Source organism: Sipha flava, unplaced genomic scaffold (assembly GCF_003268045.1).
Source record: "Sipha flava isolate LNK unplaced genomic scaffold, YSA_version1 50_pilon_pilon, whole genome shotgun sequence".
Classification (NCBI taxonomy): domain Eukaryota; kingdom Metazoa; phylum Arthropoda; class Insecta; order Hemiptera; family Aphididae; genus Sipha; species Sipha flava.
The window spans coordinates 802,798-855,394 of NW_020273428.1; the positions used below are offsets into that span (position 1 = coordinate 802,798).

The window sequence follows — 52,597 nt, forward strand, 5'->3', positions numbered from 1 at the left end:
TTGTTTTTTTATAATTTCCTTACATTAAGAATACTATTTTATAAAATTTTTAAAAGACCTTTGGAGGGGATCTAACTCCCAAATCCCCCATTGTATACACCCTTGCAATAGTAGTATAATTACGAACCAGATGATCACCAATCAATGGTACGGCAAAAGGTTAGTAATAGTGTTAAACGTAAGGTAGTGGAACAGTTGAGCGAGCGTCCCTCCAACATTATTTATTCTGAGATGTCAAGTACAGTACTCAATGTACTGGGGTCAAATAGCGTTACATTGATCAGAAAAAATATACACACTGCAAGAATGAATGTTCATCTGAAGTTACCGCGTGACTTTTTATAATTACATTTGACGCTTTTTAACGTAATTAATAAAATGCGAACCAAAAATAATGGAAATTGAATTTTTTTTAAACGATGTTCAGAATAATATAATATGTTTTCGAATCAGATAAACCTTAATTTTTTAAAATTATGTGATTCAATTTTTATGGACGGTACTTTTTCAAGTTACCATTTTTCTTTTAAACAATTTTTTATGATACGAGTACATGGATATAAAAGCAAAAGTAGCTCATACGTACCTTTGTTTTTTCGTTATTGCCTAGTAAATTGCCTTGTAATGCGTCAAGACTATGCGTCTTAGACCACCTCAAAGGTTGTTTGTCTGACTATATTCCAAATAGAGTCTTCAGTGATTTCAAATATACACAATAAAAATAGTGTAGACAGTCCTAAGTCTGTTTATAAAATGGAAAGGAAAATTTTTTTTAAATAAAATAGCATGGTATATACCATATATCCTAGATATATATTTTGAGTGACCGCAACTAGTATACACCGTTTTAAAATGTGTTACTGCCGAAAAATGTTATTGATTCATAGGAGAAGAGATTTTCGCGCTCACACTGATTTACTTCTACATGTATCATATGCGTATCACGAAAATGAACTTTATAACGGATGGACTAGCAGACCGTTTTGCTCTAATGTTTTATCATCACCGTTGATTGTCGTTGGCACATATGTCCCAGCGTATACTTTATTACTTTATTATGTGACCTGTCGTGTTCGTCCGCCATGTGCACATCACATTTTTCTAAACAATAATATTATCGACGACTAAACTGTCGACGAAAGTAGATGTTATCTACTTTCGTTGACATTTTAGATTAACGACATTGCGTTGGTAAAATTTGATACCCGTTGGTGCGCAAATGGTATATGCATATGGTAAGTGCAGACATCGGTTCTTAAACCCAAGAACTGGAAGGCATTAAAAATAATATTTGATTTTTATTCTGAAGTAATTCAACTGCAGAAATTATATAGTAATACGAATTAGAATATGGAAAATTAAATCTCTAATGTGTAATTGACAGTATAAATTGCTATTTATTGAAAAGTACTTATCGGTGAAAATGATATACTATATGAGTATATAGCTGCATACAAACTGAATCCCAATATAACTTTTCATGACGAAACGAGTTCCGGTTTGTGTTTTTATGGCACATGCCAATTGAGTTCATGTTTTAATACTAATTGGGTCTAGCCAAATTTAAAAAAAACCATTTTCCTTCCCATTTTTCAGACTTAGAATTGTCTGTAACAAAAACTCTACATGCATGGTTAAAATGTTTTTTATTTTTTTTTTTTTTAATATTTTATCATTTTATAATGTAATATGATATGAATAATTTGTGTACAATTAAATAAATATAGGTAATGAAAAAATAACATTTTTTATATTGGTAAAAATGTATGGGATAAGTATTGTACATATTACAATCTAGTTATTTTGTTATGAACAATATAACGTCTCCATACCTAAACGTATATTATAGGGCATCTAGACCGAGCGGCATAAGTGTGACAATAACATATATTTTAATGCCACGTGGCATATTCTCCGCTGTGTCTGAACTCTGGACGGTTGATTTTAGATTTTACTCAAAATAATCCTCGGACTCGATTCATATACTATTAGTTTTCTAACCTCGGACTCAATTAATATATGTTTCGTTTGTATCTGGGCCTCAATTATTAGATTATTTTTTTCTCGTTTAGGTATAAGGACTCAATTAACATACAACGCTACATATTTACTGGTAAAAATAATGGAATTATCTTTTTTTTTCAAAAATATCGATAAAATAATTTTCGTTTAACAAAAAGTGCAAAATACAATAAATAAGTTCTTCATTTATATATCTATTATTGAATAATGAAAATATATGAAAAAATAAATATTATAGTCATGTTATTATGAAATTTGTTGATTTGTATTATGTATTTTTAAATTTAAAATATTTTATACATAGAAATGCGAGTAAAAATCAAAGTACAAACAATTTAAAATTAAATATATACAAGATGGCTTTAATTGCAATGAAAAAGTTAATTTTTCTAATTAATATCACAATTTTAAAAAGAAATTGTTTTAATTCTACTATTAATATTCGTAATGTGTATTTGCTATTGTTATTGAGAACATACGTATTTTTATTACGTGTAATTCGCTAATTACATTTACATATGTAGGTATAAATTTGAATATTGTGAAAAATATAATTATTATGCTCATTTTATTCCGCAGAATCTCTGGTAATCGATTTAAAACTTACGTCATTGGTAAATCGTGTTTAGGAAGAAAATAATACATTTTTTTAATCCTAGTTCTAGTCACATTATTCAACGATGCTATTGTGTATACATAGTATATAAGATAATGTTAGTGTATTTGTATATATATTTTTTTTTGTTTTCGAGACATCAAACGAGTCCATTACGCGATTAACTCGTTAACCGAAAAGGCAAAATATAATTTACAAAGGATTTTTGATTGATGAACTGTAGTTTCGGTGCGAGGCATAGAAATTATTAATAGTATTCCAACACTAAAACCGTATCTCATCCTGCGCTTCGTGCGTCATAATTATCGTAAATTGTATATTAAATGCATGTCGTATTCACTCACTTATTCTTACCCGACGCATTGATTTTGAGTTAATATAATATTGTATATGATCGTCCGTCCGATCGTTAATCACCGTAAAATCATGATTATTATTACAATATGTATGTTAAGTTTCCGAACAAATGTTTCATACAGATCAAATACTCGTCATCTACTGACAAACCACACGCATCAGTTTACAAAATAGGCTAATACGAAATTATTGGTTGTTATCTAGTTTAAACGTTTTATGACGGTATTATACGACAATACATCGTATATATTATAATATAATAGTGCACGTGCGTTGTTCGATTTATAATAGTCTCCGAAACGATTTTAGATTTATTCAAGATTTGCATAGTTGTGTAACAATAAACAATTTCGCAGAGCCTTAGAGGTGCAGATCAGCATTAACTAGTAGTTTAAAAACTCAAGCCTAATTGAAAAGCTGATTAGTTTTGAACTGTTTAACTTAATTGCTGTAGGTTGGTTTTTTTTCGAATGAACTTGTAAAAATCGAAGTAGTTTAAACAACAAAATGTAATAAATTCGTTTTTGCAGTTAAGGTAAAATTAAGCATGCACTTGATGTCGTTATTTTTAAGTTTGAGTAACAAAAATTTATAGGTATAAAAGCATACATTTTCACTAAAGCGTGCATTTTGTTTAAAAAAATTGCTATTATTTTCATTCTCTTTCCGTTCAACTTTGAAGTCTACAAAGCAGAAATAAAGTTTTGATTTCACGAAAAACAAAGTGATAAAAATCTTTATGGGATAATTATGCGTTCTAATAGCAGTGACTAGGATTCGATTTATAGTTCGTTAATTTAGGGACGCATGCGACTAAAACGATTCTGCAATATTTTAAACACAAACACGATTAAATGTAAATATTGAAATGTTGACGATTATTCTTGCACACGTTTTTTTTATTACTAAGTAACTAATTATTAATCAGTAATTACCGTTTATCGACTAGAACGTTCCAACAATATGTATTGCATTTATGTAATGTCGAATGCACTATGACTTGTTCGTTCCCATCGCGCACGAGAAACATAAATATCCATGTACGTACAATACTAAGTGTTGTACGATTTATATAAATACATGTATAATATTTGTATACATCAGTGATGACCAACCTTTTTTATCAATAGTCAATAGACAAAAAAATTCTAGGTGGACCAAGAACTTAAACTTTTTCTTTTCAGTACTTTTGAGTAATATAATATATTTTATTATACGAGTAGGTACAATTGTATATAGGTACAGTAATATATTTAATTATTTATTATATATTGACTGTAATAAACGTAAAAAAAAATTAAAATATAAATAGGTATATATTTCTTTATAATGTGAGTATAGTTTTTCCACAGAGAACATCAATATTAAGTTCTAATTTGATATAGTTCACACCGAATAACGGCATAGAGATGTTTATTTATTATGTGAACCCAATTTTTGCCTTTATTGATTTTCATAGTTTAAAATACTTGCTTACAAAGTTGAATCGAATATTGACTTTGGAAAACCTCTTAAGATAAGGTTTTAATAGAACTCAACAAGATTTTTAGAATTTTAATAATGTTGAAATTATATTTTTATATAATTATTAGATTGATGTGCAATGATTTATATTTTTAAAGAAGTTTCAATATTTTCCGAATCCATGTTAAAAGAATTTTTAAATAAATTATTAATCTATCAATTTACTCGAATGTCTTTAAAACTATATTAACCTTCTGGTGTAAGTTTGTTGATAATGTTGATGTATCACTGTTTTGGAAGTACTTCACAGTTTAATTTTTCTAAAGTATCACAACATTCAAAATGGCAAAAATCAAATTTTTCGATTCGATTTGATACTTTAACGGGTCGGATAATAAATTATCATGAGTCATAGTTGGTCACCTGGTATACACTATGGACGATGAAATAAGATTGTTTTTAAATGTGCACCACGGTTACCGCAGAAATGATATCGCATAGAATCCGTGCAAAGGTATGCCAAAGGTTCTGATCCAAAACAAATGTGGACTGTGGTCCAAATATAATAATAATAATAATAATAATAATATATATTTAAAAAAAAAATCCAATAAAATATAACAACAGAGCCATTGACGTAAAATGTCCGATGAACCGATGAGGTGATATTTTACTGTGTGTGTTATATACATGATAATAAAAATAACAAAAACAACATGTGCCAACCGAAAACCAAATCTAATAATAACAAGAATAATAAAAATAAAATGGGATTAAAGTCTGATTCGATATTTTTGTCCGAAACCCATGAATGACTTTACTTACGCACGCTCGAAACGGTTCGAGTAAAGTACTTCCGGGCATAATAGCGGATGCAGAGCGATTACGAATAACGCCTAATATTTTAAAACAGTATAACAACTTTTTTTCAACATTATTCTTGCTACATGGGTGCGTCATCGCGAGAGGGGATACTCGAAACTCCACCCGCTCGAGGTGAACATATTATACCCGAGATGAATAATTTAGGCGAAACGAATTCTGCAAAAACCGTTTTAGCGACCGTGAATATTTTTATTTTTCTCCGAAATAAGTAAAAGCTTAATTTTAAAATTTTTGTTTAGTGTCTGCATTATATATATATATATATATATAATATTTTAGGTATACAGCATAATGTACACTTAAAAAATATAAATCAGGTTTTAACGATAAACGGTTTTTTTTTTAAAGAGTTTTTAAGCTTGACAAGGTAATTAAAAAACGTATTATTATTTCAAAAGATGGTCCCTAGTCGTTATTTAATGTTAAAAAAATGCAAAATGGTGTTTGGGGTATGATGGGAGGTGGAACCTCCCTCGAGCTTCTTCATGCGGTACTTAAATGTATAAAACTTTTTTTTTGTATATGATTATACAGATTGATACGGATAGGAACGTTGGCCATTATATATGAAGAAAAAACTTAAGTGGCCAACAGTTATACAAATATGTATATCAATACTATGGTAATTTAGGATAAGATAATACATTTAAAAAATACAATTTCATTATACCTAGTATACTGGGTTGGTCAAATTTTGTATCGATCGCGTTTTTAAAGAAAAAAAAACACTAAACGTTTGTTTGCTTAAAAGGATATTTGAATAGCTGCAGCTAATTCGCGTCTACTCGTATGTATAAATATAAAAAAATGTAAATTAAATGTTAGGTATAAAATATCGAGAAAGCAATTCAAAGCGGTTCATAATAACAATTTTCTTTTGTACAATTAAAAATATGTAATTTTTCACAAAAGAGAAGTTAAAAATATAAATGAAGTAGCCTACGCGAAGACAGCCTAACGCGAAATTTCACGATTTCCCCTAAATGCCAACCAACCCTGAGTATAATAGGTTCGTTTCGAATTTTTCTCAAGCACTCGTTGATTTCACGGTCCACGTGATGTTTTCCAGACTCGTGTTTTTTCTCACGAGTTGTTTATGTCGAACAATAAATACATGCACGAATATATAATATTTAATGTATCGCGTTTTCTCTGTCAAATACGACGTTGCTCAGACGAGGAGAGAAATTTACGGCGGGAAAACGTATTACGTATATCGTCCTGTGTACGGATACACTTAACGCGCGCATATATTTAAATATATGTATAATGTACGCACCGTTCGCGAACGTTGGCGAATTAATCATCGGCAAACGCAAATGATTTATGCACGCGTAGGAAAACGGAAATCTTTTTTTTATGCAATAATGTTGACACGGAACCGAATGGCAGAATTATTCAAACGACAGCCCTCTGGGTAAATACCAAAACGATAATATTCGACCGGCTTTGCGTACGTGTGATCCTCGGGTTTCGAGTAACTTATACTAATGATACTGTTATAATTAATATACTACTGGTGTTGCTTGTTTAGCTTATACTACGAAGAATTTATCGTTACAACTTCTTCATCACTACAACACAATAATTACGCTGTAACACTGGGACTAGCGGAATACAGACCTATTGCTAAGAGTAACAGATTTATGGAAGTAGTTTATATGCTTCTGAACTTCTGTGGGCAGGAAAATTGTAACTTCCATGATGCAATGAAATCAAGAAAAATTAGAAGCTAAGTAAAAAAAAAAATCATTTCAAACCGAAAAAAAAGCAAAGATTGATTACTTAAAATGTTGAGGCCTGATAATCTGAAAATATGGCAATATATTTATATATCATAGGTTAAATAAAATTTAATAATAAATTGATTAAAATTCGTTAAAGAAAAAATGTTGATTAATTTATAGTACTATCGAATAATAAAACAAAAAACAAAAACTTTATGTATTGTGTTATTTGAGGAGGAGGGGGTATAATATCTTGCTATACGTATACTTGAAAAATAAGTTTGGAACGCCACTGACTGGGCCACGCTGCAAGCGCAATCACAGATGGAATTAAACTATGTGTCAAAATTGTTACGAAGAGATCGTAATAATTATATTCGAAATTGAGCAGATTTTTTAAACAAAAAGTTTACTGATTCATCTTTTAGACTTTTATTCTGATGATGAACATCGTGAGGAATTTTTTAAGATTTTTTCGAGTAGAAGTATCATAGTCCCAGTGAATTATTTCTAAGCATGCATTGTATATGCTTGAGACGAAATGTATGTTCGTAGATATACTATAGAAATCGATAGGAGAACGTTCAAATGGTCTATCTTTATATTTTCGTCTTGAAAACATTTGGGTTTTATGGTTCGTTACAATAGCAACGCGTCGAGTATTATAAAATAATATCCATTTGCATAATATCAAAGGAACTTTATCGCAGTGATTATTCGCAAAGAATGGTCCCGTCACGGTATCGACCGCTACTGGTCCGGCACAAAACATCGAACTCTACGCTAGTCCTAATTCTAACATTAGATCCATGCATGCGTTTCGTTTTTAAAGTAACTAAATGGGTTTTTCTTACGGTCCAGACTTATTTGCCGAATTAAATTTCCTGATCTCTGGTCTTAAGCCCATGCAATTAAATAATTTTTGTGCGCAATATTCTTACGTTCGAATTAATGACCAAATTATCTTACAAACAACAGTCTAAAAATAATAATAACAATAAAATAAAATAATAATAATAAAATAATAATATAATAAAAATATAACAACAGTCTGAGCAATTAGTGGAAGCAACTTCAACGTTGAGTCGTTTTATAACTTTCTAGCCAATTTGCTTAATGAATATCTAACCGACCTAGTGCACTGACAAATTTTTATTCAAGTATTTGAATTGTTTACGTAAAATTACCGACTGCACGTTGTATATAATTGTTATTAAGCGCTTTACCACGAGAAATGTTTTATAAAATTCGAAATTTTCAATTTCAAGAAAAACTTATTCGTACACAATTCCGGCTAAAGTACTCTGATTATAATTAAATATAGTTCACTGTGACTTTTTGTGTATACGCGTTTAAACTTTAAATTACGATTAATTTGATTGTTTTGATTGTTTTTTTTTCTCATCGTGTAATTTATAATTTTCATTCCGAACAGTTAAACATTTACTAAATAGAGATAATAATTACATTACATTCCTGTATATATTATTATTAAAAAATGGAGTGTGACCATTTTTTTATTTATACTTTATGACAGTGTAATTTATGAAGTTCTTTTTTAATTTATATAAACTTGCTGGTAACTAAAATTTTGAATTTTAATTACGACAGACATTGGTAACGATCGTGACAAATTAAGTATATATGGTATTCAAAAATAGCGTGAAAGTTTTGGTAATGGAACTTACAATGTAAGCAAATTTTCACTTGGAAATGTTATTTGAACAACGATTATTCATAATGAATTCTAAGATTCTATAGGTTTGATGGCTTCAGTAACTCTTCGAACTTGGTGAGGTGGTTAAAGCACAAATAGTTATCGATGCTCCACACCACCTGTAATGTGATGCTATATTGTTATATTATTGATCGAATTAAGTTTTCGCTTTTTTTTTTTCTTTATCGTAGGAAGACAAGACGGTGAATGTTTTATATGATATTATTTGAACCACACATTGAGTGTAAAACGTCTAAAACGTTTTAGCTGTAAAAGATCACATTTCCCGTAGCAACTCGCCGCGTTCAAATGTATTGCTCGATCCTACTTTAAATTCTATTATACCCAGTATAAATGTAAATATAATGTACATCCGAGTCCGTCGGATTACGAAAAGTATACGATACAATATTTGTATGTATACAATACTATCTCATAGTCATCTTCACGGTCGTTTTATATAGTTGCAGCAGGTTAGGTTAATAGTATACTTCACCTTTAATACTTCAAAACGTTATATAAATCTTATAATATTGTTAATTTATAATTACTCAGATAATTGTTCCTGACCTTCTACAAGTTTTACATAGTTCGGTAGGTTTTTGGTACTCGTAGACGACTATCTCAATTGCACTTACACAATAATTATTACAATCGAACCGAGATAGGTTTCAAGACCATACGCATGCAGTCGTATGCGCGTCGATTAGCTGACTACATACGATCTCGACTACCGCAATATTCTCGTCGTTTTACGTGGTATAGTAAATTAATGTTGTATTATTCGTGTTATATTTCCATATATGTGTATGGTATCGATAAATAATAAGTTACGTCGAGGCATTGATTTGTCGACATTAAATTATTAAAACTGGATGTTTGACTTGAATGTCAAATCGTGAGCAGATGTGGATGAAAAAAAAAAAAAAATAAAGGAAAAAACGGCACTTTATAACGTTTTCAGTACAAGGATATTGCAATTGCAAAGAATTTGTTTCATTAATAATTTAATCGAACGTCACTGCAGATGTCGAATAAAATGAAATATAATCAGCTGGCACGTGTGGCAGCCGTAGTTTATGTATTGTATTTGAAAAATCAAAAAGTCTCTAACTGCGCAATAGATTTTATTCAAGCACGTGCGCACGTGGGTGTGTGGGAACAAAGCTGCTAAAAGACAAAAGTAAGCGATCCGGATATACGAACAGCTACGTTGAAGTAAACGATAGCTAAATAACAAATAAAAACACTTGGGACGAGAACTTTCCATTCTAGCAGTGGGTTTTGGCGGTTTATTATGTATTCATAATGCCAAAGGGATATTTTTAAAGGAAATTCCATATCAATCGGATAACCTACCGCTACACATATACGAACTTTGTAAAGCGAATAACGGATATGATACGACGAAGGGATCGATAGCTTTTTCCAAGAATCCCTGCTACCTGCGCACAATGCGAACAGATCAACAAAAGTTGCTGGATAGACATCGCAAGGGCCACGCACATGGGTGGGATGAGTAGAGAGGACCGCCTATAATGTAATATATAAAGTGTTGTCCCGTTTCCCGATCAGTTTAGAAACTTCACCAATCACTATAGAACTAACAGTAGATCATCCATGTACTTGTATAATAGCATCATCTTTGGGTATAATATGTCGTTTGTAAGTGATTTAAATAAAAACTCCGCAACAAAAAATATGTTGGTGCTTTTTTTTTTTATGGAGTATTTTTTAGACCGGAAGAATTCTACTGCTTGAGAAATGTTAGACGGGGAAAATGTAAACCACAACTGTAGAACATAAGCAAAGCGAATTAGCGAATCGTTCAATCGATCAATTCAATCAATCTATAAAATGAAAAAAATAATCGTCTCTCAATGTTATATACATTTCATTGTACTTAAATATTACAATTTATACTTCAGTATAGGAGTATAGACTATAGGAGTACTTTTAATATTTCCAAAACTCGAACCCCGATAAGTCGAAAACCGACAACTCGCGAAATATGTATATTTAGCGAACACAAATTCTGTTTTATTACTTTCAGGACTTGAGTCGTAAGACTTTTGCGATATCGTAGTTAGAATTCTATCTGAACTAGTACACTTATACGAAAAAAAATTTAGAATTAAACTTTTCCCAACTGAACCGGAGATTGACTGCCGATCGAAACATCATTTACTTATCCAATTATAGGCTCATTAAACGTTAATTGTCGTCATCACTTAGCAACAAATCCAGACAAAAAAAATGATAACTGTTAGATGTCATATTTATGACATGTATATTGAATTTAAATCCTCAATGATCAAAAAAATAAATAAATAAATAAATAAATAAATAAATAGTTAATCCGTTCTTAACTTAATGCTAGACATGATTATTTTAAGCAGTCAGTGTGTACGGATGATTTGTGACACAATGGCACGATGCATATCATATACGTTTACAAGGCTTATTGAAAGTCTTGTTAAAAATATTATAAATTGTAATTTATTCGTTTCAATCAGTTTTCAGACGATAAATATATTATGAACACATCATCATAATTCAGGGTCAAGATAATTCGTAAGTATCTTTTATAAATTTTATGATTTAGTCGTATACTCGTATTTTATACAAGTGGACGCACACACATGCGTGATAATAAATCATTTAAAAATATTTAATTGTTTATGACGTTTCCCAGTTATAGTGTGGAAAAAAGTGTACAGTACACGTACGTCGGACGGGAATAGATAAAAATAACACATTTGTTAATATATTTTCGCCACTCGTTTTGTATTATTGTTATATTCTTTCGATGAATAATTCGAAAAAAAACATACACCGTCGTAATGAACGTAGTACGAAAATAGGTCTGCATATGTTGTTGTTTTTGCCATTATGGCCATTACTTGACACGCGTAATAATATTGGTAAATAGTGACACGTAATCGTATCGCGTTGTTAACGAGTTACTACCATAGTAACTTGTTATAAAAATACCGCGTGCGTGTGTGGTTAATTGTGTATATAGTTTACGCGAGTCCCGTTTAATAACATCGAATAATAATTTGGGTTAATCGCAAAGCGTAAAACAATCCGTCTAGTACAGTGGCAGCGAGAAGGGGTTGTATTTGAACCACGTGATTCATAAAATGATTAAGGTTAGCGGTCTTTGTTCGAATAAAACGAAGAAAATAATTATTTTGGTAAAATACCCGTACTCCGAACACGTTATAATAATTATATGGAATTTGAAACACTGAAATAGGTATAATTTATGATTTATAAACATTGTTACTTCGTTCAATCTACAAGTATTAATAATTTTGGTGGGTAGCTGGGTAAGTGATCCTATGCAATTGGTGGTACGAATAAAAGACTTCCCGCCACCATTGATTCGGTATACACAAATATCCTACATGTATATAATATTCACCGAGTACACTACTGCTCACTGCCGTAAACTGATCGAAGCACAAGATTATTGTAGAGGCGCCAGGTGATATAGGGGATGAAGTACACATATTATTCTCATACGCAGCCTCTTAATAGATTAATTATATTCTATTTAAACCGACGGTGTGTTGTGAGACCAGTGACGGGTTAACGCCATCAATATATTTGGTGTTTTGGCGACTTGGCCGATGAAATAGTAATAAAACCGATCATTAGGTACACGCCCGATGAAATATTTGCAATGCATTGTGATACAACTATAATCTTTGAGTTTGATAAATGAAATATACATTTTCTATTAATAATAATATATACTGCATACTATTACGGTAAATAACACGATCAAGTACAATGTGTTGAAAGGGTCCAGAGTTTTGACATTCGTGGTCCGTCCAGGGCCGATCAGAGGGGTGGGGACAACGGGATTATTATACCCCAGGCCCCATTGTTGGAATTTTTTTTTGAGGGGGCCCCATAACGTCTTGATATATAATAATTAGTTAAAAAGTCTCGATTACACCGAGCAATTTTACACGCTGCGTGTCGAAGATTTAAGTCGCGCGCGTGTGAGCGTGTAGCGACTTGTCCTATTATATTTAGCGATTAAACTATAAATAATATGAATAATATTAAATTCTGTTAAGTAAGTATGCAATGCAGTACATGGATTTAAATGAGCTTGATTTGTTAAGGTTTGGAAAAAATACGTTTGCAAGAATTCTGTTATTCTCAGTGAGTATTTTGTTTATCACATCTTATTACGGTGGAAGGGTCCTCAAACTAATCCGCCCCTGGCCCCGAAAAACCTTGCCAGTTGCCGATCCCTGGTATAGATCGTCCGCGATGACCATATGAAGCAAACCACCAGTGAACTTTTATCTTGGCAACCACTCGTTCGGTCAATCTCCGGTTACGGGCACGTTGTCCGAAAGCGTCAGCTGCCGAAAACCCGGTCGGTCACCGGGCGACGTTTTCGGCCGTCAACCGGCGTTCACGGGGCGCTGCTGGGGTTGCGGCCGGGGGTGGGTGAAGAATTGAACCGGCGTTATCGGCACGTGCAACGCGCCGCAACCGTACAGGAATAATGTCCCTCCTCTCACCCGTATCGCGGCTTTCGAATCGAACCACAACAATGCGCACACGCACAATGTATATTGTTATCGCGCAATATAATAATAATAATAATAATAATAATATAACCGCTGATTATCGCACTTGTGCAGGTACGGGGCAGGGTAGGGCGGCGAACGCGAGCCGTCGGTCGGTTTTTATCGCAGCAGCCGCCGCCGACGGTTGTACGCGCGCGTTCCGGATGGACGCGGTTTAGTATATCATCGCGTGGTTTGTCGTGCGCATCGACACTTGCCCGCACATCGATCGCCGAACGGCCGCGCGTGCAACCGTCAGTGTGTGCGTGTGTGTGTGCGTGCGCGCGCGGACCCGTGGTCAGAGGTTTTTGAAAACGGTATCGCGAACAAAAAAAAAGAAAAAGACAAATCTGTCGGTTTCGACTGTTCGTTTGGATTTTCTACTGTTTTTTCATTTTTATTCTCGTTGTTTTTTCTTCGTCCGCAGTCGCGTCGACGTGTGTCGGCCAAACGTCGTCTCGTGCTACGTCACCACTACTACCGTCTCGTCCGTTGTCCGCCGCAGAAACTTCAACGTCTTCCGCGCGGACGAAGGTGCGCCCGCCGCAGCCGCCGCCGTCGTCGGTGCACACCGCACCACCTAACCGGTCGACGTTACCCCGCCAACGCCGTCGCATCCGACAGCCCCGCGACCAGCGACCGGCAGCCGCTCGACCATGAAGTTTACGCCCTCCGAATGGATAATACTCGCCGTGGTCGGCTCCGTGCACTTTTGCTGCGCCATCTGCATATCCCTGCAGGCGCCTTTTTACCCGGAAGAAGTGAGTACAACGCGACCGCGTTTGCGCGTTACACGGCCCGAGCGCCCTTCGACGTCCTTTCCGTACGCGTACGGATCAGATCTCCGAGCGACTGCGATGGAACGCTGAAAACGAACGCTGTTGTAATCGCGGTCTCGAAGTGGTCATGTATCCGGAATCCAAATCGACTCTTGCCATCCCGGCCCGCCCGAATCAGGCGTTCCCACACTCCGTAACACGTAGGGATCGGTGCCGCTGATGGTCGACGCGGTTCGCGTACGTTCGGCTGCCGGCCACTCACGTTATCGTCCCTGGCAAGTGCGCGGTCCCAACTTTTCGGCAACGACTTACCCGTCGACGGGTACACGTAGTCTCTCGGACACTCCAACCGTCAACCGTTCACGTGCGCCGCCGCGGGAGAGCCAAATGATTTGAACGGTCCACGCGTATTGTGGTAAACAATCGTTTCGTACGGGCCTCGAGAAATACGTTTCATTTCATTCAAGTTATTGGTAATCATTATTGTTGTAATTGGTATGATTTAAATAAAATAAAAAATTTAACAATATGATCTACAACGATGGTCGAGCATCATAGCGCATTTTCTCATACGACTTGTACGATTATAATCATATACTCAAACCGTCGGTAGATAAGGACCGTGTCGAAAAAAATAATTAATTATTTACTTGTGTTAGCGCAAGTTGATTATGAGAAAGAATATGGACCTAACATTGTGTTTCTCGTGACGTCACGATGTTACAGTACTGCCGAGTAAATAGTAATAATAGGTGTGTTGCGTGAAACGCGTACACAGATCGAATTCGTAATTAAATTATTTTTCGAGATAAATACTATCGTCGAAACGCAATGAGATTGAACAGTTTACAATAAGTTTCGACGTTAATTTTCAATGACGGCCCGTAGAACATTTAACGAGCGAGTTTCGCGTGTTATTTTCATATTTGTGCGATATAACGATTGCGCGTGGCAAATCTATGCGCCGTGCACGAGGTGTTTATGAAAAAATTGCCGGCATCCGCACGTGTTCGGTGTAGTATGGTGTATACGCGTAATATTCCGTTGTCGATTAAATATTTCCTCGTCAAAAAAATAAGACCAGAACGCTTACATGCGAGTTTCGCACGACGTTTGAATGCTTGAGATATACTCGTGTTATGTAAATTCGATTTCGATTAAAAAATCGAAAAACACGCACGCGTCACAATAGATAACAATTATAATACGACGTTTTTCATTCGGTGGTATGCACAAGCGAGGTATTGCGTTTGCATTGCGATCGGAAAACGCGATTTAATACACCGTTTCGGGAAATAATAAAAATTTGACAACAAACGTACGAGGATGCCGTGTCTGACCATTGACCTATAAGTGTATTTTATAAATCCTAACGTAATTTTTATCGTTATAAAATTGAGTTCTCAAATGTTCTATTTTCCTCGCGACCATAAATATGTATATATATATATATATATATATATATAAACTATAACGTATCGCATTATTAAGTCAATATATATTAAGTTTACAGTATTAGTTATAATATAATATTAATATATGTTAAATATATTATAAATATATTAAGTTTTATCGAATTTCAGTACGTTCGTGAACCATATGCACAACATAATTATTAATTGATGGTGTTCGAAGTTCAACAAATGTTTCGGTTGCCGATAATTAACATTTATTGATCAATTCGAATTGAAATATGACACATTCAGTCGCTAATTGTATTTTCACAAACACCAAACACGACCCTTTTACGATTCTTATTCCTTGGAATCGTTATAGTATAGAAGACCCCGAGGAGTTGCTCATCAAACTTGTTCGACTTAACACTTTTTATAGCTTAGAGCTTACGGCTATAAGGGACGAGTAAAAATCAGTACATTTAATTGAAATTTTCGTGCGTCGAATTTAAATAAAAACTTTGTACGATTAGTGCAGCAGACTCGATGTAATCGTTTTTGTACAACGCTAAAGTTTTTGTTGTGTCTTGAAAACAAATTCGAGCGTCTTGAAAAAAAAAAAAAATAAATGAAAAAAATGTTCGGTTTGAAATCGTGAAAACGAAATGACATGTTAGAAAAAGTATGTTGGTCTACGGAGTATGCCTAATGAATTATGTAGCGCTGTTAAAATAATGAAAAAATAAAAAATTGGTTCAATGTTTTTCCCCACCGACATTTAATAAATCATAATAAATTTACAACATACATTGCGGCGTACACATAATGCAAAATATAACACGTTTACATTCCATCCTTGTGAATTCTCAATGTAATATTGTATTAACTGTATCTATTTTTACTCTATCTACGCGTAATTTCAAGTAATAATGTATATAATAATCGTTGGACACGGTGTGAAAACTTTAATCTCGAGTTTATCTAATCGGGTTCGTATTTTTGTCCAACACGAGTTGATAATGTGTTACTTTTTGTCAGTCCGCATAACTTGCACGTTATAATAACGATATTACCATCGCAACTCGTGTATTCCCGAGGAACGTACGTAAAACATATTATATTCTTATGTTCATTATGTCGAGTCGAGCTTGGATCGCGTCGACTTGAACGGATTTTTCGACATAGTATAGTTTCGAATTTTTCCCCGCGTTCGTCCAACTATTTTGTCCATCATTATATATTGGGCAAAACAGCAAAAGGCGACAATCATAATTTTATCATTAATTTTATCATTAATTTTATTATGATTGTCACCTACTACTCTCAATAGTTTCCAACGAGTAAAATGATTAGTTTCTTTCGCGTTTCGAGCTTATTCACACGTACCCGTAAGCCCACATGTATGACCAAGATGCGAGTTTCGTCCCAAAAAATATTTTTACAAGCGATCGTGTTATCACTCGGTCATTATATATGGGATAGCCAGATTTTCTGCAGAGTGGGGTGGAGGCTCTGATTGGAAATGTTTCCCTTTTCCGCCGAAATGTCCACAAAGTGCATTAGTAGTTGTAGACATTGATTTTACAGTTAGACATGTACAGTTACGCGCTATCCTATTGTTAAAATAATGGCAGAGGCTATATGCGGACGCAGTCACTAAAGGTCGCTGTAACCGTCTGCATTCAACTTGATAAAAACTGATTTCAAAAGGAATCCATAGATAGTTATTAAATAATTGTAAATTGTTCGGGTAAATAACTATAGTTTGTACTCTGATAACTTCCATATATTTTCTATCAGCGTATAATTGGACGACTGATAAAGGATCTGTCGAAATCGAGATTTAAAAGCTCTAGCAATCGTTGCGTAGCTTTCTCGGATAAAAACTTGCACTTTTATTGTAAAATAATAATTTCGATTTTTATATATTTTTCACACGAATTTTCCCTCACTGCATGTAATTAATATTTTATCGTGACACCACCGGTTGTTTTCCGAACGATTACAATGTCGTCGAACACACGTTTTCTTTTTTCTCGTGTTTTTCGGAATTAAATAACATTTACTCTTTGTGCGTTATTAAAATCTTGAGTATTGACGAAGGTCGGCGTACCTTATTTGTTATCGACGACTAGGTTGTTGTACAAATCACATTAAGTTACATCATTAATAATATGGAGAAACAAAGACGCGCGCTATAGACACACGTATACGTACAGGTTTTCGCCGAGTCCGAAGAGGAAACTATATTGTGTGTTTTTTTAAACACGAGCAATTCAACGTTTTATCTCGTTATTTATTGTCTTTTGTGTTTACAGGCAGAGAAAAAAAACTGCACGGCTACGGAGTATGGTTTCGTCTTTGGCAGTTTCGAGCTGGTGGCGTTCGTCACGTCGCCCGTTTTCGGGAGCTTGGTAAGTAAATGGAAAAAAATAAAAATAACAAAATACGACTGTAGTAAACTTTTGTACACATATCGTTTACACGACCGTTTAGCGGCTAAACCAGAAAGCTTGAGAGGCTTAACCATGCTGAATACATTATTTCTGTCCTGTGCAGCATCGAACATCCAAAGAATCCGAGAATTCCAAACGTACTTGTTTGAAATGAAAAGAAAAGTTTAAATTTACATCGGAAGTACATGGTGATTAATTTTAAGCTCCGAGTGAATCGAATGATAAAATTAAGTCACCGTTTATTCTATTAGTTTCATAACTATGTTTTTCTCAATTTTTTTTTTTCATCTTATCAGATTTAATAATTAAATACACCAAAGTCTCATACGACTTTTGGTGCGGACTCGTTACTTAAGTTGATCAGTAAAATAAACATTATTGTAAAACTAATTCATTTTTATTCGCTTCTCTCGATTTCTAAAATTAATAAGTGTTCAGTGAAGCTACGGTGTGAGATGATGAAGAGTTTATTCGAATTATTGTCACATGGGTAATGTCAAGAAAGAAAAATATGGTTTTTTATATCAAGTAAAAAAACTGAAAATTTACCTCCACTAATTGAATCCTTTTTATTGCATTCAATATACTTGTGTACACTTCGTATTATACTGCGATGATTTTCGTCATCAAAATAAATTTTCATCACGATCATTCGTTATGCATTACTAACCTGCAATACGTGCATAACCCGCGCCTTGATGCAGCATACACGAAATATATTCAGCACAAATACATGGCATATATATTTTTTTCTAACAAAAACAATAATATTAAGATTAAACAATCGTTGCAGTCGAATGCAAGATTTTTATCCAAATTTTGTTGAATCATCGTGGTTTGTTTTCACCACACGCACACCCGGGCTAAGTATTTATACCCAGTTTATAAATATCCCCACGCCGTGCTTTACATTCATGCAGATAATCGTGATTGTTAAAATATTACTTCCACGCACACGCGTGTGCAGTTTACTCCGAATTTCCGTCTATTTAATGACTTATCCGTATTATTTAATGTTCCATTATTATGCCTTGTTGCGCTTAATTGTTAGTATTAATACCATATTGTTATGTATACACATTGATAAACGTGCCATAAACGCGACGTTGTTCGATATAGGTATTTCTTCTCTAATCGTATTGATTTTGCATTAATTACGAATGAAAATCGGATTTTACCTAGAGATTAAAATTACTGTAAAACAATCTAGTCAATAATAATGTACTCGTATATACAAATGGAGTGGTCACGTTGACTGTGCAGTCGGGCGGCACTGGTCTCGTGTGTGTTTATGTTACACTGGAATCGATACGCAAATGTTTTATTTTCTATCATCGAATCAAACTGTTAGCGAACAATTTAAATATCTTACTAATACCAGCAGAAAAGATAAAACTGTGTATTTCAATTTATGCGTTTTTGTATATAATAAAAATAAAGTGTAATCTTTTCATGAGCTTATTGTTTTTACGGATAAGGTTTTCGTTTTTTTTTTTTTGTTTTTTACCCAACATAATATAACAATCCGTTAGCAACTGTTACGTACAAATATGAAAAATAATTTTCGCGTATAATCTTGGATTGCGGTATTTGTAGTTGAATGTAAAGTTCGTCATTGATAAATAAGTAACATTCGTTCAAAAATAATTATTTTATCAAATAAGACGGTAAATATGATTTAGATATTAATACATCGAATTACGGACACCTACAAGTTGTAGGCTACAACTGCATGGACCGTATAATGTTTCTTTCTGATACTAAATTATTTCTAAATTAACAAATGCATTAGAGCGTGTATGAAAAAATAAAAAAAGTTATAAAAAATAGATAAGAGCTTCGTCCCCCATGCACATTTTCTTAACCGTCCAATTAATTTACAAATTTAATTGAGAAATATGTGTGCAAGGTGAGAGATTGTTACGCTGCACCGTTTAAATTTTATACCGTATAGAACGTGTTATAAACTTTGGAAATCGTTTCATTCCAAAAGTTCTTATACATTATAATGTATTCGGTCAAGAAGTATTTGTGAATAGTTCACGTTTATTTACAAATATATTGTACACTAGGCCTTCAGAAAGTTTGTTATTGATTGTTTTTTTGTCAGCTTATGCGATTTTAAAAATTGATTTATTATTTCATCTAAAACCATTTCTTGTTACATCCTTTTTTTAATGTTATCATTTTCTATACTTTTGATTTTGTTAAATAATAACATAGACCAGACTACCATCTGATTCATTATTAATACTATCTCACTTATTCGTTCCTTATTCTATTATTTCTTGTCACTCTATTCATCTATCTAAGCATTCTCATTTCCACAACACTCGTACTCTATTCTGTCTTCCTTTCAGCCGCCCAACACTCCAAACCATATAGTATGGTTGGTCTCACTATATTCCTGTAAAATTTACCTTTCAGCCTCATTGGAATTTTCTTAGCGTATAAAATGTCCAACGCTTCTCCCTATTTCATTTAACCTCACTTAACTCTATGTTTTACATTCAATCCAAAGCCCTTGTCCTTTTATACAAACGATCCTAAATATTTAAATTTCTCAACTTCACCCATCCAGGGGTGGATACAGAGGCCTTAAACGGGGGGGAGGGGCAATTTATTAGTTATAGGCTAAAAAAATATCATCTATTTAAAAAAAAAGGTGTTTATTTTTTAGATAATGAAAAACTTTATGTATTTATTTAAAAAAAACTTATTAATCTTTATAAATTACTGCTCATTATTATTTATGATAATTATTATATATAAATTAATTTATAAAATATTTTAAATTATAAAATCTTTTTTTCTATTATTTTTTGAAAATATATCTCGCCAATCCAGAAAGTCTTTCTTGTAACATGTTGCACCGCAGTCAAGTTTTTATTCTCTTAATTGCAGAAAAACAAATATGCGATTACTTAATTTATTCGATAAAATATCAATGTTATATTATATTTTTAACACAATATTATCAAAACAAGATGATTTTAATTTGAACGATACGACAGCGACAATCAAATGCAAGCTGCAAGTAGCGGTAAAACCATGATTGTATAAGGCATGCATAGTTAATTTAAAAATAGATTTATTGATTACTGTTATCGTAAAAACTACAGTAGTAAATAGTAATAGTGAAAGGGGATTAGAATGATAGGTATACCTATTTTGATGGCCCAAATTCTAAAAATGAAATATTCATTACAAAATCAAATTTGATACTTTTTTTGTTAAACGAAGGGAGGCGATTACCCCCATTGTCCCCCCCCCTTGTATCCGCCCCTGCACCTATCACATCACCGCTCATTATCGTTGACCTTCTCATCCTCTCAACTTCTTGGTATCTACCTCCAGTGCCATACTCTATGTACTCTATTTTATTTTACTAGTAATTCTCCAATCCCTTTCCTTCAAAGATTGACTTCCTCTCATTCGACCTATTATTAACTTCTTCCAGATTTTCTCCTGCCAGAACTATATAATCAGGAAACATACACCATGGTATCTCGCGCCTATATAAATTTTAAATAGTTATCGATGATAAACTATCGTATTGTATCATACATCATCAGTGGTGTATTGGTAAATATATTTATGGGTATACGCACGAATATAATATGTATATTAATACTAAAAAAATGTTCTCAATTCACTCGATATTTTTTTTTCTTGTTAAACTCGAATAAATTAGATTAACCCCTTATATATTATAACTTCTGATAAGACTATAAAATATAATATCACAAAATAAACATTTGCTGCGCGTTATAAATTGCTTGATGCAGATTTATGAAGCATAAGCTGAAAGTCCATACTCTATATTATATTTAATACCATTTATTTTTCAAAATATTATTTACTAAATTGAACTTAAAATACATTAAACTGTAAAATGTACACTGTAATCTTCAACGTATAAATAATTCATTCAAACTTCATGGTTCATAACAATTTTTTCCAATGAACAGTTAAATAAGTTTTATTTGGTTTACGAGTTATTTTAAGAGCCGTAAAATAAAAATATTTTACATTAGGTATACGCCAAAAATCGAAAATCCGCAGACGGGTATACTGCGTATATCCGCGTACACCCCTGTCCATCGTAGCGTCGAAACTTAAAAATGTTTTCTCGAAAACGATTACAACAATGGAACATATGTGCACTTCGACAGCTGCATTAAAACCAATGTGTTTCAAAAACCTCATTTCCCTAGAAAATTAGTTTTCACACATAAACAGTATTTTCACCGTTCACGTGTACTAGACGTATACTTGCCCACTTTATTCGCCATGTCGGTTTGTTAATATATGTTTATATTGTAAATATTTACGTTGTGTTTCAGATTCAAAAAGTCGGTTTAAAATACATGTTGGTGATCGGCATTGTATTGAACGCTCTGTCGACCATAGCTTTCGGGTAATGTTAAATAACCGAACGAGAAAACATATCGATTAGCATTGACGGCCGAATGCGCGTAATAATATTTTGTTTTGACTTACCCGTCGCAGATTTTTGACGTACGTCGATGGAAGGTACACGTTCCTACTGCTGTCGCTGCTTCTGCGGACACTGGAATCGCTTGGCGCCACGGGTGCAATGGTAGCCGCGTTTTCGTTAACAGCCGTCTCGTTTCCCGAATCGGTAGCCAGCACTTTCGTAAGTATTAATCATCATTTTCCAACAAGACGTTTTATAACCATTTAAAGTAAGAAAGAAAAAGACGATCTAACTTTATCGGTCGCACTGAAAGTAATTCATAACGTAATGTGATTAACATTATAAAATTCATTTAAAACCGAGGCTTGAAACCGATTACAGGGTTTTACTAAAAACCCGTGATTTCTCGAAATTTTAGAAACCTGAAATCGATTACCGTTTTCTTAATCCCATTTTTATTCTCGATTATCGGTTACCGGTTACCGTGACGATATTCCAGCTATAATAAAAAACGTTAATAACATAATATGTTTTCATATTACCCGTTATTCATAATTAGACCTAAACTTTAGAAACTTTCACTAGTTGTAAAGGCTGTGTACCATGCGCTCAGGTAAATATAAAATATAAATTATAAACATATCTCCTATAACGATGGAAACATAATTTTTTTTGATAATTAAAATCAGTTTTGTAAATTAATTTTAATTAATTTAATTTTTAAAAAAGTCTCAGTGGAAAGGAGTTTCTTAGGACCCAAATTTATTTTGAGTGATTTGCAATCTTTATTATCATCTATTGGAAAGTATAATGATTATAAAAGGAAATATCTTGTTTAACAAATAAAGAAAATAATAATTAATAACTAATTTATTTTTATTTATTGTTTTATAAAATTTTAAACTAAACTAGTGTGTTTTTCAGTATTTAGTAGGTTAGGTTTATAACTGTATTAATAAAAAATAAAAATAAACAACAACCAATCAGAATAATATAAAGGGAGGACCACGTTTAATCTTTTTTCTATGATCACGTCTTAACGACACGATATGGTGATTTGAGTTGTGAACACTCCTTAAAAAGTTGTCTGTTTCTGATATGGTAATCAATCAGTTACCAATAACTAAAAAAAATTCGAAGTGGTTATCGCTTAATCGGTAACCTGTAATCTTCAATGTAGTACCGAAAATTGGTTACCGCTAACGACACGATCGGTTTAAAATCGGTAACCAGTAACACAAAAAAAAATTTTTACTGCTTTTTTTTTTATCTTTTTTCATTTATTTTGTCTACGTACATTAATCACGACGAAAAATATGGATTATAAAATAGTTTTTTAATCCGCTACTAGTATCACTGACCACACGGATTACATATGTGTTGATTAGAATTAGTGATTGTCGTTTTAAACTTAAATCAATCAAAACCGTTTTATTATTTTCATATAGTCCGCTCTTGAGGTATGCTACGGTATGGGATACATTGTCGGACCGACTCTTGGCGCTTTGTTATTCGAGGTAAGTCCGAGCACACGTATTCGATTTTGATATTAAATCATAATGTGTATATTTACACAACACTAAATCACCATGTTTGCAGGTCGGTGACTTTCCGCTGCCGTTCATCGTCATGGGCCTCATCACGCTGGGAACTTCGGTTTTGGTGTGTATTCTAATGAAACAGGACGTGCCCAGCCCAAACAAAGCCAAAAGTAAGCGCGAAATACCCGATTTGTCCGTTGAGACCGGCTTAAAAATTGATAATATTCGTATAATGATAACTTCGTCCGTTTCGCAGCCAAGGTAATGCACCTCATGAGCGTCCCGACCGTGCTCATAAACTCCATCGCAACAGTGATCACCGCCACGGCTATGGGATACTATTCGGCGACGTTGGAGCCACACATCCGAGGGGTGAGTTCATCTAAGTCTGTTATTCGTATAAAGTATTTAAAACGTTTAAATTGTATAAGATTATTTTATATTAATTTCCGAAACGTGAATGCGTATCTATACATTTTCTAATGTATTGATACTATAATAAAAGGCTTGCCATTTAAGCATGAGTTTTTATCTGTTATCTACTCTTCAAAGTTGTTCTTATAAAAAATAAACGTTTATTGCGAAAAGTTGAAAGGTTCAATATTTTCAGTGAGGGTGGGACATTTGTCATAGGGAAGCGAAAAATTTACTTCTTTTTTCGTGCAGTCATCCGTGTATAATTATTATCCATAACTAATATGGATATGTAATTATTTTAAAATTTAAATTATTATAAAGTCATTAAAAGTATTTTATTCGTTAGCACAGACATTTATCATACATACTGAGTATACTCTTAAAGTATTACATTTTAATATTTAGTCAGATTTCAACTGTTTTTCGAAAGTATTTAAGATTTTGTGGGAATTAATAGTTTTAGTAGATCTATGCCCAAGTTTTCGACTCATGTTTGCATGTATGGTAAATGCGTAGACAGAACAGATAATAAATGATCAGTATAACGTTTATTTCCATGTGTTTCATGTAAAATATCAACGAGTTAACCTCTTCGATGACATTTGAAATGGAATCCGTTTTTTTTCTCATACAATTTTTATATTAATTGTACATAGAAATAATCAATTATATAATAATGTAAAACTGTACGGTATTATCATATAATGTCTGACGCAATATATTGTACATTGACATTTCGACGTACCTACTGGTTATATTGAGTACATTTTCAAAATAGTATTTGAAGTGTACGCATGTTTTTTGTGAACAGTAAAACTATTTTTAGTTAATAATAACACTCATTATTATATCATATTTACTACTCGCAGTCACGTTCCTTGAATAACATAAGTACCGTCTAAACCTGAAAATACTTGTGCGCAGCTGATAATGACACAAAACGAACTGCAGACAATCTGGTCAAAATAAATCCAAATCAAGTATCTACTTATGGATATTCAACGGTCAGCATTTTGTGTACGATTTGAATGAAATCACAAGGTCCTCGGTTTGGATTGCAGTCGATTCGCAACTTCGTTTTGAAACGCGTGCACAAACTCGCTCGTTCGGACTAAAAAAATATTCAGGGGTGGCATTTTTCGATCGCGCTGTTCACTTAGGTACGCAATGTTTCTGTTATGTTCCGAGTCTATTTACTATAATTATTAACTGGCACGTGTTAATGAGACTTTTGACATTTTTGTCCACCCCGCAAAATCCTATTAGTTTGTGAACATAAACCGTCTTCGTTCTGTTTCGCATATATGCGTAGTGCAACACGGGGACTCGGACATGTATACGTGCATTTCGACATGAACCTTGAGATAAAGTTCGATCAAAGTTGTACTGAAAAATAAAAACAAAAAATTATAAAAATATACATAAGAAATTAGTAGTTCGCGATGTGTAAATATTCCCTAATTAAAATTTTTATCAAGTGCACCAGTACGCGTCGTTTATGGTTACATGTACATATACCTGTACATACAAAACGTAGTCATAACATTATTGTTTATTATTATCATTTATTAATTTGCTTTAATTAATTGATGATTCTATCAATTTTTGTTCGTTTACTTTTACTTAGATTATTGTATTTTTTTTAAAATATTTTTTTTCATAATGTTTTGTATATTGCATTTTGGCCTAAATTTGTATACTATAATTAGTGTAAGATATTCTAGGACTCCAAATGAGTTCTCTCGATGGTGACCAGTATTCAATGTCTACAATTTAAAATAAATAAATAATTAGTATTATTTTATTATTATTATTATTATAATTATTATTATTATTATTATAACTGTTACTGTATCACGTTGGTATCTGTCTCATAGTTTGGACTTTCGTCTGTGGACGTCGGGTTCGTGTTTATCATCAGCGGTGGAACGTACGCTCTGATAGCTCCTGTCGTCGGATACATTTGCGATACCGGACTGAATCCGAAAAAAGTAATGATCATGGGATCCATCTTGACCATCATCAGTTATTCCATCGTTGGACCAGCTCCTTTTATGCCGCTCGAAAAGTACGGTCGAACATATGTTTTTATTTTAACTACCCTAATACCCCACCTCCACCCCATATACTTCGCAGCCCCTTATAAAATTCTCGTCGCTAATCCTATTGATTTCGGTCACTCTGAATCACTGTTACACGAAAACTTTGATTTATAGAAAAATAGTTTTTATATCCTTTTCATTCTACTAAAATATATATGTTTTTCGTTTACCAAGTACATTGACGTCGTGTCTTGCATGTTGTACTTCTCGCGTTACCGTGGCGTTGTAAATACGGGTTATGTAAATTATTATTTCAATAATAATATTCCAAATATGAATTTAACGAACGATTAATAAACTATGTAAAGGAACTCGTTGTACATAAAACGTTGCAGTATAGCATTTTTGTACCAATAGTGCATGTTACAGTACCATTGTGTACGATGTACACTCTTTATACTGTTTACGAAAAATTATACTTTAAATGAAAATTGAAAAAAAAAACTTAATATGTACTATATCTTGTGCACAGTGGCGTAGATACAATTTTTTTCTGGACGGGAGGGTGTTTAAGAGTAAGTTTATAAGTGTTCTTAGTATATCTTAAAACGAGGTCATATGTAATAATATTACATTTAAAATGGTATTATTATTATGTCTCGTATTTAATGAAAATTATTTTGTTACTCAATTTTTAATATATAGCTTATCATAGTAAAATCAAAATATTTTACTGTAATATGTAAATATTAATAAATAATAATCAAATATCATTAAAAAAAAATCTTGGGGAGGGGGGTGGAAACCCCTGGAAACGCCATTGCTTGTGCATATATTTTTCGATTATAATATCGACATTTTATGATGTGATAATACAGAAGTACTTAATTTAAGTGTTTATACATATAAATAATTATACATTTTTAGATTTTGAGTGAAATGAGGAATGTATAATTCTTTTTTGAGAAACTGTATGTACGATTTCTTCTAGAAGGATTGTTCCGTCAATCAAAATCACAAGAGATTTCTAAAAGAAAATATTGTTGAATTGGAACTTTGAAGAGGGTCATCTAATGAATTTTCCGACATTTTTTTTAATAATTGCGAAAACCTGACGAAAAGTTTTAAAAAAAGAGACAACATTTACAACATATCGGTTTTTAACAAAAATATTTATTTTTTTTTCATTTTAATTCAAAAAATAATAATCGTAGAGACTTGAAATTTTCTCCGACAACTTTAATCACCATTAGCTATAGATAGTATATGTTTTAAAAGACTTTTGATAAAATAAAACTATTTATGAAAAAGAAATGTTCGAGTTTTCTTAACTTCAAAAATTTCAATAAAATAATTTTGGTTTGACAAAAAGTCCTGAATATAATTACAAAGTTCCTCATAAATATTATGATAATAATAAAAATTGAGCTTAATTTAAAAATTTATTTTTACGAGCGTTTTACATTTATTTTAACGTAACATTTGCAATGTTGTACTTGAAAATTGGAAACTAGATATTTTATTGAACTCAAAAAAAAAAAAAAGTTCTGGAAAGTCACAAAAATTTATTATTAACGTAGAAAATAAAATGTTGACAGAATCGTGAACCGAAGGGTTATGAGATGGAATTCAAAATTTACCGAGACAGATTTCATAAGACTTAGAATATAACTGTCCTTATTTATGAAATTTGACATTATTTTTTGCAACCACACGTTGCATTAACGCTTATTATTTTGTACATTTGATCCCTTTGTACAAAGTAAATCCTTATTATATATTATTATATTATAAATTTATTATTCATTCGATACGTTTACTACAGGATTTAATTTTAAAACATCTGTGTTGTGCATGTACAACGCACAAAACTCCACTTATCGTATTCTATAGACTATGCGACAAATTCTGCATTCACCGACGATTCCAAGTACTATGGTTTACTCCGTTTTAACCCTCCGTTGCTCTGAACACGACTTGAATTTCGTGCAATTCCCTAGCTGCTGCGTTCCGGCTATTAACTAATACCATAGTTCAATCCCAGCGTTCACTTTTTATTCTTCTACATGAATTTTCTATGTTCACGGAGATGTGTGACTAGTGGCACGCCTAATTTAAATGTTAATCATTCGATACTTTTGTACACGTTTCGCCCAATGGATGTATTCTATAACTCATTGACATTTACAATACGTATATTGCCATTATAATTGAGCATCAATTTATTCGAATTTGTAATGAAAATATTTTGTTGCCGATGAGAGAAAAATCGAAATTGTTTCGTTAAAAGTAAATAAACATATTATCATAGGTATTATCATATGTATTATAGAATTTAGGTTATTCGAAAATTATATTATATCGATTATCACTAACAACATTTAATCTGATAATGAAGTGTAATCGAAATTTATTTTGAGATACTGTGTTTTTCACATGCTAATTACACATATGCTAATTACACAACAGATTTAAAAAAAATCTGAGGAATAGTCTGAATTTTTTTTTCTGTTAATAATTTTTGTACTCTTAGGTGCTAAAGTGAAGTGATTGTGGTTTATCGATTAAGCATTGATATTGAGCGCTATAGACGAAATAATTAGAATTAAAAACAAACGTTAATTAGAAATGAATTAAGTTTAGATTATAGAATCGGTAAAGGTCAGTATATATAACACGAAGTAATCACGTGAGAAAATAGTGAACTTTACTTAATTTGATTTTGAAAATAAATAAGTACAATAAGGACACATTTTGTTTGACTATCTGACGTCAATACGATTTTCGTAATACGGTATGCGGTAAATTTTAAAATTGTTATCATTGATGGTTACATTAGAAAAATGATAATGAAGTTAACTTGATGTGATAGAGATCACGTCTTAGTCACGTACGACCTTTATAAGACTCCCGAAAAAGTAATTTTTCAACCTTCATTTTTAAGAAATATTAGAATAGTATTAGAACTTATTAAAATCTTTAGAAAAATGTGTGTAATGTTTCTTAAACATAATGTATAATTTTTTATAATGAAATTGTGTAACTTTTTAGTGTCCCTCGTAAAATAAATATTTTCTCAATCGAAATCGGCCAATTTTAGAAACCAAGTAATTTTCGTAACTTATATACGTTAAAATTCATTATAAGACATAAACTCTAAAATCAAGTTACTTTAAAATTCAGGTTATCATTGAATTTGTATAAAAAGCACAGGTAAATACTTAAAAAATATTTTTTTAAATATTAACCGATTCTGTTATTCTCTAAACTTTAGATTAGATTATATTATTCTAATATGAACTAAGCTATTTATTTTTTGTTCAGCTCCGTTTAAAATGCATTGTAATGTATTTATATTGCACTACTACTCAGTAACCTACTATCGGAGTTAGCAACGGGCTCGTGAATGTTCACTTTTCGGCTGCTCAATAATTTATGGTTTAATTGATTGGTTTCGGGCATCTTAAATCGTACTTAGAAAACAAAAAGGTTAAGCGGAATAAAATATGTATTTGATGCCACCAGCCTCAAATACTGGGAACGAATTATTTTTAAATATTTTATAAGTATCGGTCACAATTCTTCCAAGAACACATCAATTATTGCTCAATAATACCAAAGCGCATTCGAAACAATAATGAAAAAAAAGAAAGGGATCCGTAAATATAAATGTGTGTAATCTATAACTATTTGTCAGTTACTTTCCGTCAAATATTTTTTTCAGTCTTCCATTTCTTTTTTAAATAAGAATAAACTTCTTTATTTCGTTCAGTTTTTTTTTTTTTTTTTTTGTACCGTCAATACTAAACCATTTTTCCCCGCACATATGTTCATACACAGACACACACACACAGTCAGTACGAATAATTCAATTTTCTACGCATTTGTGTACCCATAAAATACTGCAGTTTATAACTCGTATCACGTTTTTATTTATTTATTTTGAGAAACATTGTTTTTATTCGTTTCCAGGTCCATGGTGTTGGTCATTATCGGATTGGTCATTCAAGGGATCGCTTTGGGTATGATTTGTGTGCCGACATTTGTGGATTCGATGAGAGCTGCGTTGTAAGTGCATCGCCATACGAAACGCAATGTTCCGAAATTCATATGTTTGTTTTCATTTTCCGTTTCCAGTGACAGCGGTTTTCCAAACGACATACACACCTTTGGTCTGCTGTCGGGCATTTGGTCATCGTCGTTCGCGCTGGGCGCGTTTCTGGGCCCTTCAATAGCCGGTTTTCTGTACGATCTTGTCGGATTCGAGAAGGGCACGTACTTCGAAATTTCTATACATTTCATGTTGGTAAGTGAACGAACACTAATTTCTAGAATTAAGATAATTCGTCAAACGAAATTTATACACAAATTCCTTCTATTTAAACAATTTTTGTTCAAAAATCTGTACCAGTTTGTTAAAACTTATAACGTTCCCATGTGGTAATTTCATTATACGTTCAGTCTTGTTAAATTTAACTAAAGTCATAATTGCATCTTAGCTTAAACTCGGAAAACCATCATATCTTCTTAATTTGACGTATCTTTTATATATAAATAATTTAACAAATAGTTTATATAAAGAAACAAAAATAAATAAAAGCTTAGCCTGGGGAGTATTATTATATTTGTGAATTATGATCGATTTCGAATTAAAAATTCATCATCAGGTATATACAAAGTCAATAAAACCGCGACTAATATATTTTATGATTTATACGTTTCAAAAAATATAATACCCTGAATTATGTTAAACAGTTTGATTTACAATATTTGAAAAAGCGTCACGTAAGGTTTAATTTTCAAAAAAAATCGGAAAAGACCTATTTACATTAATTTACATACAGTCGTGGTATATTTAGTTTGCGATTGCAATTACAAATAAATATTATGTTATAGTAAAATTCCGGCGTGCAATTCATAAACTATTTCAATATAAAGAATGTAAAAAAAAAATAAATGCTCCGTTAGATTATTTTAACTATCATTTTTTCGACCTTTCATACTCGTTTCGGTTAACGCTGCTACTGTGTGGTAGAGGTGTGATTTATTGTTTTTACGTTATTCGAGATAATGAATGCTTATTATTAAATTCATAGCTACTACTAAACCATATGATGTAATTGCTAATTAGGAATTACTATTAATATCATCATGTTGAAAAATTAAAAAAAAATAAAAAATAAAAATTAAAAAGGCTACAAGAGATAGAGAAAATAAGTTTCGCGCTACGCGTGTGTTTCAACACGTTTTATGGACCCAGTTAGATTAAAGTTTAGACAGAGTTGTTAAATCCATCAACATTTCGCGTGTGTTTTTCAACTAACCTGGGCCGTGTAAAAAAATGTAATTAAATCATTTAAATGTATATATTATTTTGGGTGTGTGTGTGTATACACTCTAAGCTTACCATACGTACTTGATTTGTAATAGCAATTTAAAAATAAACTCGAGTGTTATAGATTTATATTGCGGCGATAGTAAAATTATCTCTTGATTAAAATGTAACTTTAAAAAATAATACAATATGTAATAAATATAAACATGGATGTTGTACGGTCGCGCACTAGTACCATCATAATACACAGATACTACGTATTCAAACGAAACATTTTTTTTTTGCCATGTATTTTTGTTGTCTACATACGCGCGATACCTACCTATTTAAAATATATGAAAATTGATTTTTGCGGAATTTATTATAATTTATTATTATGTTTGCGTGCGCGTACTAAACGCCTGATTAAGACGTTCATCCCGTTTAACACGTCTACTTGCCGTAGAAACAGTACTTTGTAAGACGTTTGTGTTACTTAAAATATACTGTTATAAATTACCGTGTCGTTGGTGGCATGTGCAGTTTACCTGCGGCTATATTTTTGCCCAGCAAAACCATTTACTTTTCTTTCATAAAAAATTATTAAAATTAGACGGAAAGTATTCGGAACATTGGTGCAAGGTTAATCGGTTAATTGTATTAATTTTAACATCGAATACTATTCTTACGATAAAACCATACGTATAACATATTTTCAACGCGATTACATATTTAATTTGAATTCACCAACAGCAGAATCATTTTGATTTTTAATTTTTTAACGAAAGGTAGCTAGTAATGATTTACGTCCAATAGCAAAGATTTCTGCTTTTAATTTTATTGAGTCTTGCATTTGCTTAACATTATAATCTAATGGTTATTTAATTTATAATTTTAATAACTAACCACGAAAGGGTATTGGTTTTATTTTGTTTCGTGTACTTGGGACATATAAATACATATATCACATAATATATGTTTTTAATTCAGTTTTACTATTTCAAATTAGTGAATAAATATATTTTATTTTATTATCCATGAACCCATTGAGTATGATTGCTACGTCTACGGGTATACAGATTTTCAAACATTTTTTTTTCTCTTTCAATCAAAATTTTATACTCCCATTTCGACATCGGATGACGATACCGCGGTTTTAACAACCACGATAAAAAGTGTCGTATAATACGAAGTGAATCGTAAAAATAGTGTTTCATGAAAAGTTTCTGCTGAAAAGAAAAACCATTCGGTGCTGATTTATTATTTTCTACGGTTACATTTTTATCGCTCCTGCGACAATTGTTGTTGATCGGCGTGTCGTGTCGAAATAAGGTGGTTTAGAAAAACCGAAGACTGCAGTGGTGCTGCGACGTGAAATTCTTCTAAAATATAATAAAAATAAATAAATCACTCGATGCTACGTCGTAGATAATAACAGCTAGTCCTTAAGGTACCCGTCGAAAAGGGTTATGTGTTGTAACGGAATAATAAAACGTGTTGAGCACAGTTATCCATAGCTATGACCAACCGCCGCCGATATCTGCTGTAATGAAATCTGATGGCAGATTTTTTTGAGCGGCGGCGACGGCCGTTTTTCTAGAGGTTCATATTTTACATGTTAACCATTTTGAGTAAATTAGTTTTAATTACATAATTTAACTACATTTCAATGAAAAACATAATATTAGTCAAATAAACAATAATTATTATTGTCACATGTTAACGTGTAAGCCATGTCAAGTATATCCTTTAACTCGTTTCTCATAACTAGTTTATGTATTTTTGAGATATTCCATGGGAAGCATTGATTTATTTTCCAAACGAAGTGAAAAAAAAGATTATAAATAATTGAATTTTAAGATAATTATGGAATAAACACGAGTGTTTAATGTGTAAAAGATTTAAAACAATTTTTGTCTTCAGTTTTTGTTTTTGGTTCTTGACAACTATATAGATTTTTTTTTTCAAATACATTATTGCAATGCAATTACAAATGTATTATGAGAAAAAATATTATATTATTAACAGTGGAATGGATTAGGAAGTCAACATAATTTATAAAACTAATGATGGAACAAATAATAATAGTGGTTCATGAGTTAAGAAGAAAATTTGAATCGCAAATGAAATATATTAGAGAAGATAGAAAGAGAAGCAAAAGGAAATTGAAAATGTAATGATGGAAATCGCAAAATGATTCCTCTTGGGGTCCTCGAGTACATAGTAGGGAAAAATAGAAAACTGAATAGAAAATTTAGTTGAAAATGTCTATCGGTTCACTCATTTCCTGCGAAACTGACGTGACTGGGAAATCCATAAGAATTAAACTATCTTATTATTCAGGCTAAAACGGAAAATTAAGGATTTGACGATGAGAACAAGAGAAAATATGAAAGAATTGAATAAAGAGTATATTTGAAATATAAACAACACTACAAACATGTAAAAGCAATTATATTTCTCTGTTGCTGGTTACGTTATTAATAAGTTACCTATTTGATAGAGATTAAAAAACTTAATAATAAGATATAAACAATTTTAAACATTTCAACGTTTTCTACTAAACACGAATTTTTCAAAACCTACCTATGAAATACGTTTTAATTATGTACAGATACACAACAATAGTGCAATCATACGAATGTAATTCAATATTTTAATGAAAAAAAGCGAAACGTTTGAGAGGGGAAAAATGAAAATATTTACGAAAAATAATTATAAAAATTTATAAATTTTTTTAATAAATTAAAAATATTTAATTTATATTTTCGTATTTAAAAGATAACACCAGATTCAAATATACCGTTATGACCTTTTCAATGAAACTGGTAACCGAACCACGAACACGGTTTTGGTCTCAGGTTATTTTATAGCTCGAAATGGTCGGGGTAATACGATTCCACCTAGCCAACATGAAATGAACCAGGTATACTTGGCATGTAAAAAAGATATTATCGTTAAAAAAAAAAACATAACACAACGGATTATAGGAAGATGATGAAATGGGAAGAAGGAAATAATAATAATAGTGTTATTTCCTGGTGGTTAAAATGAGGGGCAACTTGAAAATGTTTGTGGCTATTTACGAATCGCGTTCATGGAAGCAAAAAAAATACGTCGTAACAACCAAATGTCTTGCACATTAATTATTGTTGTTCTATCTAAATTCGTTTGTCGATATAATAAACAAGGTATAATCGCAAGAATAAAGTTTAATGGTAGTAGGATTGGGTCTTATCGCTTATCGGTACTTAATCTGTAAGTACAGCGCATGTTAACATCAGTTACATCGATCTTATATAATTAATCGCTTAATAATGGAAAATTGTCTAATAAATGGTTAATAATAATTCACGTATATTTAATCATGCCTTATTTTAAGTAAATTATTTGTGCCGGGGACGCAAATTGGGCGTGTCGCGAAAAAACAGTGCACACGACTAGGATAAAATTTAATTTTTTGAACTTTATTGGAATGTGCCGATTTCGTTCTGGGTAATATGAAGGGGATTGGCGACGTATACTGTACACTGTGTTGACTTTTGAAAGCGACTAGTGAACGTGCTATATAATACGTGGGCTTTGATCGCTTAACTTTTACCATCTTGAAACAATTTTTTTCTAGCGTTTAATACTACTTTAATTTGTTATCATTACTTTAAATATTGCGAGCATCATCTTAAAGTCTATTGCCTTTGTTTCCAGGTCGGTGTAACAGGAAAATCATACCCCCAGAAAATATTACCGGAGGGGGGTAAGATTTTCCTAGGCGTATTTTACCCCTGGTTTTATCCTAGGTTATCGTTACTAGAATTATTATCATTATTATTTATTCCTAGATTATCCTAGGAAAGTTGTATCCTCCGGTAAGAATACTCTAGGATAATTTCACCTCCCAGTAAGAATTTACTAGGAATATTGTACCTCGAAGGGGGTATGATTTTCCTAGGATATTTTTACCCCTCCGGTACAATATTCCTAGAACTTAACTACGTTCTAAAAAAAACACTGCACCGATAAAATTATTTTTTCAAGCTATCTGTTTTTTAATGCCAAGACAATGGTGTAGGTATAAACGTTGTTTTATTAATAAAATTTGTTTTTTAAGGGTGGAAACCCCTTACCCTACCCCCTCGTAACTACGCCACTGAGTTCGATGGGTCGTCAAGCGCAACTGAACGTAAATGTTTATTATTTACGATTAAAAAAATTACAACGTTGTTGTTCGCAGGGTCTGGCGCTGGCCGTGTTCGTGTGCATGGAACGGCGGCCGTCGGCCAAGTTCGTGGTGAACGGCATGAACGATTCAACGGTGGGATTCGCGTTCCGCGCGGACGGCACGGATCCGACCAACGCGGCGCCGGTACCGGGTGCCAAGTCTCCCGTGTACACCATCAACGGTCACCACCAGTCGTTCCGGTCCAACAGCGGTTACCGGTTCGGCTCGACGTACGGCAGCTTCAGCAACTCGTGTCTGGGCACGTCCCTGTCGTCGGTGCGCATCAACAGCGAGGCGTGCAACCGGTCGGCCGAGGCCCGGGGCAGTCCGCTTGCGCTCGAACGCCGGGTGTAGTGGAACGTAAACGTGATGAGGCGAGAAAAACGAAAAATACGAAAAAATTTAAATTAAAAACAATCGATAAAATTAAACGAAAAAAAAAAAAAAAAAATCAAATCGTGCGCGTTCCCGAAGGTCCGTTCGCGGCTCCGAGAACTCGTTCGTTGTTTCACATCGCTCGGGTATCGATCGTTCTTTTTTTCTGTATCTGAATTCGTCCGCTCTTTCCGTCGCCAGAAAAACCCTCTATCTCTCTCTCTCTCGCATTCGTCCACCTCTACTTTTCATCGCACTCCCCCTCCTCCGAAACCCTTTTCTTCCGGCACCCCGTAAGGTGCATATTATTGTAGCGCGACGACCCCGACTGAGAAATTACACGTCCGACGACGAGTAAACGTTTAAGTTATTGTTAGTATACAGACGTATGTGTGTATGTTTTTTTAAGTTTATATAAATATTTACTAGTGTGTGCCCCCGTGCGCGTATATGTGTGTATGACTGCGCGAGCGTAAATATATATTTTATCGATTTTTTACTCGGCCAATTTCTTATGCTAAAACACGTGCGTGGTTGTGTTTAATTTTTTGTTTTTTCGTTTGCCCAAAGACGTCTCGTTGTAACGCGCAATCGTCGCACACACCGCGTACGTTAAAACGGTTTTGCAACTAATTGTTTTATTGCTCATAAACAGTAACCGTAACCATCGGAGTACTAAGGTACGCGCGCCTTGTTATTGTAACTATTATATATTTATATACGTAGCAATAGGCTTACACAGTTATATATTATATGTTATACAGACGTAACAATATATGTTTTATTTAGCAAAGATATAATTTTCCTTCGAGTATTGATAACGTGTTCTGTTTAATTATTAATTTTGTTTTTATGTTCCGTTGTTGTTTTAATCACGAGGATGGATAGAGTCCACGTCGTCGTGGGCGCACGACTCGTCTTGTTCGTACCGCGCCAGCACGTGCGATCATCAATAGTAGTATATATTAAAACACCGTAATCGATGTGGGAGTATTATGTTACCGAGTGCGGTTCACTAAACGAATTTTCTTCGCGGTAGAAAATAACACGTAAACACCCGTAGGGATTTGATTCATGGTGAAAAATTCGCGTTTGACCGACTGTGAACGCGCGCGCGTCCACGGACGACGAAAAAATATGTATTAGGTATAATCGGGATAAGAATATAAGAACAATTGTTCTACTCAACACCGGGGTAACATTATAGTGATTTGTATAGACACGTGTTACGTACTACCGCTACTACTACTACTACTACTACTAATACCACCATTTAATATGGTTAATCTATAATAATATGGTTCACACGTATAGGATGAAATATCTGTATGTAAATGCGACATTATAATATTATTTTATAACGCGCTTTTTAGGATTTTTTTTTTTTTCATGTTAACTATATACCGCAGTATACACGCGCACTGGTATTATTATACTCGTAACGAGCTTTCGCTGTACATGTAAATACATAAATATATATAAAATATATATATTTTATATTATACATATATATAAAGATGTTATGTGAAATAGATTTTTTTTCTTTTTTTTTTACTATGTTAAACATTCTAATTACGTATGCATTATATACTTACTGCTTGAATTATAATGTAGATTCTAGATTTAATATATGTTGTTATTAAGAAAATTATAATTACGTTGTACAAAATGAAAATTACGTTTTGCTCAATCTACCTGTGTTTCTGTACGATACATTTATTGTTGTTATTTAAAATTATGTACCACGCGAGTGCATATTTTGTACTAGCGCCGCGGCGACGACTACATGAACTCATATTCACATCTCCGTTAAATATCATCAGGGCCGGATCTAGGGGGGAATTCGGGGATTTATCCCCGGGCGTAACATTTTAGAGGGTGTAATTTTCGTAATTATTAACAACTAATTTGATATTTTTAACTTCGTTAAATACTGATATTAGGTTAAAACTCAGTAAGTACGATTGTATATTGATTATAAGAACACAATTTATTTGAGTATTTGTTTATTAGTCTATGGATAGGGCGTAATTTTAACATTTTACCCGGGCGTAAAAATTCCTAGTTCCATCTCTGAATATCATCATCCGAGCTTAAAACTCGTGTGTTTTAACATTTTGCAGAAAGCTGTGAATGTCAGATTTATGATGGATGTTCAACATCTAATTCCAGATATTAATTAATTTTATGTTACATACAATCGAAATAAAAATGTTTATGTCACCCAATTTTATTAAATTTATATCATTTTAACAACATTTTATATTAAAAACATATTAATGCATATTATATTTATAAATGATACTATAATACCAAGGCTGGCAAATTTGTTGTGATCAGCCTAGATCACTAGCCCAGTGTTATTGAACAATTATACAATAGTAAAATATCTATTTTCCCAAGTGTTTATGACTGTTTCCTTAAAAAATATAAAAAAAATTATTATTAATTTACTAACAATTATTTTTATTTTTTAATCATAATATTAGCATCTATATTCTTAAAGATAATTTTTATAAATTATCTATTATCTAAATTCTTATAGAATACAAAATTTTGTGACCATCTATGTACTTTTGAAGTTTATGAAGTGTATTCCTCACGTAAGTACATAACATTAAATATATTATTTATTTATTTTATTATAGAAAAATAATATAATATAATATTTTTTTTTTAGTGCACTTGTTTACATATACTTCATTATTATTTTAGTGAATAAGGCTCCTAGCCCTGATTATCATTAACACGTCCGGCGTGTATAACTCGTTATCTCGGCGATGCCAATAAATTTCGTGATAGAATGTTTTGAGAACTTGCATCGCACAATCATCGATCCGTAGCGCTGGTCGGTGCATTTTAGTAAAACGATTGAAAATTAAAATCGTTGTAGCTTTATACGTATTTGTTGGTTTTTATACCATATATATGTTCACTCGGGAACTCAAGTCGCGAATTATGTGATAAAATAATTTCCGACGGGTATACTGCATGATCATATACATAGACGTGCGCACAGGGGTGGCCGGGTGGGCCGCGGCCCCCCCTGCGGACTCTGGCTTTTCCTTTAATAAATGTATATCTATACTATACAAGATAGCGAACATTTTTACATTTTACATGAATAAAGTAAAGCCAGTTTTAATCTTATAGTAAAGAATTGATATCTGAGAATAAATGTAATAAAGTTATTAGTTATTAATCAGACTAATCAAAACTTGCATAAAATATAAAAATTGAAGATGTAATTGACACATTCAAAAACCTTACTCCCGTGGACAGCAGGATGGAATTGTAAATAGTATAATAATGTGTAAATAAGGATTTCTTAGATATAAATTGTGTACGTTTAAATAGTATTTATTTTTATATTTGCACATTGAATTAAATAAATAATTTATAGAATTTAAAATATTTAATTATACTAGTAGTCTTTAGTACAAGAATCTTTGGCTCATTTTTTTAAAGGGCCCGTACGTCAGCGTACGCCTATGAATATATATGTTCTATAGTACATAATATTCGCACCGGAAACGAGTCGTGCGAGTACAATATGAAAACTCAATTATTGCCCGTCACTCTTCATCAACAACTGATATAGTATATGTCATGGTATTTTTACGGGACACTTGAAATGCATTTCTTCAATCATTGAACAGTGATATAGCGTGTTTTATTTTTCACTATCGTCGGGTAAACGAATATGATTTTATAAATTATGACCTGGGGCTTCAGATATTGGAAGCCCGTTGTTCTTTAAGGTTATGCGACTAGCAAGTCAATGATGCTATATTGATATATTTCAAAAATTATTATCAGTATGTTAAAATGTATGATAACAATATGGATGTTACGCTTACAAAATGGCCAATGCGTTTATCGGTTTCACATGAATACACGGGTAATATAGACATTTGCCAGTTTAGTTACTGGTTTACATCTGTGTGTTAAACTCATGCTAATTCTGTGGCCTTATTAAATAAAGCAAATGAAGATGAAAGCACTTATCCAAAACACATATTGTTTTTTATGAATTTTAATTTTTTTTTTTCTATTGTATTGAATTCTGTGTGTTGAATGTATGACGTATTACGTTTTGCCACAACTTAAAAAGTATTATACGTCCAATTATTATAATATATAGTTCGAAATGAATGAAAAACATCCAGATACATTAGAATAATTGATATACGTGTTTGCGACAACATGAATTTCGTAATTTTTAACAGATCAGTAATGATTCGTTGTCGCTGCGGAAACCGTTTTATAGTCAGTTAGAGAACGAAGAGAATAATAATAATCAACGATAACTACGAGAAAAAAATATCTAAACATAAAAATTTTATTTATGTCAGTGAGTGCAAAAACAAACTTTCCGCTGTTCCATGTCATTTAATCATTTTAGTATTTTTGTACTTGTATCTCTGCAGAGACACTTAATTTTTCGGGGAGAACACGGGGAACTCTGGAGTCTTACGAATTTTACTGCGGCAAGGTTTACCCACGTAATATTTTTGCAATGTCAATGATGCAGTCGAGATTTCTGTTCCGAATGAGCATGAGTAGTAGGTGATTGTATTATCACGCCGTCACGATAAGTACGTAGACTTACCGGTTTCCGAATCGACATACGTGAATGGATTCTAGAACTGTTGTGGTGTTCCCCTGCACGTACTCATCATATCGTGGTTAATAACGATCAGTGCGCAGAACATATCGTTATTATTTTCCTTCTCCCTGGAACCACGTTGATAATTCAAAACTCGTTCTTGTCGCATTCACGTGACCTATAGGGGTTATAAAGCTTTAGATTTTGCACATTTTAAGTGATCCAACTGTAAAAATGTCCATTTTCCGATCACGTACAAACGTGTATACATCAAATGGATCATGCGACGACTGACGTTCGTCCATTGTCGCAGTGTTGAACTTACATCGCGATGTTGGTCACTTTGGAAAACATCTTGTTCAATTCAAAACAGGTATAGAAGTTTTCGGTTAAAATTTTCTTAGAAATTATTATCCTGTACCACTGCACCCGAATTATCTGGACGACGTTTTTTTTTCTCTAGAAAAATACATCCGAACGGTTACAACGCACTAGTGTCGAGAAGTGAGTAGGTATAAATATGGATTCGACGGATTAAAAGTTCGTTTACAAAGAGTACGTGCAAGCAAACGATCTTACGAGGATCGCCGTATTTAAACGGCCCTTGCGCCGTCTTCAATCAGAATTGATTTATTATAAACTGTATTCCCTCGATCGTGCGGATGGTTATAATTTTTATTTTCTTTATTCAGCATCAACAACGAGGTTATTAGCTTAGATTAATTTTTTCCGTTGGGTTTAAAATTTCATATTATATATGATATTTTCATGAGTTTTTCTTAGATTAAGTTATACAATTAAATGTTGTTTACGTATAACATTATTTTTTTAGCGTCGTAATAAGGCCCTAATGCTTCATAGAAATCGTCTGGAATTTGATGTTCTTTTTTGGCCTCAGTATAAATTAAACAGTGTATGATAATGTGCTTTATTGAAATTGTAGTATTGCATGAGAGATAATTTTCATTTTATAATTGACAAATTGGAAATTACCCATATTATTTTTCTCTGATTTCGTTGTGTAATGTAGTAATACTACTCAATTGATTTACCATGTTAAAAATGTTGAGTATTATTTAATGGTAGGTATATAAAACTTAGTCACTCGTATTCCTGACAATATTATTCACGATAATATACTATACCTATAATATTCAGGGGCGTATGTATAACTTTTGTATGGGATGGGAATCCTTGCCATTTTTTTTTACGTTTCTAACACCCTATTTTATAAGAACACTATTTTATAAGATTCGAAAATGGCCTAGGAGGGATCTGACCCCCGCCCTCCTTGTATACGCTCCTGGTATTATCGTTAATAACAAGATCAAAAAAAAACTTTTTATTTTAATTTTATTAAAAATATATGAAATATATTTATTATCTAATTAAAGTGGTGTAATCATAGTCCGAGTTAACATTATTGCATTGATGCAGACGGGACGATAATAAATTATAAACAATGATTATTTACTCGGCTGTACGTGGAAAGTTGTCTCGCGAGAACTTTAAATGCATTTTGAACAAAACGACGATGTATGGTCGTTTCTTTTTCAGTTTATTTATATTTCGTCCTCGCAGACTACCGCCACTATATACGCTTATTATAATAATACACACTCGTATATCAACAGCGGAAAAAACTAAGAAGTATAATTCATTCACTTCGCATTTTCGCGATAAAAAAAAACATCGCGAATCCGTGACAAAACGGTACGATTATATATTTATGGGACCTACGTGGGCTTATTTAGAATAATATATCATATTATTTATGTGTTCCGTACACCGAATATGAAATAACACTAACTGACACAATGCGATATTCAAGTCGTAGTTCTCGAGTTCCTTCCTGCCCGTCTCCGAAATCGGTTTATATAGAAATTATTACTACGAGATAACTCATTATAAAATGGTACATTGGTACGTATACCGCAGTTTTGTATTGTTTTTAAACAATAATTTCGATACAATGACATTTTTGTGGATTTTTTTTTGGTTTTCTTCAGATTCATCATATTCATATCGCACAAAACCGTACGTATTCGATTCTCGGCCAAAGATTCAACTCAATGCTCTAAACATATGGTTTACTCGGAATAATCTTATGATGAAGTACTGCATATTATAATGATGGTAACTTACAGCCACATTGTGATACATAAATTGCATAATATATCATGTAGAGTAGGGTTGCGAAAAAACTAACAATGTATTTCAAAAAATGTTTGTTCAGTGACAGAATTCTAAAAAGACAGGTGTCAAGAGTGGTACAATTCAATATGTGATAAATTGTCTGAAGAGTATTAAAATATGTTGTGGGTAAATTCCGAGGAGTAAAGTACGTTTCAAGAAATATTTTTAATATTATTATTTTTTTCGTTAAAATTATTTGAATTACGACCGTTTTTTTTTTTTTTATAATTTGTGTTTAAGAGAACACCGCATCCGCCGGTGTTGATTTCGTATTAAAACCGTACAACTTATCAAATTTGCGTTTAGTAAAACCAATTTTGTATTGTTAACTTTAATATTTGAGTAAATTTACTTATTATTAAACTTAAAGGGAAGAACACTATTATTTTAAATTTCCAAACGAGATATGAGCTTTTTTAAATTTTAATAATTTACATAATCATAACTTGTTTAAGAATTAAAATATCGTAGAATAATCTATGAAATCCAGAAATCGAACAGACAATTTTATTTTTTTTTAGTTTTGATAATTGGTCGGTTTAATCTAATATTAAATTTAAAAAACATAAAATGGTACTATTAAACGAAAATTTGCTATGTTGTACGTTTGTGAGTTGGAGACAAAATATACGGGTGTGGCTCCTCATTAAGTATAATATTTCTACTCATAATCGCCTAATAATTGTTATTAATAAAGACGTTAAATTTTGAGTGTCCTTTGCATTAAAATTGTTAAATGGAGTCTTGACAATTATAATAATAACTATAATTTACCATGTATTATACGTTTTTGTATACTATGCTATTATATTATGCGTATAAACCTTTTATAATTAGTGTATATATATATTATATTATAAGTGACCTGAAAAATATAAAAAGTGAGTTAAGTATTTTTTAAATATTAAACAGAACATTATACTATGAGCATTTGTTTTGTTACTTTTTCCCGTCTACCAATTTTTAATATTCCATATCATAATCATTTTCTTTGGTAATGATTGAACATTGTTCTCGATGTTCTCGATATTATATTTAAATTTGTTTGGTGATATAATAAGCAGTGGCGTGTTATACACGAATGCATATGGCACAGGCTAGAAGGCCTATCATTACTTTACGTTTCAGAAAAAAAAATACAATTATGTAAAAAAAAAAAAGTAAAAAAATATTCATCAATGAGTCAACGATTGTTTAATAATAGAAAAATCATGAAATTATAAGTGTTAAAAGAAAAAAATTAATTAGTTATAATTAATAAATAATATTAATTCAATATTAAATTCATTAGATATAATTATATAAGTCACATTTTTATTCTGGGTCAGAGGTGCAAATCGTATTCGAAATGTAAAAAAAATAAAATAAACATAAAACAATATATTGACATGATATCAGTACATCATTAATTAGACCCATTTTTTTTTAAATTATCATGTATAACGAATACTTAAAGTGGTGCAAAACAACTATGTATAGGCAGTGCCGCAACTACACACTATGGGGCTGGTATGCAAATCTGAATTTGGGGCCTAAATATTTTTTCAAAAAAGTATTTACCTACTTTAAATAAAATATGTTAACCGGTGTTTATATTATGGAAGGTAGTCTAGTGGATCTTTAATTTTAAATGACCTGCATTATTTTCTGCTATTTCTGTTCTAAGAATTAGTATTACCATAGGATTACAAATAATTTAGTAATATAATGGTATTTATAATCAATATTATTGCATTTGGTCATTGGCAACGAGTTAATAGTTGGGTATGGTATTTGATTATAAATATTTAATAATATGATAAATCTGTTTTTTATATTTATCAATTTACTTCAGTTAAAATGTCTACAACCAAATCCATAATAAAACATGATGTGAGTCTCCGTGTGGGGCCTATAACGGTTTAGGGGCCTATGTGCAATACACACCTTGCACACCCAATAGTTGCGGTACTGTGTATAAGTGATAGGACTTCAGTCCGTTTATAATAAATAAATAAATAAATAAGTTGTATGCATCCGTAAAGCAACTAAATTATATTATTTCGAAATAAATATTTAAAAAAAATATTGTGTACAACGTTGTCAGATTGAAAACTAACTATTAGGCTAGCAATACACTAGTGTTATTTTACCGCGCCGTAATTTTACTGCGCGTTTTTTTTAAAGTACATTAAAATGAATAGAGCACAACACACGAGTGTCGCGCAGTAAAATTATGGCGTGATATTTCGAAAACTGTCGCATGCACATTGACTTTACCGTGCGTTAAAAATACCGCTTTAAAGGCTTATCGTGAGTACTCTGAATTTAAAAATTCTGACAACCTACTTAAATACTGATTGAAAGTTGGAAATAAGTATTTAGGAAAAAAATGTAAATTTTTACCTTTTTCATGAAAATTGTATGAGCGCTATTTTTTAGCAAAAAAAAAAAAAATGTAATTATAAAATATGATTAAAATCCAATAAAAGATTTTTAATTATAAATAATTATATTCAAATGTATTTTATTTTGTAATAATAATATGGACGCACCGAACTCTATACACCAACAATATAAAAAATGCGAAAAAAAGGTGTCTTGTCATTTTTCTATTGGAGAGTTATTTCTTTTAGGAAACCTGAGCCGTAAAAATTTAAAATTATGAAATAATCATTACAAATCTAAAATTGAATTACATAACAATTATAAAAAAATCTTGAATGCACAGTAATATGGTGCACCGAATAATATTCTACGGTAAAAAACGGCAACGTCGCACTCATTTTCATACACAATCGTGTGGTCTTTTGGTTCTTTTTGGCTCCTATTGTTTGATAGTAACCGTGCTCAATCGGGTTCCAGCCCAACAAAATACCATTTTCGGACGGAATTAAAACCGAATGAGTATGACACAAAAGAGCGACATTTCGATTCAAACGAATTTATATTTTCAGTATTGATTTATTCATACGAATACAAAAAACTTAAAAATAGATAAAGAATTGATGGTATTATTTTTTATTCCATCTCCAACTGGATAGATCGACTGCGCATTAAAATGTTGGTAAGTACGAATGAACCCCTTCGGACACGGTTGCGTAATATTTCCAGCTTTATTCGGGAAATATTATTATAGTTGAATCCTATTCCAAAAGGTTTAAAAGACCCAAGAACTCCTAAACTAACTATATCATACCGGTATTATCAAAGACAAATTCCCTTTAATGTACGGGATGAAATGAAAAGGAGCATCATCTCGGCCGCGGATATTATTACTATCATCATGCCCGCGATACGTCCACGCGCACACCCATTGTCGTTATCCGACTGCGAGGTCGACAACCCGCGGCGTTTTTCATTTGACACTCGAACGCATAAAATCATTAACATTTTGCGAAATTGTTTTCGCTCGTAAAAATACGAGTACAGCGTTAATACTATGGTCACACCGAGTGCTGTTAACACAGTGTCGCGTGCCCAACGTACGCGCTGTTTCCTTTGAACTATTCTGGAATGATACAACGAAACTTTTATCGGGACGATATTATGAACAATTCGAAAAAATTTGGTACGCTAGTCGCACATCCAAATGAAACTAAATTTGCCAAGCAAATATTTTTACTCGATTTTAATTATAGTCTTGTTCTATATTCGTTTTTTCATTCGTATAGGTGTGCTTTTATTCCGCTCTCGGGATTTGTTTTTTTTTCATTGTTTAATACCACTGTACTTTGTGTCACAGCCTGTTTTGTGTATAAAATAAAACAAAATATTGTACGTATAAATGAGACCCCCACACGAGGTTACGTTTACATATTATCCACATAGATGCACATAATGTGCGTTACCAGGGCCATGCCGAAGTGGTAATTTTTGAGGTTCCCTTGTCCTCAAACACACTGGTATTATCAGCTGTACTATTTACAAAACTATAATTACAATCTATACAATATACAAATAAATAAATGGCTAGTCTGGAGTATATATATACCTAGTATATTCGGCTTAGAGTCGCGATTTTGTTGACTTTGTACACACACACCTGATGATGAATTTTTAATTAGAAATCAGTCGTACACTACAAACACAATAATAACTCGGGTTAAACATTTATTTATTTCTGTATGTACTCTATTCGTTCATATATTTATATATTAATTTACGAGTATTAGTAAATTCATATTTTTTGTTTTAATTTAATTTAATTATTTATTATCACAAATCACTCTCAGTTCATCTGCTTCTCTTTAATGGCACCATGAGCACACGCCCCTGTGCATTGTTGTGCATGTTACTCCGAATTCGTGAAATCGGAAATTTCATGAGTTCTGATTAACATATATAATATTATAAGAAAATAGTACACCTACGATTGTAACTACTCATGCGGTGCATCGGTTTTATCCTATGTTTTTTTATACATTTGAAATTGATAAATTTAGCGGATTGACAATGTTAGACGATTTAAATAGATTTCGTTGCTCATATTTTTCATGTTTTTCTAAATATGCGTAAGAACAACACTAATAGTTAATACTAAACATGCCGAAAAAATTATGACGATGATTATATATGTATATAAATGTACGTGCATCATGTATAGCTTGTGAAAACGATAGTGTCGATTAAGAATGATTAAACTTTTCGTTGGTAGCATTTCTACATTTTCCTTTTTTGTTGGTTTTAATTATTTAATTTCAATTTTATCAAGTAATTGGGTTCGAGTGGGTAACACGCTAAGATTGTGTCACAGTACACATAAAATAATAATGTTAAACGTCTCCCAATCTCTTCGGTGGACGTGGAGAGAAGTTTTTCCAAATATAAATATTTATAAACAGATAATCGTCATTAATTTTATTTGTGATAACATCAAGTACACTTTAATTGTACAATTCAATGATTTTATTTTTTGAGTAATTTGCAAGCTTTGATAAATTTACAAAACAAATGTTTGTAATTTTGTTGGTAATTTTTAAGAACATTTTTTGTCATGTTTATGTTCTATTACGTTGTTCTAGGCCAAGCCACGACTGTAAGCATATTTATTTGGAATAAATTGAAACTTAACTGAGTGTTTATGAATAAAACCGTCTATCTCGAATACACGTGACGAATAAATATGTATGTACAGGTTTTTTTTTCCATGAGTATCATTATAATATCATAAAATGTATTATGCATTCGTTTTTTCAACTGTTTTAATTATTATTTCGCTGGTTTTATGAGTTATGGCTCGTATCGATTGTAGTTCACCAGTACCATGATAAAAACGAAATTAATACTATTTCAATTTCTGATCTTGTGTATATTGTACACATATATTATAAATATATGTGTATTTAACTACTCGTTAAATACCAGCTCGTATTTTCATTTTGAGTTCACCATGCGATAGTTTATGCTCGCAAACTCCCTAACAATGCATACCTGTATGATGCCTGCATTATTATAACTTTGCGTTATGATCGTTTTTATAATTTTTCAAAACGGTAAAAATCAAAATGTAATTGCGTATAAAATCTATTCAAAGAATCGCACGTACAGATGACTATATAATTACAATTCGAGATGTTTTTACGACGGTTAATTCTCGGACAATTAAATAAATATAACATTAGCGGCCATATACTGTGGCAAGTTTAACATAATAATTATTCGGTTTAAATTCGAAAGTTTTCAACATTACTTGGCTAATCATTTGTCAATCAGCGATCTCGTATAGTAAAGCGTTAAATTACAATTTTTATAAGCACTCCCCGTAGCCTGTGCAGTGTTAAATGTACCGCAACGTCAAAGTACGATAACATTAGGACTTACAGTTGATGCATCTTATCTTAAAACGTCTTATATTTTATAAAAAATATTTATTAACTTCAATGAATGAACTTTTAAATTTTTATCATTTTTCATGTGCGAACAATTCATGCATTTTTTAGTATAGCTGGATATCTTTTTCAAGTCACATTTAATGGTTCATAATTCTTTACGACATCCCGATGATGTAAATCACACAATTATATAGTATTCGAACTTTTTATAGTTACTTTTTATATTTTCAAATTTTGATTCATACATTTTCGAGTCAAACTTGATGTAATATTGTTTGGTTTTTAGATTTTTCATAACATCCCCCAATAATGAGAAATAAATAATGTTCATGCATTTTTGGACTCAAGATCGACATATTTTAAATTCTATTATATTGTATTGAAATATTACATTATCGATTTTAAGTTCCCTCTCTCCGTTATCAGTCTTATGCAAAGGAAGTAGGTATCGAATAACAATCTATAATTAAACTGAGCAAAGTAAATGTTATATGTGTATATCAAAACAATATATTATTTAGCTAAATTACTTCGTCTCGAACGGGAGACATTTTATTAATTCAGAATAGAACACATTACTACTTCGATGTCAAAACGTTATTCTAAAAAAATAATTAGTGATTAAAACAGGTGGTTGCCATTTAAGATAAAAAAAAAGTTGTACTGCGCATGCGCGTGTCCATTTAAGTTAATAAATTAAACACTCGTAAAAATACACATTTTTATGTCATAAAAACGAATACAAAATCAAAATTCAAATCGCAGGTCTCTACGTAAAGATATTAAGTGTTTTAAGTTAGCGTTTACACATTTTATTTATAGTAATAAGTAACATTTTCTAAAAATGTCAAATAAATCGGATTGGCGATTTTGGCCTTACGATGATCAATCAAGGAGTGGTATTTAAATTTTTGTATAAATATATATACTCCTATATAGGCACAGTGTCGGGTTAAAAATTATGTTGCCTGGGGGTAGATTTTAAAATGCCGCCCTTTACAAACCTATTGTACCGTTGTACTCATAATAAAAAAAAATTATGTAAATAACAAAACAGCGTTAAAATTGTTTATTTAATCTATATTTATAAACATATCATAAGGTCCGGTAGTTTTAATAAATGTAACTATAAGTATTTAGTATAAACATTCAGCATCATTTAATTGTATGCGTTTTCCACTCATAGTGAAAAAAACCGCTGTTAAGAAACATTAAGCCCGTTTGCTTTTCAGTCAATATGACTTGAATGTTGACAAGATTACGACTACGGTATACGAAACTCGAAAGACAAATAAACAACAGAATAATAAAAAAAATTGCTTGGTGATGTACAAATAAATCATTTATGATAGTATAGCATTTAAATATCAAATTTAATAATCTGATGGTTATAAACTATAATACAGCTATACGGGTGTACAATAAACATGATTATATGTCAGTGTATTTACTTATGTAAACATATCATATCCAATTTATACTAGAAAACAATTCGATAATTCGAACCAAAATAGAAAATTCCAAGGTTATATTAGTTATAATAACAATATGGTCATTCGAAAGTATTAAATATGCCTTGAAAACAAAAAATATTCAAAATATACAATTACTAGCTTAATTACCCGGTTTCGCACGGAACATTCTTGGCCGTGACATGGGTTTTAATAGATTATTACTTTACACAATTTAAAGCCAAGTTCGGTGTAGCTATTGGTAGTTATAAAACAAATAAAACGAAAGATCAAATGAATCAGTATAGTAATTTTGGTGATACCTCTGAATTACCGTAATTGCTGGTTTCAATATTTTTGAAAATCCCTTCTTATTGCATGTATTGAATATTGGAGAGATCACCATGTCAAATTTCGAGTTCATATAGTTTTGAGATTTAGCGATGATCAATGAGTGAGTAATACCTGACATTGTCTATTGAGAAAATTGTGAGTGTTTAACTCTTTTTGGGTGTTACCGTTGAACCTATACCTTTTTAAGTATAAATCACCCGAAATAACGGTTGAAATATTAATTTGTTATGTATTGTAATAAGTAAATATTAAATATAGCCATGTCTATCACGCCTTGCTGTACTGTTTACTATATTTAAGCATATACAAATATCCTTACAACAATGTTCAATTTATTTTGGATTATTATTTTTTTATTTATTCATTTTATTGAGAAAAGTTTGACAATTCGAAGTTTCAAATAAATGCTACTTATTAAAGTATATTTTGATTATACAATATTTTTTGTTTTTCCTTTTGTGGTGCGTACACAAATAAATCAGAAGGTTTTCTGACGCGTAAGCAGGCCACGCACAGTTATCCATGTAAGAAGCATAAATTTTCAAAATTCAATCCACACACTTGTTTTAATTGTCCTTGTAATTTGTCAATGATCATTGAAAAAGCGAATCGCACTGGAAACTGCAAAACTTTGAATTCCAATAGCTTATCTGTTGGAGTCATTGGGATGCGTGGTAATAGTACGTGTTCACGTTTAATTTTTCCGTTTAAAATTATGGCTTCGGTTATGTTGTTTTACAGTTTAATATGATAATTTACATAATTCTTAATCGGTGATTATTAAAATCAAAATATTAAACAAATCAAATAATTCCTAGGTAACCAAAAGTTGAAAAATGTATGCATCCAGTCCAAAACTGTTTCGACCCTTAATATGCGATTTTCGAAAAATCCTTTCTTATTACACGATGAAAGACTGTTCCAAATTTCAGGTGCGTACGTTGAATAGTTTTTGAGATAGAGCAATCAGTGAGTCAGTGGTATTTGAATTTTACATGTATAGATAAATAAAATAAAATTTCATAACTATTTTTGTTAAAGCAAGAAACGTATTTGGTTCGTACTCTGCTATTTTTGTGACTATGCAAAACAAATGCAAATGCTACAAATCCTCTGCCCTACTTTATCAGTGATAATTCTGCGGTAAATTGATAGAACTATTATTATTTGTTATACGCGTTTTTTAATGATTACTAATTCTTCCAAAAAATCATAATTAATGAAAAACTTTTGTTTTTGCCGTTGATAAATTGCCACCCTTAAAACATAGTCGCCGGGGGAAACTGCTCCCCTTAATCTGACTCTGAACACGTATTATACTATATTATTCTATTGTTGTTGTGATTCCGAACGATTAAAATATGAATTCTCGATTTTTTGTGATGCACCAACAATGATAAACATATACACAATTACGTGAATAAATAAAATATTATCACAGTCTTACAACATTTGGCCTTGTATTATGAAAGATCGTGCCGGTTACCGTTGTACACGTTATACAACTACTGTTTAACGAAATTAACGACGTGTACATTATCCGGACTGTTCGACGAACATCAACGTTATCCAATCGATTGCATCATCCGTGACACGTATTTATCGTGTTCGATGCGCAAAAAAAAAATTCAACCGTGATATCGTATTCACTTGGTCGTTTTTCACGTCCCGCAGACGTTTAACATTTATCGTTTCATCTATTACGACGGTTAACACTCGGCCCGCGAATCCCGTCGAATCCCGTTCATTGACGTGATCACGGTTTCAAACGGCAATTGTCATCCCGTGTGATAACAGCCATAACACCGCG

General features: G+C 32.1%; 1 protein-coding gene across 1 annotated transcript; it reads left to right on the forward strand.

Moving 5' to 3' along the window:
- The first annotated feature begins 14,042 nt into the window (after window positions 1–14,042).
- On the forward strand, window positions 14,043–36,440 carry LOC112690526 (MFS-type transporter SLC18B1-like). Its single transcript, XM_025564559.1, has 11 exons — window positions 14,043–14,147; window positions 17,878–17,973; window positions 22,362–22,435; window positions 22,528–22,675; window positions 23,905–23,973; window positions 24,056–24,167; window positions 24,254–24,369; window positions 26,292–26,482; window positions 30,429–30,524; window positions 30,594–30,762; window positions 36,002–36,440. The coding sequence occupies exons 1-11, from the start codon at window positions 14,043–14,045 to the stop codon at window positions 36,341–36,343; spliced, it is 1,518 nt and encodes a 505-aa protein (XP_025420344.1). The 3' UTR covers window positions 36,344–36,440.
- The last annotated feature ends 16,157 nt before the right edge of the window (window positions 36,441–52,597 follow it).

Bases quoted from the DNA above. Each gene is read 5' to 3' on its own strand.
- LOC112690526 (XM_025564559.1), top strand. From the start codon at position 14,043: ATGAAGTTTACGCCCTCCGAATGGATAATACTCGCCGTGGTCGGCTCC. The intron at 26,483-30,428 runs GTACGGTCGAAC...ATTCGTTTCCAG, and splicing joins CCTTTTATGCCGCTCGAAAA to GTCCATGGTGTTGGTCATTA. The intron at 30,525-30,593 runs GTAAGTGCATCG...TTCCGTTTCCAG, and splicing joins GATTCGATGAGAGCTGCGTT to TGACAGCGGTTTTCCAAACG.